This window comes from Hevea brasiliensis, chromosome 3 (assembly GCF_030052815.1).
Source record: "Hevea brasiliensis isolate MT/VB/25A 57/8 chromosome 3, ASM3005281v1, whole genome shotgun sequence".
NCBI lineage: Eukaryota > Viridiplantae > Streptophyta > Magnoliopsida > Malpighiales > Euphorbiaceae > Hevea > Hevea brasiliensis.
Window position 1 is genome coordinate 97,558,290 of NC_079495.1, and position 70,776 is coordinate 97,629,065.

The 70,776-nt window shown below is 36.5% G+C and overlaps 2 protein-coding genes across 2 annotated transcripts; both read left to right on the forward strand.

Annotated features, from left to right (window-relative positions):
- The first annotated feature begins 16,168 nt into the window (after positions 1-16,168).
- On the forward strand, positions 16,169-36,129 carry LOC110667511 (uncharacterized). The gene is made up of 5 exons (XM_058143371.1): positions 16,169-16,339; positions 26,984-27,099; positions 27,455-27,562; positions 27,665-27,791; positions 35,576-36,129. The coding sequence occupies exons 1-5, from the start codon at positions 16,169-16,171 to the stop codon at positions 35,939-35,941; spliced, it is 888 nt and encodes a 295-aa protein (XP_057999354.1). The 3' UTR covers positions 35,942-36,129.
- A 14,720-nt stretch (positions 36,130-50,849) lies between these two features.
- On the forward strand, positions 50,850-52,760 carry LOC110658281 (uncharacterized). The gene is made up of 2 exons (XM_021815829.2): positions 50,850-51,388; positions 52,351-52,760. The coding sequence occupies exons 1-2, from the start codon at positions 51,104-51,106 to the stop codon at positions 52,546-52,548; spliced, it is 483 nt and encodes a 160-aa protein (XP_021671521.2). The 5' UTR covers positions 50,850-51,103; the 3' UTR covers positions 52,549-52,760.
- The last annotated feature ends 18,016 nt before the right edge of the window (positions 52,761-70,776 follow it).

Consider the following 70,776-nt stretch of genomic DNA (forward strand, 5'->3'; position numbering starts at 1 on the left):
CTTCTCAACATCTACAGGCTGCACATAAATATGTAAAAGCATCTCCTGGAGCAGGCCTCTTTTTCCCTTCTCAATTAGACATTCAACTTAAGGGCTTCAGTGATTCAGATTGGGCAATTTGTCCTGATTCTCGAAAGTCAATTACAGGTTATTGCATTTATCTTGGCTCATCTTTAATTTGTTGGAAAACCAAGAAGCAACCCACAGTATCTAAATCTTCTTCAGAGGCAGAATACAGAGCTTTAGCTTCAACTACATGTGAAATTTAGTGGCTTTCCTATTTACTTCAGGATTTACATGTACCTCATCACCAACCTACTCTTCTATTTTGTGATAACAAGTCAGCTCTTCATATTGCGGCCAATCCTACATTCCATGAACGCACCAAACACATTGAAATTGATTGCCATATAGTCAGAGAGAGAGTTCAATAAGGTCTTATCAAATTACTTCCAGTTCATTCTCAAGCTCAACTTGCTGATATTTGTACCAAACTTGTACATATAAAATATTTTCTATAGAAAATTTTTTCTGCACAAAAGTTTTTCATGAAAATATTTTTTATTATTTAGTTGCAATGTTAAAGTAATGATATGTATTTATGTCATACATGTATAAGTATTTTCATATATTAATAAGACTATCAAATTTTAGAAAATGATTATCTTTTGACTAAGAAAATATTTTTTCGATCCTTTCTTGAGTGTTCTAAAAACAAAAAAATGCAAAAAATATTTTTTAAGAAAATATTTTCCACGAAATAAATAGAGCCTTAGCCTTGAAGGTTCCCAAACAACATGGAGTAACTATTGCTCGATGACAACAACTATTTACACGAGGGGCATATCTTGCCACTCTTAAGAAATATTTGCTCACACTACTATTCGATCAATGGACATTCCAAAGGAATCTGAATCAACTCTTGAGTCAACGAAGGATATCCATGATTTTCTATTAGATATAGACAAACAAACCAAAATCAAATCAAATATTGTTAGAGTACAAGTTAAATTGGAATTAGGAAATTATATAAAATAGGAAGTTTAGTAAAATTTAAATTATGAAGTTTAATAATTAGAAGTTCGAAAAGAATTAGATTTTAATAGCCTATATATATGTGTAATTGGTTGACCATTATATAGTAAAGCGCTCACAAAGTGGAGAGGTATGCTGAATTCTGTGAGTTTTATTTGAGTGGTTTTAAGAGTGAGAAAAATAATTATTAGTTATAATTATTTTTCTTTAATAGTAGATTTGATTAGTGAAGTAGGCTTATGCTAAACCACATTAAATTTTGTGTTCTTGTGTAACACCCTGAACATCCAAGCTCTGAATAGTACAATTTTTTTTTCTGTGACTAGTACTATTCAAAGACACATTGAGGACCAAAAATAAAAAGAAAAAAAAATATTAAGATAGACACAATAAAAATTCAAGTGAATCAAAGACCTAAGGATTTAACGGGTATTATGAAAAAGAAGGATTATGACCCGATGAGGGGCATTTTGATCAATTCACTTCAAGAGTTGATTTTTGACCAAAATATCAATTTAAGTAAATGAAAATAATAAATTGAATTATGAATAAATTTTTGAGGAAAAATTCAAGTAAAAATATGTAGAAAAGAAAAGAAGTGAAAATCCAAATTTTAATTACCTTTATGACACAATTAAAATTTTAGGACCAATGGGCTTTGGATAACTCAATTAAAAATTTATTAAATAAATCAAAATAGAGGTAAATATATAAAGGAAAGACCCTCTCTTTCTCTTTCCCATTGTTGCCACCCCACCTCTCCTCTCCCTCTCTCTTTCTTTCTTTCTTCTTCTTCTTTCTTCCTCCATTGACACTCATCTTCCAAACTTAATTCCTTACTTTTCTTTCAAGAGTTTTTCCATCTAACTTGTAGTAAACACCAAATTAAACCTTGATTGAAAGATTGAAACAAGAAGAACAAGAATTGGGAGAAATCGGGAGTTGGAAAGAAATCATTAAGAGGTAAGTTTCTTTTCATGTTAGATTAGTTGTATAAGCTTTGAATGAAGTTAACTTATGATGAAATTTCATGAGGAATTGAAAGGAAACATACATGGAACCTAAACTAGGGTTTTGGGCTAATTTGGAGAAAATTAGGGTTTGATGTATTTTAATGTAATTGATGATGAAATCAAACTTAGTTGAAGCAGTGTGCATGATTGGGGTAAAGAAATTGCATGAGATTTGCATAAATTGAAATATGGGGGATTAGGGTTCATGGGAAAATTGGGGCTTTAGTGCTAGAGAGTGAAATTGGTGTGTGTAGTATTAAATTATGATAATTTGAGGTTCCTTTAGTTTGAATTGACATTGGGTTTATGAATGGGAGTAATGAAATGGTAGGATTGGGGAAAAGTGCAAACTAGGGATTTGGAAAATTGGGGGTTTTTGTGCTATGAGTGCTATGGATGTGTCAATGCTAAATTATAGTCATTTGGAGTGAATTAAATGTGAATTGAGGTTGGTTAGTGGGAGTAATTGAAGAAATGAAAATTTGAACCTAGGGCAGAATTTTGCACACAGAGTTCAGTGTGTTTGACAGCCCATAAATTGACCTACACAACTCCAATTAGTGTTAAATCAATTGGAAATGCAACTTAAGACATAGAGCTATAATTTTCATGAAGAGACCTAACCCAGAAACTGCCCAGAAATTGCCTAAAACTTGCCTTGAATCTGGAGATAAAATTCTGGAACCTGCAGAATTAGGCACGTAAACAGTAAATTTTGCAAGACCATAACTCTCTCTAGAAAACTTTGATTTAGGCGATTCTTGAACCAATGGAAACCTAAAATATAGTAGAACATTTCAAATGAAGAACTTAAGGCCAAATTATGGACTTAACCCAATCAAATTTCTAAGCAAAGTTGAGTTACCAAATCTGCCAAAAATCTGTAAATCTACAAATTGATTATATAAACAGTAAAATTTGCAAGGCTATAACTCTCTCTAAAAAACTCCGATTTAGGTGATTCTTGAACCGATAGAAACTTAAAACATAGTAGGACATTTCTTATGAAGAACTTTAAGCCTAATTACGAACTTAGCCCAACCAAATTACTAAGCAAAGTTGAGTTGATAAATCTGCCAGAGCAATGAATAGTAACACAAATAGTAAACTTTAAATAGCCATAAATCTCTATAGAAAGCTCTGATTTAGGTGATTCTTGAACCGATGAAAACTTAAAACATAGTAGAACATTTTATATGAAGAACTTGGAACCAAATTATGAACTTAACCCAATCAAATTATTAGCCAAATTTAAGTCATCAAAGCTGCCACAATCAGCCCTACATGAACAGTAAAATTCATTTGACTATAAATTTGGCTACACAACTCCAAATGAGGTGATTTAAAAAGGGAAATAAAGATGAGATCTAGAGGGAAAATTTTCATGCAGAACACCTCAGCAAATTATGATTGAAACTAGGAAACAATTGGGTTCAAAATTCAATGTACCAAGCTGCCAAAAAATCAAAACTTTCTGAAATTTGCAAAGCTAACTTGGATGACTTAAACACTCATGTAATGAGTACTTGGCAGCAATTGAGATGAGTATTGAGGCATTCTATTTGTGTGTTTTCAGTAGAAAAAGAAGTTGGAATGGGCAAGGAGAAGTAAGTAACGAGAAAGAAGAAATATTGAAGGTTTGTGCACAACTAACCTTTTTCTTTGTTTTTAAACTTGTAAATGGTTTGGAATGAGTTTATTGGTGTGAGTTTGCTTTGAACGAGTTCACTTTGAATGAAATATGGTTTTTCTCTTGCATTTGAGAAATTTGGGTGTTGCCACCTCTATATGGATATTATGATGATTTGAATGTGTTTATTCGTTTATAAATGTGAATTTTGAGTGAAAAACTTTTGAAAACTGTTTTGAAATTACAGTTAGCATGACAGTCCCTTTCAGAACTCCCCAGTCGTAATGGCTACTTAGGGTTGATAATGGATATTGATTATGTCTCTTATTAATAACGGTTAGTGGGGTAAGACTACATGAGTACTCATTAGCTAGCTAGCCCTTCCCTCATTAATAACGGTTAGTGAGGTTGAGATTGCTTTATTGTGGTGTACTACACGGTACTGATCGTGAAATTTTGTGTCATGGCTTGAACTGTGTGTTGATGTTGGCAACACTAATGCTTTGTGAATTGTGATTTATAAAATGTGATTTCTCATTTGAAATGTTATTCCAATAAATGGCTCTTATGGACTTAGAACTATTGTGTTGTTTTCATGCTTAAGAAAAATGTGATTTTTTATGCTTTAACAATCTTTACTTTATTTTAAGTTTTAAAGTTATTAGTTGTGCACCATTGAGTATTATACTCAGCGATAGCTTATTTATGCTGTCGTATGTAAGGGAAAGGAGAAGGCTACCGAGTGAGAGACTTGGAAGCAGCATTTTGGTTTTGATTGTGGGTATATATCGTAGGTATACCTTGTAATTTTCTTTTGATGTATTTTGTACCTATATATATGGATGTACGGATACTGAGCAGTTTGTATTTAAAAGCATTACATTGCTATCACATTTTAAGTTTGTAACTATTCATATTTTATTTTAAGACTTATGAAATGTAACTTTTGTAATATTTAGTCTATCATTATTTTCAATGAATGTTTACATAGAATTTAAACTATTCCCATGCAGTTTTTCACAAAAGAATTGATAAGATCAAAAGCTATGATTTGTTTAAAATCTCTTGTAGCATAATTAATGGGTCATCAGTAGGTGTAGTTCGGTCATTCATTAGGTATGCTACGGAAACATATCATGCCTGACAAGGGAATAGGTGTGATATGTTTTAGTGGTATCAGAGCCATGGTTTTTATACAAGTTTTAAAATTACATATTTGAAAATTTTTGATAAGTACAACTGCTCAATTGTCATTAATTGATACATATAATACATTACATCATAAATATGGATTAATGGAGGAAAATCACCTTGTGTTAGTTGTCTAGGGAGTAGAATTCTTTGTGATTCAGTATGGAAGAGGAGGATCACACCGTAGAGCAATCTGTAGCAGCTGAGGTACAGGGGGAGGCCTCAGCTCCTCAGAATGCCAGTGGATCAGCTACACCCATCCCGCCCATGCAGTTTCCTGCTCAGTTCGCTTAGCAGATGGCTGCACTATTTCAGCAAATGGTTGGCAATATACCAGTCCAAGCTCCTGTGCAAGCACCTCCAGTGCAACCACCATGCCCAACCAGACAATATGACAAGTTAATGAACTATGGGGCAACAGAGTTCAAGGGTATAGTGGACCCATTGAAAGCTGAGCAATGGTTAGAACAGATGGAGAGGGTATTCAAGAAACTGCACTACACCGATGATTTGAAGTTCGAATACTCGATCTCTCTACTGCATGGAAATGCATATGAATAGTAGAAGCCCATTCCCCACAGCCTAGTAGAGCCTCCAGTTCTGACTTGGGAAGATTTTCTGAGGGAGTTTAGACAGAAGTATGTGCCTGATACCTATGTGGATATGAAGCTACAAGAGTTTTTGAGTCTGAAGCAGGGTGGTAGGACTATGGCAGAGTATGAAAGGGAATTCTTTCGCCTGAGTCACTATGCTGGGAGTTTACTCACCACTAGCCGAGACAGATGCAAGTGCTTTGAAGCCGGATTGAGGCCTAGCTTACGAATGCAAGTGGTTGGGTTCTGAAATGAGAACTTCTTAGAACTGATATCCCGAGCTCTGAAATTAGAAAGGATTGAGTTAGAAGGGGCCGTTAGAAAGGGAATAGAAAAAAAAAAAGACAAGAGTGGAAAGACTTCTGGTCAAGCTTCTGGCAGCAGTTCGAGTAAGAGGAAGAGTTTTAGAGGACCAAGTAACAGAGGATCTAGTAGAGGAAGTTTCTCAGGGCAGAGGCCACCTAGATCTGGACAGCAGACATCTAGGGGTTCCTTTCCTATCCGTACCTGTGAAACCTGTGGCAGGACTCATGGAGGAGCATGTTATAAGGCCATAGGAGCATGTTACAACTGTGGTGAAAGTAAGCATTTTGCTAGAGATTGCACTAGCGCCTGTAGGTCTAGGCCGCCTACCATCACTGAGGGATCTGTTCAAGGTTCTGCTTCCAGAGGACAACAGATAATTAGTAGAGGCCAAGGCCGTGGTAGAGGTAAAACTTCTGGCAGCTAGGGCACAGTAAGCCAACCAGAGAAAAGTGTTGCACCAGCTAGGGTGTACACCATGCGCTAGAGGGATGAAGCTGAGACATCAGATGTTATGGCTGGTACTTTCTCTATCTTTGGTAAAGATGTATATGTGTTGTTTGACCCTGATTCTACACATTCTTATGCTAGTGCCAGTATTGCATACTCTGTTACTATTCCTTGTGTGAAATTGGATTATGATATACTAGTGACTAGTCCTTTAGGACAAGAGGTTAGGGTGAACAAATTGTATGAAGATTGTCCTTTGGTGATCCAAGGACATACATTCCTATCAGACTTAATTGAAATGCCCTTCCGAGATTATAATATCATCTTAGGCATGGATTGGTTTGTCAGGCATCACGCCATGATTGACTGTAGATTGAAAACAGTCACTTTTGGTCTTCCCGAGTATGCAGACGTAGTGATATACGGGGAGAGGCAGTTATTGCTATCCAACATCATTTCAGCTGCACTTGCTAGAAAGATGATTAGGAAGGGATGTGAAGATTATCTAGCTCATGTGATAGACACCCAGGTGGGGAGTCCAGATCTTAAAGATATTCCTATAGTATGGGATTTTTCGGATGTCTTTCCAGAAGAATTGCCTGGATTGCCTCCAGAAAGAGAGATGCAGTTTGAAATTGAGATTATGCCTGGTGTGGAGCCAATCTCCATCACTCCTTATGGGATGGCACCTGTAACACTCCCACTGTAGCAATTCCGTACATTCTACTATTCCAGTGATCGGTGTCGGTCTGGATAGTTAGAACGTCTGGAAAAATATTTAAACTAAAGTGAGGAACCATAATTAACTCAAATATTAATAAGAAAAATTTAGGAAAAATTTTAGAAATAAAATATAACCAAGTTAAATGAGCCGGTGCCCTAGCGATGGGTAACCCAGTGGGAAGTTGCGGTCCTGTGACACCCCTTACTAGTCTATAGTGTAGCCGAGCAAGATATGCCACACAATGTACCGGAATACCCTATTTTAATTCAATCATTTTTATTCTTCCTAATTTATTTTTTTTTCATAGTTATGGAGTACAATTTGTGAAATATAATTCATTTCAGTCCTTTATTGAAATCATAAATTTATTTGAGGTTTCGCAAATTTTATAGAAAATCCGGTAGAGTATCGGCTAAAAATAGAGAAAACAGTTCTTCAGAACCTGTGAAAAATACTTCCAATATTTTCAATCAATCCCAAACTCCATTTCATCAACAAAATCTCAATATTTTTTTCAACAACATTTCCATTTCTCAATCATTCATCTCATATGATAATCAGGTAAAAGTCATAAATAAATATTCACTTTTTTCATTTATAAACACAATTTCCACTATTTACATTAATACCAAAATACATTACATAAGTTTCAATTACATATGAGAAAATAAAAGTTAATTACAAAATACCCAAAATGAAACCTAGTGTCCTACCAATGCACTGACGTCGGTGAGGTGACACGGACACTATGCAAAGCTACAGAAGGTCTCATCCAGTCTGTGGTCTACTGGGCTCTTAGTCGGTCTCTCCAGAACCTACACGTGGCAAAAGCAACGCGCTAAGCAATAATGCTTAGTGGTGCCAATAATAAAATAAAAAGAAATAACAGAACATAAATATGTAATGAGTGTATTGATATCTCATTGCAAATAAATTTTCGATGAGTATTTGTAGTCTTACTTATTTTGTACTTGTTATATTCATTATTTCATTAAATTTATCCACTTTCATTTTTGGTTGCCCAAGTAACCTATACTGGATGACTGGACTGGATAAACGGGTAAACTGGCACTGGGTATCAAGTACCTCAGGCCGTCACACCATCGGTCACATATGTGTCTCCCGGTGTGCAACAGAACAGCTAATAAGCTGTAATAACATTAGGCACAAGGCCAAGTCTCAACACAATGTCAGAATGGCTAAAAGCCATAAAATCACAGAATGGCATAATGCCATGCGCAGTACTGCTAACTGAACCCTATTGGCATGCCAACCTATCCAAACCAATCTTGCTAGGTGTACTAGGGCATGTTACATTTTTAAACTTTACAATTCTTGAAATTTAAGTTTAGGTATTGCTATTCATTTCATTAGTTAACTAAAATGTTGACTTTTGCATAGAAAATAGGTACATTGGTTCTAATACTCTCAACATACCACATTTTGCATTCTAAAGTTGTTGGTATTGGTTGCCAATACCATTTCAAAGCTTAGTGTTAATTATTCACAATTTTCAGATTTCAAGCCTTATGTTCTCTGTTCCATTGGTTATTTGTACAGTAGGAATTTGGCAAAATTGTCTTCATGAAAGTTATTTCTTATTTTGTCTAGTTATATTTACTTTTTTAAATCACTCCATTTGGAGTTCTGTAACTCAAGTTATGGCCTAAAAGCCATAACTGGCCGGATTGGATAGAATCCAAAATTCTGGGCAAAACTGGTTTTGCCAGATTTGGTAACCTAAGTTTGGTTGGCAATATGACTAGGTTATGATCAGAATTTGGATTTGTTTTCTTCATGAAAGTTGTAGCTCTATGTCTAAGCTTTCTGCTGGTAAAATTTCAGGTCAATTGGACCTTTCTACACTGAGTTACGACCAAATGAATAAATACTGTTCATTTAGTTATTTTCCCCAGGCAGAATGCAGTCACCCAGATTAGGGTAATTTTTATGCCAACTTGGTTTGGTTTTCTGGGCAGGGTTTCTTCACCAAAGTTGTGCCATTATGTGTCTAGTTTCATGTCCAATTGGCGTTGCACAATTGAACTTACACAACCCAAGTTATAGCTTCCCAAACAGGCTGGACTCACATCTAGACCTGTAGGTCACACAAGGCAGCTTAGCCAAACTCAAATCCCAATTTACAACTCACTTCAATTCTTCATCATACACAGCCAAATGGTCACTAATTGACCATTTAAACTTTCATTCACCAACACATGAACAAGATCCAAGTTTTTGTATCCAAACCCTAGCTCAAATTCAAGGTTCACACAACACATGTCAATTAGGCATACTAATCCATTTCAAATTTATGTCTACACATCAACACCATTTCTAAGCCATTTTAAATCCATAAAAAACATCAACATTATCCCTTCCTTAAGGCTACCAAATTCCATGGTGTACATACACATAAATTTTATTTCATTTGACTTACAATTTCATACTCATTTTAAGTCCCTAACATGGAATAAAGAGAGAAATATGCATAAATAAGCACTAACCTCTTGTAGCTCAAATCCAAGCCAACCAAGACTTTAATTTTTCTCTACTTTCTTACTCTTTCTTGGCTGCCAAACACTTCTCCTTGGTGTGGGTATAATTTTTAGTGAAGGGAGGATAAGGTTTTGAGGTGAATTGAAGTGGGAAATGAAGCTTAAGGGAGCTTTAATGGTGGAAAGGGTTTGGGGAATGGTTTCCGCTGGTTGGAGATAAGGGAAGACAGAAATTTTGGTTAATTTTTCTGCCCATTTCACTCTTTTAATTAGGTTTATAGATAGGTGTCACAATGTGATTGGTCATTGGGGTTTTAATGACATCACAATGATGTCAAAATTCCCATTTATTCCATTTTTTTCTTTTTCTTTTCTACTCAATTTCAATTCAATTTTTAATAATATTTATTCAAATTTTGTGTCATAATAATTATTTACTTAACTGGACAAGTCGGCCAAAAATCACCTTTGAAGGTGAAATGACCAAAATGCCCTCCGTTTGGCTTAACAGACTAAAATTGTCTGTACTGATTGAAAAATTTTTCTAAGCATTTTCTTGGCATTCTAATTCCATAGGAACCTCAATGACCCTTCTCTGGAGTTCCAAAAATTATTTTATGAATTTTTCCCTGGGTCTAGGGCTTCTAGTTGTGAGAAATGCAACTTCCCACTAAGTTACCCATCGCTAGGGTACCGGCTCATTTAACTTGGTTGTATTTTATTTCTAAAATTTTTTTCTAAATTTTTCTTATTAATATTTGAGTTAATTATGGTTCCTCACTTTAGTTTAAATATTTTTCCGGATATTCTAACTATCCGGACCGACACTGGTTACCAGAACAATAGAATGTACGGAGTTGCTACAGGGAGGGTGTTACAGGTCCTCGCAACTAGAAGCCCTAAACTTGGGAGAAAATTCATAAAATAATTTTTGAAACTCCAGGAAAGAGTCATTGAGGTTTCTATGGCATTAGAATGCCAAGAAAATGCTTAGAAAAATTTTTCAATCGGTACAGACTATTTTAGTCTGTTAAGCCAAACAGAAGGCATTTTGGTCATTTCGTCTTCAGAGATAATTTTTAGCCGACTTGTCCAGTTAAGTAAATAATTATTATGACATAAAATGTGAATAAATATTGCTAAAAATTAAATTAAAAATGAGTAGAAAAGAAAAAGAAAGAAAAATGAAAGAAATAGAGAATTATGACATCATATGATGTCATTAAAAGTGCTCCCACCAATCACAATTGAACAAGCTATTAAAAACCAATTAAAAAGAAATAAAATGAGGTAAAAATAAACAAAAAGCAATTTGTTTCTTCCCCAAAACCAGACCAGCCGTAAACCTTACCCCAACCCAACCTCCATGGAAGCTTGAGTAAGCTCCCAAATCCCACCTCATTTCACCTTAAAACCACAACCTTGCTTCACAAAAAATTGATCTTGCAACTTGAACATCCTCTAGCCAGCAAAAAGAAGAAGAAAGAAGGAAGTTTTGGAGACTTGGAAGAGTGAGCAAAAGAGGTTAGTGTCCAATCTTTTATTTCTTTTACTTAAGCCATGTTTAATACCTTGCAATAAGTGGGAAGTGTAAGAAAGCAAAATAAAAATTTGTGTGTGTGCATCCCTAAAATTTTGGTAGCTTAGGGGTGGTTAGGGTTTGATGAAATTACTTGAAACAAAGAGGTTAGGAGCTGCCCATAGCATGAGATAAGTGCTTGATCATGTAAGAGTAAGTGAAATGCAAGTGTGATGCATGAATGAACAATGTGGACACTTGAACAACATTAGGGTTTGCTCATGTAATGGTATGTTAACATTGTAATGGTCAATTAGTGACCATTTGAATGTGTGTGAGTAGGAATTGAAGTGAGTAAGGATGTTGGAGTTGAGTTTAGGCATGCTACCCTTGGTGACCTGCAGGACTGAGTATGAGTCTAGTAGGTTTGGATAGCTATAAATGGAGTTATATAGGTTCAATTGGTACAAGGCCAATTGGACATAAAACTAGACACATAATGGCATAACTTTGGTGAAGAAACCCTGCCCAGAAAACCAAACCAAGTTGACCTAAAAATTACCCTAATCCGGGTGACTTACATTCTGCCTGGGCAAAATGACTAAATGAATAGTGTTCATTCATTTGGTTATAACTCAGTGTAGAAAGGTCCATAGGAAGAAATGGAATGTGGGAGAAATTTCTGATCGAAGGCATATATATAGGAAGGGTTTGAGCATTTATTACTAGCGAAAATCGAAGCGGGTGCCTCGGTAATCAAAGTAATAAATGCTTTGACCGGATCAGCCCGGATGGAGGAGAAGGAGCTGAAATGGGAGAGATCGGGAAAGAGGCCCGACATGAGAGATCGGAAAAGTCCATAATGGCAAAGATCGGAAGGGATGAGAGATCGAAAAGCAAGAAGAGGATGAGACAACTTTCAATAACTGCCGTCATAATCAGAGCCGAGGTAGTTAAAACATTGCATATGAGATCAAATCTCCACCGCATGCCTCATCTGCAGAATCGGCCGCATTACTGACAGGTGCTAGGACATGTCATGACAGTCCTGTACATCTCGATCTCCACTATTGATCTAACTTGTAAGGACGAGTTCGGAGCCCTTGGATCAAAGAGAAGGCGATAAGACCGACGCCTTTTATTCCCAGCCCTCAGATCTCCCTTGACAAGAAAGTTTTGGAACCGTTGGATTAAAAAGGAGAAAGGACAAATATTCTGAAAAGGATCTCAGTCGTTCATCCTGAGTCTCCTTAATTCCCAAGCATCAGATCATGTCCTTTAAAATCCTAACCTTCCATCTCCCTCAAAAAAAATCCTGACCCTTTATTGGGAGCACCCGTTCCCTATAAATACCTGCATGAAAACTGTTGAAGGGGGGATGAAAAAAAAAGGGTGGTGATTATAGTGGAAAGGCTCTGAAAATTGATTCAGTTTTGCTACTCTGTTATTTTTAAGCTAGAAAAACTTCAGAAACCAGTTTTCTAAAGTATTTTTCTTTGAAGAAGTGTTGGACACTGGAACTCTTGATTTTCAGTTCGTTCATTGCTCTGCGATACCCTTTCTTAGTTTCAGTTCTGTTTTCATCACTTTTATATCCACTTTTATTTTCTGAGCTCAATCTCATTCATTGTCATTCCGGTTCGATTACACTCTAACTTGGTATTCTTCATTCCAAGGCAAGCATTAGTCCCTAGACTATTAGCACACAACTCTGCAACATTCGTGACTCTATAGTTAGTTCAATAGGTTCAACTTCCTACAGGTGAGTGTCTGAACCGTGGCCCTATTCAGTATTTGTCTTTATTTTCTTTTTTTTTTTTATACTCATAATTTTCGTTAAAGTTTGTCTTATGTTAGAAGGTCCCACATAGGTGGTTATTCTCTTGAGTTTATCTTTTGATACATCAGTTCATGTTATTTATTTATACTTGGTCTTTTATTTTCTCTTAATGTAGGTGTTCTGGTTACGGGTAGCGTATAGGTAGTTTGATAAAATATTGGTAACTGTATCTTAACACAAGAGTTTCTTTAAATAAAAGTTCGGATAATAAATCAGAGAAAATTATAAAAACGAGCCACTAGACTAGCTCAAGAAGGTGACTGGGCAAGGTGGAGGAGTCGGAGTAAAATCGAATTTCAGACTAGCAAATGAAATAGAGCAAATATTGCTTGTCGAAAGGTACTGGTAAGGCGATCACATAGGAGATCGGTAAAAATTCAGTCTGGTTTCCCCTATCTAGTCACAAGGTACCGATGAGTTAAAAGAAGCCTAATCCGGGTTCCCAGTGTCTTCGGATGCCAGAACCCTTAGCCTAAGGTCCTTGCCCGATACGATCATAATTAAATTTCAAGAGGTCGGGGGAGAGTTCTTACCTGATCCTCATCCAAACCAAATAGGAGATCGGAGGAGAGTTCTTATTCGAGATCCTTTATCAAAATTTTAATAAATATTAAAAGAGATCGGAGGAGAGTTCTTATCCGATTCTCAACCAAAATTTTAATAAATATTAAAAGAGATCGGAGGAGAATTCTTATCCGATTCTCAACCAAAATTTTAATAAATATTAAAAGAGATCGGAGGAGAGTTCTTATCCGATTCTCAACCAAAATTTTAATAAATATGTAGAGATCGGAGGAGAGTTCTTATCCGAGATCCATCATTCAAACTTTAAATAGAGTATCCCTAGAGATCGGAAAAGCTTTTACCCATATTTTCTCAAATTCAAACTAAGAAAGCACAATACGCAAAGTAACCCCCTAAATAAAACTGATACGCAACACCAACTCACTAAGGGTCGTCCCATTTATTTATGTATCTGGGTAACCTGAATTAGTGAAAAATCAAATATTTCCTTTTATCAAAGGGATTGACATCTTCATTCTAACCCCCCTAACTATCGATTTTAATTTATAAAGAGCATAAGGTTAAATCTGCTCACCCTCACTGAGGGACGAGGTGGGGTGCCTAACACCTTCCCCACCCGTTTACGGACCCCGAACCTAGAATCTCTATTTTTGAAGTGGTTTCATTTTAATTTATTTTCACAAATGGTTTTCTTTAATTTCCCTCAAAATTAAAGTGGCGACTCCTCATTCTTTTCCACTTCGGTGAGTGTTCGTTCAGGCGACCGCAAAATACCTTGCGACAGCTTGGCGACTCCGCTGGGGATTTCATTTCACCTTAATCCCAGATTAGAGGTCCAAAAGCAAGATTTAATTTTATGCTCAAACTGTGGTTAGGTGGGTTTAATTTACAAAATTGGAAAATCTCAATCTATTGATTATTGTTAATTTTTACTAACTATTTTGCTTATCTCAATTGTCTTATTCCCTATAGCACTCTTCGTCTAAAAAAAAAAAAGGAAAATAACTCCCCCATACTGGGAAGAGGTAAAGGTGTCCCTTCACACACTGAACACTCACACAATGTCCTCACACACTCCAGCCCTATACCCGGGCTTTCTTACCCTTTTAGGAAAATAGGAGGCAGTCATGTAGCGGTACCCGTGGGTTTTACCCCATTAGTATCCGTGAAGGCTTCTGCTCAGATTGAAACTCGTTCGATTTACTGTGATACCCATGGAACTCTCCCGTTAGTATCATGGTGATAAAATGGGGCTCTATTGTTTACAGTGGGGGCAATTTGGGAACCTGTGGCTTTTAAAAATTTAGACCTTGAGCTAAACCGTCACAATAGCTGGAAGCCGTAGCAAACTATCTCATAAGATAGAACTATCCGATTAGGTAGCACCTATCCGGTATCAGGACTCTCCCTATTTCAGGACAAAAGGGACATACTTGCTCTCACCCTATTCTGTTTTTTTTTTATGCTCTCATTTTGAGGGTAATCTTGGATCATACTGTTAGGAGGACCTACACGCTTTCCTACTTTGATAAACGTGTAGGTGTTACCCTGCCAACATTATAATTCAAAATTACCTGAATTCGTCTTGCTAACAAGTTCTCCCTACAGGCATCACCGAATTAAGGTTTGTAAAAGAATAAGCATCATTTTTAACATGGCATCTTCGAGTCAGTCGGTAGAAGAAATTCCTAAACCGGAACAGAATGCTAAACTATGGTCCGAACCGCCTCATAGTTCATTGCCCCCGCAAAGTGATGTCACCAGGGTAGATACTAGCCCGTTACCTCCGTTGAACCTAAGCAAAGTTGAAGTAAAAATGATCGGTCTCGAGGATCTATCTAATGGTTGGAGGTCGCTTCCCGATCAGGTCAAGGCGCGATTTGAGGAAAAATATGGAAGGATTGCGCCCTTGATGCAAGTCAAAGTCCAAGTCCTGGTATTGAAGGCCATGCTATCAGTTTGGAATCCCAAGTATGGGGTGTTTTCCTTCAATGATATCAATACTACCCCCACTATGGAAGAATATCAGGCATTGCTAGAAATTCCTTATGCGGTGCAGAATCGGATCTACCTACACTTTGAACATAGGTAGAACTGGAAACGGTTCGCACACATGTTGGGAATTCCCCCGGAAGAAGCAAAGGCAAGGGAAACTGTCAAAGGAAACATGCATGGATGGTATTGGACTTACCTCAGGAAGTGGTTAGATCGATACATCCAGGATGAACAATGGGAGCAAGCTTCATTGGCACTTGCTTTGGGGATCTATGGCTTGATCTTGTTCCCATGGTCTCCGGGAATTATAACCGGCAGCGTTGTGGAGATATTCTGGGCAGTAGAGAAATAGAGAGTTAACCCGATAACGTTAATTCTTGCAGAGACTTTATTGACTCTTACTGTTGACGATAAGGCAAGGGGTCCATCAAGTGTTGTTCTCATTTGTTGCACCTCTGGATCGTCAGTCACATGTGTCCTATAGAGACAAAGGGGTTAACTTGGTATCTTGACCAGCCTCTTATCGAGAAGATGACCAAATTAGTAATCAGCCCAAAGGATGAGCTGCAATGGCAAGAGCAGATTCTGAGCTTCAACAGCCATAACTATTGTTGGAAGAAATTGTGGACGTCGGGTCAACCCATTTTGTTCAGCACAGGGGGTAATCGTTCATTGTCCCTAATTGGAGTGACAGGACACACAAGTTACATGCCAGCATTAGTAATGAGGCAGTTCGGTTCAACTCAGTCCGCAATCAGTATTGAAGAATACCACCAAGGTCATTTCTATCATGAGCTCGATAGTGAAGAAGAGTTGAAAGTAGCTCGCAAATCCTGGGAAAACATCACTATGATGGAAAGGTCGCCTAAAAGTCTGAGTGTCACAGGCGATTATCTTAAATGGAGGGCTGGCAGGGATGAAGGACACCTAACTGCAAATCCAGCCAAATTCGAAGGTAGTGACCCTCGTCGAAACATCCTTTCAGAGGAAGCTAGTGCTCGTTTGGCTGACTCTCTACAAAAGGCAGATACCGAAAATCGATAATTACAAGAACGAATAAGACAGTTGGAGGACCAACAGCAGATCTTCAAAATAAAAGTAAAAAGGTTAAGGGAAGAAGTAAGGGTCGAAAAGACAGAGTTTGAGAAACAAGAAATGCGGTGGGAAGAGGAAAAGAGCTCTCTCCAAGCTACAATGAAAGAAGCAAAAGTACAGAATGGCAAGCTTCAAGGGAAAATGAAATACCAGGAGATACTCATGGAGGAGTATAAATAAGAAAGCAAAAAGAAGAAGCTTGAACTGAAGGAGCAAGCACAGCTTATCAATGATATCCTGAGAGAATGCGCTAAAGAAAGAAAGGAAAAAGAGAGACAAGCCACCCTCTATCAAGAGCTAAAAGAAAATGTTGATTAGCTGGAGAGAATGATAGCACAGGGGAAACAAGAACTCTTACCTGAATCTGAGTATGCCCTGAGGGTATTCAACCCCGCTAGACAAGAAGAAAGGCTATATGTATATCTTAGGAAATGTCATCACATTATAAAGAGTCTCCCTGAGCCTAGGCCAATGTAAAGAATGCCATGTATGAATTGTTCGATTAATGGAACAACTTTGGGCCATTGTCTAGCAAAATTGCGAATGAATAGTATGACTCCCGTATGAACCCCCTCGCTAGGGTTATGCAAAAAATTGGATGGGCCATATGGACAGGTATTAGATGCTCATTCAATCCAGTCATTCACCGTCGGACTATCGAATGATGCCATGATAAAATTGATGCAATTATTCTTCTGCAGATTTCATTTTTGGCTCTCAGATGCCACTGTATCCTTTGTTCAAACCAGGACCTTTAATTTTTTACAAAATTCGAAATTCATTAAAAACTTTTTACTTCCTACAGAAAATCAACATTGCTTCAAACAAAGCAAGCTTGACCAGACACACAGTTCAACCCAGACGAGTGTACTTAACAAGGTCACGAACAAGAAGGCTAATGGAAGACCAGGAACAAGTCCAGAACCTACAAGGACAAGTGTCCGAGTTAAAAGACCAGGTCTCAGAGCTCATGAGACTAATGAGAGAGATGTCCCATAATAAGCCTACGTCAGAGCCTAACTTACCACTACCTCCCCCACCTTCTACAACGGTTGATTCTCATCATGCTTCAACCTCTTTCACATTTTAGCCACCTATCCCGGATCCGACAATCACCGTCAATCCGGATCTCCTGAATAATGACCCACCTTTCTCCCATTACCCGACTGTCCCAAATGCAGAGCCATACCCTTTAATCCTGATCCCTCCGGTTCATTCCGGCCCTCATTTCCCGACTGGGGGAGTATTTCATGCAGTAGGAGGGGAAAATAAGACGAGAGAAAATGAGAAGTTGTCCGCTCTAGAAGAGAGATTAAGAGCGATAGAGGGACTGAACATGTATGGTTCAGTTGATGTGGCGTCACTAAGATTGGTGCCTGATGTGGTGGTGCCACCTAAGTTCAAGGTCCCGGACTTCGACAAATACACCGGGAATTCAGACCCTCGCATTCACTTGGCCACTTATATCGCTAAAATGTCTTCCCTGACGGAAGACGATAGACTCCTGGTTCACTTCTTTCACGAGAGTCTCTCCGGGGTAGCCTTGAGGTGGTGTATTCAGTTAGACAAGAGCAAATTACGCTCCTGGAAAGATTTGGCTGACGCATTCCTGAAACAATACAAGTTCAACTGCGACGTTGCCCCCACAAGGAGAGATCTCCAAAACCTGGTGCAGAGAGACAGGGAAAGTTTCAAAGAATATGCCCAGAGATGGAGAGAGAAAGCCGCAGAAGTATATCCTCCGGTGACTGACAATGAACTATGCTCTCTGTTCATTGAGACGTTGAAGGCACCTTATTTCAATCTGATGATTAGGAACACCTCCAATAGTTTCTCGGATATCATCCAAGCTGGCGAGAGGATAGAAGCTAACTTAAGGATGGGACGACTGCAGGAGTTAACTGAGAATCCTGCAAAGAAAACTGCTAGTTTTGGCAAGAAAAAAGAGGGTGATGTGCATTCCATCACCCGACAGAACACCCAATTTTCATTACCTCCAAATAACTACCGGCTATATCCTCCCCCTCATGGCCCAACCATTGCAAATGTTCCACCCCCTCTCCCAAATTATCCTCACCCATGCCCACAATATCCGCCACCGTCAACTTACCAGCCCAGACCACCTCCTCAACCCACTCAACCCAGACCACCCCAAAATAACCCAAGACTACCAAGAAACCCTGATCCACCTCTTCCCCTCCCACTCAGCGAAATATACCGATACCTTGTCAGTATAAATCAAATAGTGCCGATTCCCCTTGACCCAATTCAGCCACCATATCCCAGGTGGTATGATGCCGGTGCCCGATGCGAGTATCATGGAGGGGCACAGGGGCACTCTACTGATAATTGTGGAGCACTCAGGGGAAGGGTGCACGCTCTAATTAGAAACGGGTGGTTGAAAATCGAAGGGAATGGCTCCCTCCCCAATGTCACCTCAAACCCCATTGCCCAATCATGGTACGGGCAATAGTGCGAATATGATAGATTTGGAAGAAGAAGGGTCAACCTTGGAGGTAGATCAACTGATTCCTCACTTTGAGGAAATTTTTACAACAGCAATAAGGGAAGGATACCTCTACCCTCAAACGCCGAACACAAGACAATACGGATGCCCTACACGTAAGAGCGACTAACCATGAGCTGCAAAATTGTGAGGAATTCAAACAAGAGGTTCAGAACTTGCTGTCCCTCAAAGTCTTAAGATGCCAAGCAAGATCAAAAATGGAGGGCGGCGTAAATACAGCCCGGTTCGGTCAGAATGCCTCTACCTCTAACCACAAAATGACCTTCTCTGCCCCAGCATCATCACCACTAGTAACAATTATCCGAATCTGGCCCCAGCTCCTAGTCACGAACACCCATGCTGTACCGTGGCACTATAACTTCCAAGTTTTCACTCAAGGAGCATTGAGCAATACACCGGCTCCTAGCTTTGCTTCACCCTCAGCACCTCCTAAACCGTGCTTTACTCCTCATGAACACTTCAAGATGACTTATGTTGGACCCTCTAGCAATGCTACTCCCCAATCAAACCCGCAGCCCGTCACTACCACAAAATCCTCCCCACTTGAGCAAGAAGTTGAGTTTATAACCCGAAGTGGGAGATGTTACGGGAGTGAAGAAAAGGAAAAGAAGAAAGGGAAAGTAAAAATGGGAGAGCCACCAGAGAATACGGAAGAGGAGGTTAAGAAAGAAGAGAGAGGAGAACTTACCAGATCAAACAAAGAGGAGGAGATGTTGCTTCAGATAATGAAGCAAAGTGAGTACGATCATGTTGAACAGTTAAGAAAGACACCTGCTCGAATTTCACTGCTGTCACTGATTTTGAGTTCAGAGGTGCATCGCCAAGCCTTGCAGAGGATCCTAGGTAAGGCCTTCGTAAACCCCGACATCACACCGGGGCAATTCGAGAAGATAGTGGGGCAAATTCAGGCATCCAGTTTTGTCACTTTCTCAGAAGAAGAAATAGACCCTGCAGGCTTAAAGCACATTAAAGCTCTACATGTAACGGTGAAGTGTAAAGGTTGCATAGTTGCCAAGTTCCTCATTGACAATGGATCCGCGCTCAACGTCTTGCCTAATGCCACCTTGGCTAGGCTGCCAGTCGACCCGTCGAACATGCGTCAAAGTGCTATGGTGGTAAGAGCTTTTGACGGCACGAGAAGAGAGGCATTGGGAGACACTGACCTGCCACTCCAAATCGGTGTATGCGCTTTCAATGTCACGTTCCAAGTGATGAACATTGAACCTGCATACACTATGTTGCTAGGAAGACCTTGGATCCATTCAGCAAATGCCGTACCTTTAACCCTGCATCAGAAAATTAAGTACATCATGGATGGCAGGATCATCACTGTGAAGGGGGAGGAGGCCATGCTGGTCACCAAGCCGCAATCACTTCCTTATGTGGAAGCAGCTGAGGAATCATTGGAAAGCTCTTTCCATGCTCTTGAATTACAAGAAACCACCTCCAGGAATGAAGGGGCTACAGCTATGGTAGCGAAGGTGATGCTGAAGAATGGGTATGAGATGGGCAAAGGGTTAGGCGCTACATTATAGGGGATTGTCGAACCTATACCAGCTATCCAAAAGTTTGGTCATTGTGGTTTGGGTTATGAGAAAGACGCCCTCATGGATGGACGATTCTGGATGAGAAGTATGCTTCGGGATCAGAGATTTGATCAGAAGATCGGGAAAATGAAGGTAGTCCTGAAAATTACAGAGGTTTTCACCAAGCCGGTTATTGAAAATCCAACGAAAACTAAAGAATCACCCGATGAACCATCCATTGATGTCATCCATCTCGATTCCTTGTATGAAGCTCTAGTCTCGCCAATAGCTGAAGGGCAAGAACTGGACAACTGGACGGCAGAGGACATTCCTGTACTCAATTTCGAGTAAAGTACTTTTGGTTATCAACGCTTGATCATTTTGTCCATAGTGACAAGTGTAATACTGTAAATGGACCCTTTTCTTATGATGCAAATATTAATGGATTAATAGCGCATTTTTACATCCAATTCTCTTTTCCTTGTTTTGCCATTTTCGTAATATATTCCGCTTTCATTTCTTCAGGACCATTCATCAATTAACACCTAATAATCCAATAGACTCAGAAATTCCTCTGGTTAATTTTAAAATCCCCATAACTGCCATTGCTTCAAGTGATTCTGAGGAGGAACTCGTAGAAGAAAGGGATGAAAGAGATGAACCTTCCCTGGTACCTTACAGGGATGAAACGCACACCGTGAATTTTGGCACAGAAGAAATAAAAAGAGAACTTAAAGTTGTGGAGAGTGCAGAATTAGAAGATATGGTCAGTCTGCTCAAAGAATTCCCGGACGTATTTTCATGGAGCTATGATGATATGACCGGCTTAGACCCCCAGATTGTGACACACAAGATTCCCCTAATTCCCGGAACGATCCCGGTAAAGCAGAAGCTGAGAAGAATGAACCCTGACACGCTGCTCAAAGTCAGGGATGAAGTCAAAAAGCAGTATGATGCTGGGTTTCTAGAAGTAGTCAAATATCCTCAATGGATAGCTAACATTGTCCCGGTAATGAAGAAAGACGGAAGAGTTAGGGTTTGCGTTGATTACAGGGATCTTAACAAAGCAAGCTTGAAAGATGACTTCCCTCTCCCGCACATAGACGTGCTAGTAGACAATACCGCAGGATTGGGCAGATGTTCATGTATCGATGGAGCATCCGGGTATAATCAAATCCCCATGGATGAACAGGATAAGGAGAAAACCGCTTTTGTCACTCAGTGGGGGGTATTCTGTTATCGGGTCATGCCATTTGGCTTAAAGAATGCAGGCGCTACCTACCAACGTGCTATGGTCACATTATTCCACGATATGATGCACAAAGAAGTGGAGGTGTACGTGTATGATATGATCATCAAATCCAGGGAAGGAGAAAGCCATGTGCAGGTGCTAAGAAAAGTATTCGAGAGACTCAGGAAGTATCAGCTAAAATTGAACCCTGCCAAATGTGTGTTCGGAGCTAAATTTGGGAAATTGTTGGGATTCATAGTGAGTGAGAAGGGAATAGAAGTAGATCCAGACAAAGTTCGAGCTATCCAAGAGATGCCATCCCCAAAGACAGAAAGGGAGGTACGCAGTTTCCTGAGGAAGCTGAACTAAATCTCGAGATTTATTTCCAACCTCACCGCTAAAGCTGAGCCTATCTTTAGACTACTCCGAAAGAACAACACCACTCAATGGGATTCGGTTTGTCAAGAGGCTTTCGAGAAAATTAAGCAGTATCTGTCAAACCCGCAGATATTGGTTCCTCCGGTGGCAGGAAGATCATTGATTCTATACATGGCTGTCCAATAGAATTCAATGGGATGTGTTTTGGGACAACATAACGATACCGGTCGAAGAGAGAGGGCTATCTATTACCTGAGCAAGAAGTTCAATGATTGCAAGTCAAGGTATTCATTCCTAGAGAAAACTTGTTGCGCATTAGCCTGGGCGGCAAATCGACTTAAACACTACATGTTGAATCATAAGACATGGCTCTCAAGTTCCTCCGAAATAATATTATCTGCCGACACGCCTCCCCAGTGAGATCGTCACTGATAACACCAAGAATTTGAATGGTCCGAAGATCCAAAGATTATGTGAGCAATACAAGATCCGACATCTCAATTCCTCACCTTATCGCCCCCAGATGAATGGAGTAGTAGAAGCTGCAAATAAAAATCTCAAGAGAATAATTCGGAAAATGACAGTCATCTATAGAGATTGGCATGATATGCTTCCCTACGCCCTTCACGCATACCGGACTTCCGTAAGAACGTCAACTGGGGCAACCCCATACTCACTAGTTTACGGGATGGAAGCTGTATTACCTATTGAAGTGGAAATTCCTTCCTTAAGAATTCTGAAGGAATCAGGGATTGATGAGTCAGAGTGGATCCAGTCAAGGTTCGACCAATTAAATTTGCTAGACGAGAAAAGGCTAGCGGCAGCATGTCATGGGCAGTTATACCAGAGAAGAATGGCTTGGGCATTTAACAAAGGCGTTCGCCCATGTGAATTTCAACCCGAGGATCTAGTCTTGAAAAAGGTGCTTCCGAATCAAAATGATGCCCGGGGTAAATGGACACCAACATATGAAGGACCCTATGTGATCAAAAGGGAATTTTCTGGTGGGGTCCTAATCTTGTCCCGTATGGATGGTGAAGAATTCCCAAGACCCATGAATGCCGACACTGTCCGGAGATATTATGCCTAAAAAAAAAAAGAAGAAAAAAAAAGGGTAGGGGTGAAAACCCGAAAGGGCGCCCCTAGCAAAATGCGTGAAGAGGCGAAAACCCGGAATGGCACTTTTTGTAAAATGAGTGAAGGGTAAAAACCCGAAAGGGCACCCTGAAAGAGCGAGCAAAAAAAAAAAAACAAAATAAAATCTAAGGGTGAAAACCCGAAAGGGCGCCCTTAGAACCAGAAAGTGGAAGAATAAGGAGGAAGACATGGGACCAAGGAACGAAAAATAAACCATCACGGCATGAATCTTCGTTAACAGAGTACTTGAAATAATGGCAGTTAAGAGACTTCAAAGCTAACTACAAGAAATCTGTGAGATCTATCCTTGTACCCTTTTTCTTTGAAATTGTACCTTTGTTTCTCAAAGCCATAATAAAGCCATCCTTTCACTTTGATCTATCTTCTTCGCATTTTAATTTATCTTTTTGCTTTGTCTTTCTCATATATTCACACTCTAATGCTGTTTTCTATGCGCTATTAATTTGTTAAAATTTTGTTATAAAATTAGGATTTAGATGTTGATAACCTCGTGTATTTTGCTAAGAAACTTGCAGGTGATGATCGATAGCCAAAAAAAAAAAAACTAGAGGTGAAAACTCGAAAGGGCGCTTCTAGTTGGATGAACGGAAGGGAAAGTGAAAACCTGCAAGAACGCTTTCCACAAAACCGGAGGAAAGTCGAGAGCAGAAAAGGGGCATCCGCAGAAGTGAGTAAGGAAAAGGAAGTTGTAGCTCAAGTCTTGTAACTCGTCCTCCATTAATCGTTGACCTTCGGGATCCTGTTAAGTACACTCTGTCGCGGAAGAACTTCTTGTGTCAGGTTAGGCTTATTTTGTGAGCATTTTTAATTTTTAGCATTTAAATTTCTGTTATCAACCTCTGGTTCCTTGATCTAAGTTGATTTTAATTTTCTAGCATTTAAATTTCCGTCATCAACCTCTGGTTCCTTGATCTAAGTTGATTTTAATTTTTAGCATTTAAATCTCCGTCATCAACCTCTGGTTCCTTGATCTAAGTTGATTATAATTTTTCAGTATTTAAATCTCCGTCATCAACCTCTGGTTCCTTGATCTAAGTTGATTATAAATTTTCAGCATTTAAATTTTCATCATCAACCTTTGGTTCCTTGATCTAAGTTGATTTTAATTTTCCAGCATTTAAATTTCCGTCATCAACCTCTGGTTCCTTGATCTAAGTTGATTTTAATTTTCAGCATTTAAATTTCCGTCATCAACCTCTGGTTCCTTGATCTAAGTTGATTTTAATTTTCTAGCATTTAAATTTCCGTCATCAACCTCTGGTTCCTTGATCTAAGTTGATTTTAATTTTTAGCATTTAAATTTCCGTCATCAACCTCTGATTCCTTAATCTAAGTTGATTTTAATTTTCCAGCATTTAAACTTCTGTTATCAACCTCTGGTTCCTTGATCTAAGTTGATTTTAATTTTTCAGCATTTAAATTCCTGTTATTAACCTCTGGGTCGCCGACCTCAGTGGGTTTTAGTTTCCTAACTTTAAATTTGAGTTTCAAAATTTTAAGTCGTCCAAAATATGGGTCTGAATCTTTACATAATTCGTACACGGAATTTTTTTTTTTTCCTTCGATAGAAATTATGTAAAGAGGGGCAGCTGTCGACACCATATTTTGGTCGATCCCCGAAATTAATAAACTGTGAAATCGATCCCTATCACCAAGTCTCCATTCATTTCCGGTCTCTCTTCATGGGGATCTAAACCGACCCTAAGTCTCTTTGCAAGACGATCACATTTCCGATCTCTCTCCAACGAAACCGAACCAATATCAAGTTTCTGTATCGCTCAAATCCTTACCGATCAATTGAATCAATTATTAAGCCTCTTGGCCAATTAGTCACATTTTCGATCTCTCGTCAAGCGAAATCAAACCAACATTAGGTCTTTGTGCCATCCAATTTTATTTCAAATCTCCCTTTTAAAATTTTATGGATAATCAAGTTAAGGCTTTAATCCGGTTTAATGATGCTTCCGATCCTAACACTACAAGAAAATATCAGAATAGAAACCGAATTTAGAAACGGATTTATATCGGTTTATAATTTGAAACGGATTTTGAAACGGAAATCTGGTAAAACAACTTAAATACATTAAAAACCAAATAGCAACTGATTAGAAACCGAAATTAGAAACGGAAACTCGTCGGTTTCTAAATTATGAAGAACATTTTGATGGCAAATTTAGCAACTGTTTATAAACCGATTACAAATCGATTTTTGAAACCGAATAATTTTCCGTTTCTAATATTTGTCATATTAGAAACCGAATATATCGGTTCCTAATTTCTTTCACTTTAATTTAGAAACCGATTTAATTCGGTTTCAAAATAAAAGTATTATCTGTTTATATTTAGAAACCGATTCGTATCGGTTTCAACATTCATATAATTTCCATTTTATTTACTAAAAATTAAAGTCTGTATAGAAATCGAATCCTATCGGTTTCAATTTTCCTTTGTTATATTTAGAAACCGATTTATTTCGGTTTCAAAATAAATCTAATCATTAATTTTATTTATTAAATTTTAAGGATAAATTAGGAACCGATTAATATCGGTTTCTAATTACCTGAAAATTTAGAAACCGATTTATATCGGTTTCAAAAGTAATGTAATTTCTATTTTATTTACTAAATTTTAAAATAAAATAGAAACCGATTCCTTTCGGTTTCTAATTACTCAATAAATTTAGAAATCGATTGTTTTCGGTTTCAAATTTTACTTAAAACGTTAGAAACCGATTCCTATCGGTTTCTATTTTCTTTTATTATATTTAGAAACCGATTTATGTCGGTTTCTACTTGAAAGTAATTTAGAAACCGATTGCTTTCGGTTTCAAATATTAAATTGTTCTCTAATTATATTTATAATTTCTATATTATTTACTAAATTTTCAAAATAGAAACCGATTATTATCGGTTTCTAAATACTTCAATGATGCTTAGAAACTGATAACTTTTGGTTTCAAAATTTATCGATTATATATTTGATTTAATAAATTTTAAAGTAAAGTTAGAAACCGAATTCTGTCGGTTTCAAAATCAATGAAATTTTAAAATAAATTAGGAACCGATTTATATCGGTTTCTAATTCTTTTAGTTATATTTAGAAACCGATAGCTTTCGGTTTCAAAAATTAAAGTGTTATCTAATTATTTTTATTTAATTTTAATTTTAATTATATAGAATTATATTAATTTTATTTTCATAAAACTATAGGGGATAATTTAATTTCAAATATATATATTATATTAATTTTTTTTCAACTATATTAATTTTTTATACTATTCTAGAGAAATGTCTTTCATAAACTTACGCTATTAAAATAATTTAAATCAATAATTAATTATATTTATAAAAATAAAAAAATATTTACAAGTAAATACTAATTTAATACTAGCTCCATTCTATGTCAATAATTTTTAAAATTTTTTATAAGAATTAAAAAATTATTGGATAAATATTTTTATAAAAATAATATTAAAAATTAATTAAAATTTCTTTATAATATCATTGAAATGTAAAAATATGTGAAAAAAATAAATATATTGAGAATAATAATAATTAAAGTAAAGTTAAAAAATAATTAATATTTTCATAATTTTATAAAATAACAAATAAAATAGAAATTTTTTTTTTAAATGAGAGTGCTAAATTACATAAAACTACGTAGTTTTAAGGATAGGTGACCTTAACAAACCTAAAACGCTCCTCTGTTCTTCATTGCCGCCCCTTGCTTCTTAAAGTTTTGATCACTCCTAGACGCGACGCCCTCAGTTGAACGAGTGTCTTGCTGTCAAGCTTGCTGTTGCATTCCTTCACGAAGCTCATCGTTCAAATTTTGTGCATTTTTACCTCTATTTTCAAGTGAAGCTCCTGTAATTTTCTATTTCCCTCTCTCTCACTCTCTTTTTTTGTTTATTTGTTTTTTTTTTATTCCTTCTTTCTGCGTTTACTCTTTTGTTTTCTCCTATACTCTATGTGGACCACTGTTATCATATTGTAGTTAGGGCTTATAGTGTTGAGAAGAGCTTGAGAAGAGCTCTTATCAACGCTTATAGTGTTGTCAATTCCTCCACCACAGCCTGCCGGACCTCGATTACTCCTTTCTCCGCCATTATCAGAGAATCCTCTTTTAGGTTTCCACCTAATTTTCCTTTACAATTCGATATATTGATTTGATCGAAATAGAACATTTGTTTGATTGAATTTTTGTGTGTAATTTTCTCCCAGGTCTCAGTATGGTTTGTTTTCACGTTATTCAACTCTTAATGATAATGAGACGCGATTGTTAGATGTTGATCTCTCCAACGAAGAAAGCAAAAGGCGTTTGTTTAACAGGTTTCTATCCTTTCATTTCCCTTATATTTGGTCCCTTCAAGATTTTTGGCTGTGTATTCCCTATACGGACTAATATTCTTGTTTTGTGGTCTCTGGTTTTAGGCTGTTGTATAGGAGCAGGCAAAGAGGGTTCCTGGAGCTGGATTTGGTTCTCGGTAAATGGGTAGAAGAGCATATTTTTTCCATGGACGAAAGTGGAATTAAAGCACTTATTAATGTCCTTGACTTGGTAAAGTTTCTCATCTATAAGCTAATGGATTTGTTAATTTTCTGATCAATGATCGCGACCTCCTTCAGTAGAGGTAACAACTTCTTTCAGCTTGTCCTCTCCAATTGGCGTTAACACTGATTTTGACTCTAATTCAGTCAGCATCTCAACAGCTCGCTCAAAAGATTTAGCATAGGAATCGTCCATCTGTTTGTGTCCACATGAATCACTTACAGCCTGAAGCAGAGATTTTGCTTCAGGAATTCTGTTCATATGCAGCAAGCAGATTGCCAAGTTGCACCGCTTGTTCTTATCTGGCTCCAAGGATGAGCTTTCTGCAAAATATATTTTTTAATGAAAATTAGCCTATTACATTTAGATTAAACTTAATAGTTTCACAAGTTATATTTGAGTGAAGAACAAAACTTACTGTAATGTCGTTCACCAAACCATAATCATGATGTTGCAAGTAAGCCCATGACAAGTTCCCTAATATCCTGTATCAGTTAAGTTACAAAGTGGAATAACGTCCAGAGATGTATGGTTAAAAGAAGACATAAAAAGAACAATCTAATAGAGATTGTATTCCACCTTGATCTTTCTTGTTCAATGGTTATTTGAATCTTCTTCCCTTGAGATCTTGCAATCTTTGTCCTCTTTCCACCAAAAGCTATACCTTCTTCTATGTTCTTCAGTTTGCGATGCAGCATTTCAATCTCCTCATCAATTCTTCGGACCTCAAATATTCAGACCAATGTGAAGATGAAATACATTACAACTCCATATAGCAACATTAATAGACATCATAAAACCCTCGATTTGCACACAAAAGACGGAACAAGTTTCCTCTTAAGCAGAAATCATCCACAGACAAAAAGAATACATGTTTCTTTGACATTTGCTTATGATTATAATTATATGCCTACAATGTCAAACAAATTGCTCAGTTTCTAGTGTGCATTAGTTGAATGCATTTATATGGTTCCTTACTTAAACTGCTTGTTTCTTATGTGACTTCTAACCAAGTTTGAGTTCCATTCTCTTTAGAAGTCCCATCACAAAACTTGAGCTCACCAGTAGCATAGTAAGACATTAAAACTCTGCAAACACTTGAAGAAGTAAAATTCATAATCTTTGATTCCTTGTAAATTCTATGCCTGACTTTTTAATACAAGCTAGTCTCATGAAATGTCACTCTCCCAAAACGTCACTCTCATAAATTCTATGCACAGCTTTTTGAGAATCAATTCATTATTTACATTAATCTAATAAACTAGAAGGGAATTAATTAATGATAAACGACTTGGATAGATTCCTATTATATATATGAAATAAAATATATAATAAATATTTTATCAATGAAATTTAATTTTATAATAATAGAGCTGTCTCTAAATTTATATCTTAATTTAAATTTTAATTAAATTTATATCTTACCATGTCATGCATATGATGTGGTGTAAAAACCAATAAAATGAATACACATCAATTATTAACTAATTAATTTTTTTATTCAAAATTCTAATGGATAATTGTAAACACAGTTTGTTTTTCCTTTTTCAAAGCAGTTTTTTCAAAGCAGTTTTTACCCCTGTGTCTTAATCTTACAGGTTAGGGCACTACGTCATTGTACACTGACTTCATGCAATAATTTCCCCCTTGATTTGGAGCAACCAAAGAGGATGCGTACAGTCATTTCCCATTGACTAAAAATAAGGTCCTGGCCGTTTATTTTCTTTCTTGCCAATAAAGTTAACTTATTTGGTTAAATTAAATTTATTATAAATTAGTAATCTTAATAGTTATAAATTTTTTTTTCTTTTTTAATGATTGAGAGAGAAAATTTTTAAGTATCAATTTTTCTTTCAAAATAAATACGAGTATTAATTTTACTGCATTGGTGTGGTGCCCAGCTAAGTAAACAACAGAGGGTGAAAATTATTAGGTCCGGCCTCTCTCAGGGATCTTAGCTTACACGTGAGTCGTCCATGTGATTGTAAATTACACTATATTTATAATTACACTATATTTATTTATTTATTTACTTTGAGGTGTTAAATTTTATACAAGAATTTACTGACAGAATTTCTTTTTTTTTTTTTTTGGAACTACAGTCTGTCTCATTCTCTTTTGGTCACTATCTCTCGTTATTTTGTCCGTTGCTTTCAGTATCACACAGGTAAGTAATATTTTAATATGGCGTTTTAATTTGTAGATGCATGCATATCAATTTTTGAGGTGATAATTTTTTCTATTTGTAGAAATTTTGTAACATCTCTCATTGTTCTCTGGGTGCAAATTTTATGTTGTGCACTTTGAGAACTAATGGGAGATCCTGCTGGAATTTTTACAAACATATGACATGTCATTATCTGTCTGTTATTGGTAGAGATGATACAATTCTAATTGGGTTAGGGCCTTACCTTTCAAAGCATGATTGGGGATATGATGTAATTCTGATATATGACATATCATTACTAATATTCACTTAATTATTACACAGCTATTAGCAAAATGGGATCAGATCGGAGATGGATGTATGCTAGGTTAAAAGATGGTCTATTGACCTCGAATTCATAGAAGGTATTGAACAATTCATAACATTTGCTAAGCAACATCCGAGTGGATGGATGGGGATAAGCGAAGTGTCCATGTAATCATCGAAAGTGTCAGAATCGTAATTATGCCGATGAGAATACAATTCGGTTACATTTGATGAAGCATGGATTTGTGCCATATTATTATAAATGGATTTTACATGGGGAACCCCGCACAAGTGATATTGATAGTCAAAACATAAATGTTATGATAGCGGAGTCATTCAAGAGGTTGATAATAGCACAAGCAATACCTATGAGCAAATGGTAATGGATGCGGAGTCTGATTTCTTTCAGATGTAATGGAGGAGCCTCCAAATCCATCACTCAAAAATTGTATGACATGTTACAAGTCGCTAATCAAGAGGTGTGGCGGGTTGTGAAAGCAATTCGCAGATATCAGTTGTTGCAAGGATGTTGAACATCAAGGCAGAACATCATATGTAAGAAAGGTGTTTTGATGACATTTGTCAACTTATGAAATAGGAGTTAACGGAAGAAAATTTAATGACGAAAACTTTTACTGATCTGAAGAAGTTGGTTCAAGCATTGGGCCTACATTGAGAAGATTCATTGTTGTACTAATGGATGTATGTTATATTGGTGAAGATAGTGAGTTAACGAATCGCAAATTTGTGACCATCCACGGTTCAAACGACATAGTCGAGGCTCTTCTAATTTTCAAACCAATGTGCCACATAAGAAAATGTACTACTTTCCTCTCACACAGAGATTGCAAAGATTATATGCTTCGAATGCAACAGCAAAAGAAATGAGATGGCATGCTGAGCATGACCATGAAGATGGGGTAATGTGTCATTGTTCAGATGCAACTGCATGGAAGCATTTTAATAAAACACATCCTTCATTTGCTACTGAGGTTAGGAATGTAAGGCTAGGACTGTGCACCGATGGGTTTCAACCATTCGGTCAGTCTGGACAACAATATTCATCTTGGCCAGTCATTGTCACTCCTTACAATTTGCCTCCTTGGTTATGTATGAAGGAAGAGTATATGTTCCTAACGGTAATAGTTCCTGGTCCGAGAAACCCAAAAGACAAATTGGATGTGTACTTACAGCCCCTTATTGCAGAGTTGAAACAGTTGTGGGAAGTTGGAGTTGAGACATATGATGCATCAAAGAAGAATAATTTTAATATGAGGGTTGCGTTATTATGGACAATAAGTGATTTCCCTGCATATTCAATGTTGTCCGGTTGGAGCACAATGAGCAAGCGCTTGTCCATATTGTAGGGACGATTCGATGCATTCACATTGACAAAGGGTGGTAAACAATCATGGTTTGACAATCAGTAAATTCTTACCAGCTAACCATCCTTTGACGGAATAAAATTGCTTTTAGAAAGAACAAGACAGTTACAAAAAGTGCTCCCCATTCTATCTCGTGAGAAATTTTAGAACAAATAGAACATCTAGGATTAATGTGTGTCACAGATATGGGTGCAGATGAGAATAACGATTGCAAAGCAAAACACGGGTTGGAAGAGACGGAGCATTTTTGGGATTTGCCATATTGGAGTACTAACATGCTTCGCCACAACGGATGTCATGCATATAGAGAAAAATGTATTTGAAAATATTTTTAATCGTGATGAATGTTGAAGGGAAGACGAAGGACAATGCAAAATCAAGGGAAGATTTGAAAGAGTTTTGTCACGGACACTGAGTTAGAGAGGATATGGCAACAGAAAGTATCCTAAAGCATGTTACACATTAGACAAACAATCAAAAGCAGTGTTGTGTGAATGGCTTAAAAATCTTAGATTCCCAGATGGTTATGTGACAAACATGGGTAGGTGTATAGACATGCGAAAACTAAAGTTGTTTGGGATGAAAAGCCATGATTGTCATGTCTTTATGCAAAGATTACTCCCAATAGCATTTAGGGAATTGCTTCCAAAAAATGTGTGGCAAGCATTGACCGAATTGAGCAATTTCTTTAGAGAGTTAACTTCAACAACACTTAGAGAAGAAGCCATGTTACAGCTCAATGAAGAGATTCCTATTATATTATGTAAACTAGAGCGTATATTCCCTCCAAGTTTCTTTGACTCCATGGAACACCTCCCAGTGCATTTGGCTTATGAAGCATGGATTGCTGGTCCTGTGCAATATCGGTGGATGTATCCATTTGAGAGGTAACTAGTTTAATGTATTGTTGTATACTATCATTACATGGAAAAATGAAAATTTGTTGTGACTAAATAGTAAATGGTACAGGTACCTTAGGAAGTTAAAAAATAATGTGAAAAATAAAGCCAAAGTGGAAGGTTCCATATGCAATGCATATTTAGTTGAAGAAGCATCGTCATTCTGCGCTCATTATTTTGAACCCCATGTCAACACAAGGCATCGAAGGTTCCACGCAATGATGATACTGATCGAGCATATGGATGAACATCTAGGAATCTATCAATTTTCACTCATTAGGTGAGGCCACTGAAAAGGAAAGGTTAGATATCTCACAGAACAAGAATTTCAAGCAGCACAAATGTACATCTTGTTGAATTGTATAGAAGTAAAACCGTACATTGAGTAAGTTTTTCTAATATTCAATTATTATAATTGTTGCAATGCCATTATTGATTCCAAACATGTAATTAACTATTTTCATTGTGTGCAGCATTTTTGTTAATGAGTTACACATGGCCAATCCAAATATCAATGATGAATAAGTTGATGAGAAACTAGAGCGTGAATTTGATAAGTGGTTCAATAAATATGTTCACAATCCCTCCAACAATATATCAAGCCAGTTTTTAAAGGATCTATCAAAGGGTCCATTAAGAAGTGTTATGTGCTACAATAGTTATGTAGTTAATGGTTATAAATTTCACACTAAAGGTTATGGTTCGCATAGGCAACGATGAGCGATGGGGTATGTATCAAGGGGACTAATTACAGTACTAATGAAAGTGACTACTATGGACAATTAATTGAAGTGCTACGATTGGAGTACCCTGGATTACCAATCAAAAGAACTGTATTGTTTAAATGTGATTGGTTTGATCCAACACCAAATGTGGGAACAAAGATTCATCCAAAATATAAGCTTGTGGATATTAATCATAAAAGATCCTTCAATAAGTATGAACCATTTGTTCTTGCTATCCAAGCTGCTCAGGTGAATTATTCCATATATCCAAGCTTAAAACGTGACAAGGATGATTGGTGGGCTGTGTTCAAAATCAAAGCGAGATCTGTTATTGATCTTCCTGAGCAAGTGAATGTCACAACCCCCCCTGCACGGGAAGAACCATTTCAAGAAGATGAAATGGAAGTCCCTTTGATTCAAATTGACGATGATGATGATCAACAACAATACTTGAATGATCAAAACGGTGTACTAGTTGAAATTAATGAAGAGGATGTTGAAGATGAAGAAGAGCTTGAATTGGACTCAGAAAGTGATGAGGAATGCGATGATGTATATGATAGTGATACTAATTAGAATTAGGTATTTCTCTTAATGAATTTATATTTCTAAACTTGAAGTATAAACTCTAACTAATTTCATCTATTATGTATCATAAGTTGAATGAAGCTAACTAATTAATACAATTATTTATGCAGATGCGAGGCAACGATCGCAGGGAGGTTTGTTGGGTCATTCACGGTCAAAGGCGATTACATGCAGGATGAGCCCAATGATCAACTAGACCAATCTACAGTGGTCACCTCGAGTTCCTTCACGATCCACCGGGAGGTCGGCACGGATCCGAGAGGGTCTACTGCTTCAACACAGCATCGAGCTACACCTCCACCTCCACCGCCACCACCTATTACCCCATCTTCTGAGCCTGCAATTGGATCAACCTCTGGTCATGAAGGTTATTCAGTTGGGGCAGCACCAATATCATCGATGGATGGCCTATCACTCACTACATTTGGAAGAAAGAAAAGAATAAAGCTCATTAATGGCACGTAAGTATTTAAAATTAATTAACTTTATCTATGATTTGGTATTACATATCATTGGGAATTGAAATCTTGTGTTTCTACATTTACATAAAATCAATATATTTGCTGTCTTTCTTTTATGCAGTTACATCCATCGAGGAATGTGCTAAGAAGATGAAGAATATCTTCAAGGAGAGGATGGACCCAGAGGGGCCTTGTTGGAAAACTATCACGCTGAAACAAAAGAGTTTCTTGGGATGAATTTCAAGTAATAAAATAAATATTTAAATATTAGCTATCAGATAACTAATTTGCATAGTTTATGAAACCTCAAAAAAGAATGTTATGAATAAATATCATTTAAGTGATGAGAATTTGTGAATTAATGTAAAAGAACACAATTGAAGTATATTAATGCTTAAATGATCTATATGTACAGCTTGTGTGATATTGAAAATATATATTGTTGTGAGTTGTTATAGTTGGGGTGGATGTTATTTATTGTTGAGAATATATGAAGTGTTTTTAACAGGTGCAATTAATACCTAATAACTAGGTTGGATTGTCCAAAATTAAGGGGAAATGCTGTCAATTTTTTTCTAAAATATTATCATACTAATACAACTGTCTTAATTTTTATTTATTTTATACTAGAAATACTATGATTGGCAAGATGTGACTCAACAAGTAAATGAAGCTTGGGCGTAAGGTCAGAGCGCTATAAGGCCCTAATGTGCAATGTCAGGAAAGGAAAATCCAAGGTCATCGTGCCTAATAGTACAATGCAAAAATGGAAGGAGGCATGGAGTAGCCCAGAGTTTAAAGCCAAGAGCCATCAATTCACTGCTAACCGTTGTAGTGAGATAGGGTGAGTTAGGCGGGCATCTCTAGACACACAGGGGTTGGTTTCACATGCTACTCACGCAGATAGAATGGTAATGATTTCATATTTACTATAGGATGGTAATGATTTCATATTTACTAGTTTTGTTATTGTCTGTCTACATATTAGTAGCAAATAATCGAACATTATTATAAACATCACTAAAATCATTATATCTTTTCAGGAAGCCCAGCTTGGCCGAAGACCTTTTCCTTATGAACTTTTCCATAAGACCCACACTAGGAAAGGCACCTCCGATATGGTTGATTCACGAGCGCAATCAATTAAGGTAAGTGAACAAGTATTTTATGTCTTTCAATTATATGAAAAAAATGAATAAGTGAGTTTGTTTATTCAATTGCCAAGAAAAATAAATTTAAAATATGTGTATTGACTTATGCAGGATGCATTTTTGGCGCTTAAGGAGCAGTCGTCTCAACCACAAGAGGGGTGCAGTGACCCTCCTATTGTAGATGAGGTCGCACTATATTATCAAGTTGTGGGGGGGGAGAAGAAGAACAGGGTTTATGGCATTGGATCTCAAGCATCAATTTTTTACCCTAGCTCATCACATGGATCATCTTCTACTGCATCCTATTGTGCTCAGTCAGAGGCAATGGAGGAAGAGATTCAACAATTGCATCAGACTATTGCAACGCTCAAGGATAGTTTGGTTGCAATGGAGGAGAGAGATCGACAACGCGAGTTGATGCTAGAGGAGAGATATAGACAACGTGGCGGACATCGGATGAGCTCATGCAACAAATGATGCAAAACATGATGGCACAAATGATGCAGGGTACGCAGTTTACAGCCCCAACTCCACATGCGACTCATCAAGATGATGGTAGAGAGGCTGATAGTGTTGATGAGTGATTATCTTGTTGATGACAAGTAGCTTGTTTTTTTGTTATTATGATATTTTATTTTTCCATACAGTATATTATTGTCATAACCCTTCACATCATATTTATATATAATATTGACTGATATTTGATATTTGATAGCCGATATTATAAATATTATGATATTGAGCATTTAAAATTAATATTATATTATATGCTTCAATACAGAAATAATATATTAAATAAAAAATAAAAATTTTCTACTAGTAATTTGAAAGCGGATTAAAAGCGAATTTTTCCGTTTCTAATCCAATAACACAAGGATCGGTTTGAATTTAGAAACCGATTTGAAACAATTTCTGTTTCAAAAAATTGAAACGAAATATCGCTTTTTAAATTAAAGCGGAATTTGAAACCGAATATATGTGGTTTCTAAATTTGAAACGGAATAGTGGTTTGAAAATAGATTCAGAATTTGAAAGCGGACGCCATTTTCCGTTTCAAATTTATTTAGAAACTATGATTTAAAACTGAATATTTCGGTTTCAAATCGGTTTCTAAATGTATTTAGAAACCGATTTTCACTGATTTGAAACCGAATATTCGGTTTCAAATATCCTTTTTTCTTGTAGTGTAAGTGTTTAAATCAGGTTTCCAATTTTAATAATCTTAAGTCTCGTTCGGTGTTTGTTCTCAGCCGATCTCATGCTCACAATGTTTTTCCGACCTCTTATACTTGGATTAATAATCACTTTTAAGTTTGATGTTCTAATTGGTTCAGACAGTTAGGCACTTGTACAACTTAGATTCTTTCCGATCTCCTCAAGTCATTAAACAAAAGAAAGAACTTCATTTCATTTCAAAATAAAAAATACAAGTCATTCGGCTGGAGGATCACCCCCAGCCTGTTCTACATTGCGTTCACCCTCTCTATCACCCTCAGTCTTCTCCTCGCTATCCTCTTCGTCTTGGGGAGCCAGATCCACCATCCAGGAGAAGTCCTCCTCGGGATAACGCTTCTTGAGCTCGGCCAAAAGATCCCCATGGGCATTCACATGAGCCCCGGCCTCCCTCATCACTGCCTCTTCTTCTTTTGCTCTGAGCTCTTCAGTGAGGCGTGCGACATCAACGGCTCAGAGCGCCCGAGCTTCCTCAAGAACATGAGCCTGTTTGGCCAATTTATCCTCTTAGAACTTCATCAGCCCCTCAATTTCAGCTATGTAGTTTTGGGCGAATGAAAGTTGAGCTCGGGCGGAAGCCGCTTCCTGACTCACCTTTTGGATCTCTTGCTTTAAATGATGAGCCTTTTCCCGGACGATATGTTGGTTCACCAAACTCTCCACTCTCAGGCTCATGGTCTGGGTCAGGATATCGTCGAGACTGTTCGGGGTCAGCCTATTCCGATCCTCCTGAAGGCAGATGGAGGCCCCCAAAACCTTAGCCAAACCAGGATTCTCTCGAACAATTCGGTTCCTCTCCAGGGAGTGGATTAGGACTTGAGCGCCGTGGGAAAGGGTCCTCGAAGTGGGTTGAGAAGGACCCCCTTCCACACTCAAAGCAACTGGTGGAGGTGGTGGCGGCTCTTCATGTCGAGGAGGAGACCGAACCACTTCTATCTCAGGAACCGAGGTCCTGAGGGTTGAGACGAACCTCCCTGCATTTCCCTTGGATCGTGCCTTGGCGTCTGAGAGGCCTCGGCGCTCTTTATCTCCTGCACTTTTCTGGAGACCTCTCTCTTCCGCTTTCGGCTCTCCTTAAAAGCCTCGCCGCTCGCCATGCCTGCACAAAGAAAAAGTCAGTGAGTTCGCTAAGGCCCAAAGATCAGAGATATAGAAAGTACCGAGGCCGAGGTCGAGTGGCTTCGCATTCTTCGCGTGTCACCGCATTGTCCAATGATGCGATTCGCGATCACCGCATCTAAATAGGAGAACTTCTGAGTGGCCGCCTGATCCTTCAGCTCCATCACCATTATGCCCTCTTCCCTATTCAGGGTGATACGCTTCGGAAGTGAGGGGCCCAGATGCAGCCAGCTACGTGGGAAACCCTCAAAACCATTCGGAATCTTGCTCCTCAGAATAAAGAAGCGGTTCTTCCAATTCTTCAGTGAGGAAGGCAGGTCGTAAAAAGCCCGCAATGCGGCTTTGCCTGAAAGAACCAATACTCGTCGTCCTTTCGACGAGTTAGCCTATGTAGCTCGGCGAACACCTTCGCTGTTGGACTGAGTCCCTTAGCTTGGCAGAGGCCTCTGAAGGCTACTAGGATCCGCCATGAGTTCGGATGTACTTGAGCTACACATACTTGGTGGAATTTTAGAACTTCCTTGAAGAAGTCATCGAGAGGAAATCACAGCCGGGCTTTTAATTGTTCTTCGTATATCATGATCATATCATTTTCTTCGAAGAAATGATTGGCTCGGAGATCGCCATGGCATCTGATAAGTTCGTATGAATCAGGCCGAAGGTTATATTCTTGGCTAAACGTTTGCAGATCAGTTTCTTGAAGGATTGATGGTAGCTCATCCACGGAAAAGTTTTCTCTCCCTGAAGGATGCGTTCGTCTTGAGGGTCCCGCTTGATCACAGGCTGGAACGGAGGATGTAGGAGGATCAGATCGCCCGCTTGGTCCGACCACCTTAACTTCATCAGATGACCATGAAACATGAACGGAAGGGGGGCTCATCGCTCTCTGACCCTCGGCACCGCTCATTTTCAAAGAAAAGAGAGAAATTTAACTAAAGAAAAGATCAAAACCCTTATCGGAGTGTGATCGATGTCGGAACAATTTGAAGAAACGAGAGAATTTTGGAATCGCTCGCGCGGTGCTGAAAATGACATAAGGGAGCAACTGGCTGTCCCTTCTCCTATTTATACCCGTCTGAGCATTCAATGCTCACGATATCCCAAGCGACACATCGGTCAGCGAAATTCGCCAGCTTTTTTGACACGTCGTAAGAACATTCCAGAAACTCATTAAATAAATAAGGGGAGATCGGCTAGTTAAAGATCGGCGAATTAAAGTAGATGTTCAGAATTATAGATCGGTTAAGGGATATTCAGTTAGGAATCGGATCGGATATGAACATTAGAGATTGAAAAGTAATTAATGCAATAATAATAAAATGATAATTGTTGAAATAAGATCTCATTTCCAAAAGGTCGGATTACATCATTTGGGCGATCTCAAGATATCAGATTACTTCAAAGGTCAGATCACATCATTTGGGTGATCTCAAGAGATCGGATTACATTAAAGGTCAGATCACATCATTTGGGCGATCTCTAGAGATTGAATTACATTAAAGGTCAGATTACATCATTTGGGCGATCTCTAGAGATCAGCGGTACATCCTACCTAGTAAAGACCTATGTCAAAGCCTAATCTCATGGCTGAATCAAAAGATGTGTTCAATCAGGAAACCAGCCATCGACATCAGATAGATGTACAGCTCAGATGGGGTGACTATGACTCTCATGAAGATAAGAGAGGTCATCGTCAATGTTATCGCTCGGGACACCCGATGTGGTGAGGAGCCAAATGAACTTTGAAGGGCAGTCACCAATGATAAGAGGGAAATTAGCAGTCTTCTCGCCCGAAATCGGTTCGCCGATTAGATCGGTCGCCTGACTCGAGATCAACGCGATCGACATTCTCGATCTGGATCGGTAAATTAGTCCAGTTCTCCTATTATCATCAAAGGCAGTTATTGTGGCTTTCTGATCATCGGGATCGTAAATCTTCGATCAGCGAGAAAATAGCGAAAAAGATCAAAGCGATCATTGTGGTCATAATGTTACCGGAAAATTAGAACAGCAGGAGAGAGGGATGGAAATAGGAAGAAATGGAATGTGGGAGAAATTTCTGATCGAAGGCATATATATAGGAAGGGTTTGAGCATTTATTACTAGCGAAAATAGAAGCGGGTGCCTCGGTAATCGAAGTAATAAATGCTTTGACTGGATCAGCCCGGATGGAGGAGAAGGAGCTGAAATGGGAGAGATCGGGAGAGGGGCCCGACATGAGAGATCGGAAAAAGGCCATAATGGCAAAGATCGGAAGGGATGGGAGATCGAAAAGCAAGAAGAGGATGAGATAACTTTCAATAACTGCCATCATAATCAGAGCCGAGGTAGTTAAAGCATTGCAGACGAGATCAAATCTCCACTGCACGCCTCATCTGCAGAATCGCCCGCATTACTGACAGGTGCTAGGACATGTCATGACAGTCCTGTACATCTCGATCTCCACTGTTGATCTAACTTGTAAGGACGAGTCCGGAGCCCTTGGATCAAAGAGAAGGCAACAAGACTGGCGCCTTTTATTCCCAGCCCTCAGATCTCCCTTGACAAAAAAGTTTTGGAACCGTTGGATTAGAAAGGAGAAAGAACAAATATTCTGAAAAAGGATCTCAGTCGTTCATCCTGAGTCTCCTTAATTCCCAAGCATCAGATCATGTCCTTTAAAATCCTAACCTTCCATCTCCCTCAAAAAAAATCCTGACCCTTCATTGGGAGCACCCGTTCCCTATAAATACCTGCATGAAAACTGTTGAAGGGGGGATGAAAAAAAAAGGGTGGTGATTATAGTGAAAAGGCTCTGAAAATTGATTCAGTTTTGATACTCTGCTATTTTTAAGCTAGAAAAACTTCAGAAACCAATTTTCTAAAGTATTTTTCTTTAAAGGAGTGTTGGACACTGGAACTCTTGATTTTTAGTTTGTTCATTACTCTGCGATACCCTTTCTTAGTTTCAGTTCTGTTTTCATCACTTTTATATCCACTTTTATTTTTCGAGCTCAATTTCATTCATTGTCATTCCGGTTCGATTACACTCTAACTTGGTATTCTTCATTTCAAGGCAAGCATTAGTCCCCAGACTATTAGCGCGCAACTCTGCAACATTCGTGACTCCATAGTTAGTTCAATAGGTTCAACTTCCTACAGGTGAGTGTCTGAACCGTGGCCCTATTTAGTGTTTGTCTTTATTTTCTTTTTTTTATACTCGTAATTTTCATTAAAGTTTGTCTTATGTTAGAAGGTCCCACGTAGGTGGTTATTCTCTTGAGTTTATCTTTTGATACATCAGTTCATGTTATTTATTTATTCTTGGTCTTTTATTTTCTCTTAATGTAGGTGTTCTGGTTATGGGTAGCATATAGGTAGTTTGATAAAATGTTGGTAACTGTATCTTAACACAAGAGTTTCTTTAAATAAAAGTTCGGATAATAAATCAGAGAAAATTATAAAAACGAGCCACTAGACTAGCTCAAGAAGGTGACTGGGTAAGGTGGGGGAGTCGGAGTAAAATCGAATTTCAGACTAGCAAATGAAATAGAGCAAATATTGCTTATCGAAAGGTACTGGTAAGGTGATCACATGGGAGATTGGTAAAAATTCAGTCTGGTTTCCCCTATCTAGTCACAAGGTACCGATGAGTTAAAAGAAGCCTAATCCGGGTTCCCAATGTCTTCGGATGCCAGAACCCTTAGACTAAGGTCCTTGCGCGATACGATCGTAATTAAATTTCAAGAGGTCCAGGGAGAGTTCTTACCTGATCCTCATCCATTCCAAAAAGGAGATCGGAGGAGAGTTCTTATCCGAGATCCTTTATCAAAATTTTAATAAATATTAAAAGAGATCGGAGGAGAGTTCTTATCTGATTCTCAACCAAAATTTTAATAAATATTAAAAGAGATCGGAGGAGAGTTCTTATCCAATTCTCAACCAAAATTTTAATAAATATTAAAAGAGATCGGAGGAGAGTTCTTATCCGAATCTCAACCAAAATTTTAATAAATATTAAAGAGATCTGAGGAGAGTTCTTATCCGATTCTCAACCAAAATTTTAATAAATATTAAAGAGATCGGAGGAGAGTTTAATAAATATTAAAAGAGATCGGAGGAGAGTTCTTATCCGATTCTCAACCAAAATTTTAATAAATATGTGGAGATCGGAGGAGAGTTCTTATCCGAGATCCATCATTCAAACTTTAAATAGAGTATCCCCAAAGATCGAAAAAGCTTTTACTCGGATTTTCTCAAATTCAAACTAAGACAACACAATACGCAAAGTAACCCCCTAAATAAAACTGATACGCAACACCAACTCACTAAGGGTCGTCCCATTTATTTGTGTATCTGGGTAACCCGAATTAGTGAAAAATCAAATATTCCCTTTTATCAAAGGGATTGACATCTTCATTCTAACCCCCCTAACTATCGATTTTAATTTATAAAGAGCGTAAGGTTAAATTTGCTTGCCCTCACTGAGGGACGAGGTGGGGTGCCTAACACCTTCCCCACCCGTTTACGTACCCTGAACCTAGAATCTCTGTTTTTGAAGTGGTTTCATTTTAATTTATTTTCACAAATGGTTTTCTTTAATTTCCCTCAAAATTAAAGTGGCGACTCCTCACTCTTTTCCACTTCGGTGAGTGTTCGTCCAGGCGACCGCAAAATACCTTACGACATGATGAAGAGCCCACAAAGATCTTGGTACATGAGGTGAAGCAGCTGAGAAACAAGCAGATAACTCTGGTCAAAGTGCTGTGGAACCATCATTTAGGCCAAGAGGCTACATGGAAGCGTGAGGAGGACATGAGGAGGCAGCACCCACAGCTATTCAGAGAATGAGACCAGGTAAATTTTGAGGATGAAATTTTATTTTTAAAGAAGGGAAAATTGTAACACCCCGAACCTCCGAGCTCTGAATAGTATCATTTTTTTTTTGTCTCTGATTGGTCCTATTCAAAGACACCTTAAGGACCAAAAATAAAAAGAAAAAAAAATAATTGAGATAGACACAATAAAAATTCAAGTGAACTAAAGTCCTAAGGATTTAAAGGGTATTATGAAAAAGAAGGATTCTGACCTGATGAGGGGCATTTTGGTCAATTCACTTCAAGAGTTGATTTTTTTATTAAAATGTCAATTTAAGTAAATGAAAATAATAAATTCAATTATGAATAAATTTTTGAAGAAAAATTCAAGTAAAAATATGTAGAAAAGAAAAGAAGTAAAAATCTTAAATTTAATTACTTTTATGACACAATTAAAATTTTAGGACCAATGGGCTTTGGACAACTCAATTAAAAATTTATTAAATCAATCAAAATAGGGGTGAATATATAAAGGAAAGACCCTCTCCTTCTCTTTCCCATTGTTGCCGCCCCAACTCTCCTCTCCCTCTCTCTTTCTTTTTTTCTCCCTCTTCCTCCATTGACACCCATCTTCCAAACTTAATTCCATACTTTTCTTTCAAGAGTTTTTCCATCTAACTTGTAGTAAACACAAAATTAAACCTTGATTGAAAGATTGAAACAAGAAGAACAAGAATTGGGAGAAATTGGGAGTTGGAAAGAAATCATCAAGAGGTAAGTTTCTTTTCATGTTAGATTAGTTGTATAAGCTTTAAATGAAGTTAACTTATGATGAAATTTCATAAGAAATTGAAAGGAAACATGCATGGAACCTAAACTATGGTTTTGGGCTAATTTGGGGAAAATTAAGGTTTGATGTATTTTAATGTAACTGATGATAAAATCAAGCTTAGTTGAAGTAATGAGCATGATTAGGGTAAAGAAATTGCATGAGATTTGCATAAATTAAAATATGGGAGATTAAGGTTCGTGGGGTAATTGGGGCTTTGGTGCTAAAGAGTGAAATTGGTGTGTGTAGCGTTAAATTATGATTATTTGAGGTTCATTTAGTTTGAATTGACATTGGGTTTATGAATGAAAGTAATGAAATGGTAGGATTGGGGAAAAGTGCAAGCTAGGGATTTGGAAAATTGGGGGTTTTTGTGCTATGAGTGCTATGGATGTGTCAATGCTAAATTATAGTCATTTGGGGTGAATTAAATATGAATTGAGGTTGGTTAGTGGGAGTAATTTAAGAAATGAAAATTTGAACCTAGGACAGAATTTTGCACATAGAGTTCAGTGTGTTTGACAACTCCTAAATTGAGTTACACAACTCTAATTGGTGTGAAACCAATTGGAAATGAAACTTAAGACATAGGGCTAGAATTTTCATGAAGAGACCTAACCCAGAAACTACCCAGAAATTGCTAAAACTTGCCTTGAATCTAGAGATAAAATTCTGGAACTTGCAGAATTAGGCACATAAACAGTAAACTTTAGAAAACTTCGATTTAGGCGATTCTTGAACCAATAGAAACCTAAAACATAGTAGAACATTTCATATGAAGAACTTAAGACCAAATTATGGACTTAACCCAATCAAATTTCTAAGTAAAGTTGAGTCACCAAATCTACCAAAAATCTAGAAATCTGCAAATTGATCATATGAACAGTAAACTTTACAAAGCTACAACTCACTATAGAAAACTCTAATTTAGGTAATTCTTAAACTGATAGAAACTTAAAACATAATAGGACATTTCGTATGAAGAACTTGAAGCCTAATTACAAACTTAACCCAACCAAATTGCTAAGCACAGTTGAGTTAATAAATCTGCTAGAGTAATGAACAGTAATGTAAACAGTAAATTTTAAACAGCCATAACTCTCTATAGAAAGCTCTGATTTAGGTGATTCTTGAACCAATTGAAACTTAAAATATATTAGAACATTTCATATGAAGAACTTGGAGCCAAATTATGAAGTTAACTCAATCAAATTATTAGCTAAAGTTAAGTCACCAAAGCTGCCACAATCAGCCTTACGTGAACAGTAAAATTCATTTGACTATAACTTTGGCTACACAACTTCAAATGAGGTAATTCAAAAAGGGAAATAAAGATGAGACCTAGAGGGACAATTTTCATGAATAATACCTCACCAAATTATGATTGAAACTAGGTAAAAATTGGGTTCAAATTTCATTGTATCAAGCTGTTAGAAAATCAAAACTTTCTAAAATTTGCAAAGCTAACTTGGGATGCATTAGATACTCATGTAATGAGTACTTGGCAGTAATTGAGAAGAGTATTGAGGCATTCTATTTATGTGTTTTCAGTAGAAAAAGAAGTTGGAACAGGCAAGGAGAAGTAAGTAACGAGAAAGAAGAAATATTGAAGGTTTGTGCATAACTAAACCTTTTCTTTGTTTGTAAACTTGTAAATGGTTTGGAATGAGTTTATTTACATGAGTTTGTTTTGAACGAGTTCACTTTGAATGAAATATGATTTTTCTCTTGCATTTGAGAAATTTGGATGTTGCCATCTCTATATTGATATTATGATGATTTGAATGTGTTTATTGGTTTATAAATGTGATTGTTGAGTGGAAGACTTTTGAAAACTATTTTGAAACTACAGTTAGCATGATAGTCCCTTTTGGAACTCTCTAGTAGTAACGGTTACTTGGGGTTGATAATGGATATTGACTATGTCTTCCATTAATAACGGTTAGTGGGGTAAGACTACATGAGTACTCATTAGCTAGCTAGCCCTTCCCTCATTAATAATGGTTAGTGAGGTTGATATTGCTTTGTCATGGTATACAACACGGCATTGATCGTGAAATTTAATATCATGGCCTGAACTGTGTGTTGATGTTGGCAACACTAATGCTTTGTGAATTGTGTTTATGAAATGTGATTTCTCATTTGAAATGTTATTCCAATAAATGGCTCTAATGGACTTAGAACCATTTTGATGTTTTCATGCTTAAGAAAAATGTGATTTATTGTGCTTTGACAAGTTTTACTTTATTTTAAGTTTTAAAGTTATTAGTTGTGCACCACTGAGTAATATACTCAACGATAGCTTATTTATGCTGTTGCAGGTAAGGGAAAGGATAAGGCTGTCGACTGAGAGACTTGAAAGTAGCATTTTGGTTTTGATTGTGGGTATATATCGTAGGTATATCCTGTAATTTTCTTTTGATATATTTTGTACCTATATGTATAGATGTACGGACATTGAGCAGTTTGTATTTAAAAGCATTACATTGCTATCACATTTTGAGTTTGCAACTATTCGTATTTTATTTTAAGACTTATGGAAATATAACTTTTGCAATATTTAGTCTATCATTATTTTCAATGAATGTTTATGTGGAATTTTAACTATTCCCATACAGTTTTTCGCAAAAAGAATTGATAAGATCAAAAGCTATGATTTGTTTAAAATCTCTTGTAGCATAATTAATGGGTTATCGGTAGGTGTAGTTCGGTAATTCATTAGGTATGCTACGAGAACATGTCATGCCTTACAAGGGAATAGGTATGACATCTTGAATTTGTGTGGATGTGATTTTCACAACAAGTGATATCAGAGTTGCGGTTTGAGATATTAAAGATGGCAAGCACAAAATTTGAGGTGAAGCCATTTGATGGGAAAAATAATTTTAGTATGTGACAAAGTTCCATGAAGGATGTCCTTGTGTAATAAGGATTAATAAAAGCATTGAGCGAGAAACAATCGGCGACTATAAAAGATGATAATTGAGAGGAGCTTCAACAAAGGGTAGTGAGTACAATTTGATTGACATTAGCCCCCTGATGTGAAGTATAATGTTTTGGAGAAGACTTTGCCAATTATTTTGTAGAAGACATTAGAGAGTTTGTATACGTCAAAGTCTCTCACAAATAGCTTACACTTGAAAAAGGAGTTGTACTAACTCAAAATGGAGGAAGGTGGTAATGTGAGGAATCACCTTAATATTTTCAATAAATTAATTACCCAATTGACTAGTGTTAGTGTGAAGATTAATAAAGAACATAAAACCCTCTTGCTTTTAACCTCCTTCTCACAATATTATAAAAGTTTGGTGATAGCTCTAATAGTTGGAAAGGATACTTTGAGGGTGAAGGAAGTTACCATAGTTAAATTGGGTGATGAGAAATTCAAGAAGACAGATAGTAGCAATGAAAGTGGACCCGACTTGGGAAAACGATCCAATGAGGGCGGAGAGTGGCCTAAGAGAGTAAACTCTCGATAGACTTTTAGGATGGCGAGGCTACCTAGGGTAGTGAAATGCGAGGCACAGGAATGAATTGAATCATATATTGAAATGGGAGAAAGCTAATATAGTGGCAGATGGTATCAGAGCCAGACTCCCTCTAGTAGATGTGTGGTTCAAGGATCAACCAGGCGAAAACTGGTGGGCCTGTGATGAACCAACCTAAGAAAGCGATCCAATGAGGGCAGGGAGTGGCATAAGAGAGTAAACCCCTTGCAAGCTTTTAGGATGGTAAGGCTACCTAGGGTAGTCAAATGCGGGGCATAGGAATGAATCGAATTATACATTAAAATAGGAAAAACTAATCATTAGAGGCGCCTTTTGGTGGAATAGCTTAGAGAGTTGGAAGAAATCTGAGGTTAAGCATGCTCGCTTGAGAAAAATCCTAGGATGGGTGACCTCTTGGGAAGTTCTCCATTCCACCTATGGGACAAAATCATGAGGCTCATGATGGGGTGGGCCAAAGCAGGCAATTCCTCTAGTGGTTGGAGCAGGGGCGTTACAGGTTCTAGTCATTATAGAAACAATCCACATGAAAATAATTGGAGAGAAATAGTAGATTAAGTTCGAGACTACGAGTAGACCTTGAAGATAGAGAATGCTACTACTATTATGAGAAGAGTCACATTCAATATCATTATATAAAGATGAAAGAAGATTTTATAGAGTTTAAATAATTCAAGAAGAGTCGCGAAAAAGAAAAAGAAAGAATTACTGAATTATAATTGATGATGGTGTTGATAGTGAATGTTTAAATGTGGATGATGATAAAGAAAAGGCAAAAGATTTATTACAAGATGAGTGGTTAATGGATTTTGTTTACCCATTCCATATATACTCAAAGAATGCGGGGCATAGGAATGAATCGAATCATACATTAAAATGGGAAAACCTAATCATTAGAGGCACCTTTTGGTGGAATGGCTTGGAGAGTTGAAAGAACTCCAGGGTTAAGCGTACTCGCTTGAGAAAAATCCTAGGATGGGTGACCTCTTGAAAAATTCTCCATTCCACCTATGGGACAAAATCGTGAGGCTCAAGATAGGGTGGGCTAAAGTAGACAATTCCTCTAGTGGTTGGAGTAGGGGCGTTACAGGTTGTAGTCATTATAGAAGTAATCCACATGAAAATAATTGGAGAAGAAATAGTAGATTGAGTTCGAGACTACGAGTAGACCTTGAAGATAAATAGTAGATTGAGTTCAAGACCACGAGTAGACCTTGAAGATAGAGAATGCTACTACTGTTATGAGAAGGGCCACATTCAATACCATTATATAAAGATGAAAGAAGATTTTATAGAGTTTCAACAATTTAAGAAGAGTCGCGAAAAAAAAAAAGAAAGAATTACTAAATTACAATTGATGATGATGTTGATAGTGAATGTTTAAATGTGGATGATGATAAAGAAAAGACAAAAGATTTATTACAAGATGAGTGGTTAATGAATTTTGTTTGCCCATTCCATATATACTCAAAGAATGAGTGGTTCAATGTAATTGAAGAAAAGAAAGGAGAGAGTGAAGCTAGCCAATGAAAACAAAATGGAAGTCAAAGGTGTTGGTAGAGTGAAAATCAAGCTACATGGTGATCGTGTGAAAACTGTCTATTGAAGTGAGGTATGTTTTTAAATTTGAAAGGAACTTAATTTCCTTGGATAAGCTGGATTCTTTGGCTTATGAGTGCTCAATTCATGGTGGAGTCATTAAGTTAGTCGAGGTGCTCTTATGATCATAAAAAATGAAAAAATTAGTGCAATTAATATCTATAAATTAGAAGAAAGCATATTGATTAGAAGAATACAGATTGAGGTAAGAGGCAATATCAATAGTCAAGAGTGCAAGAAAGTACCCAAGAGAAAATTGACTCTCGTTGAGGTGTTGAAGGCTAGTTTAATTTAACTTAAAGGTGGAAATTGTTAGAATCCAAGTTAATTTGGAATTAGGGAAATAAATAAAATAGAAAATTTAGTAGAATTTAAAATATGAAATTTAATAATTAAAAGTCCTAAAAGGATTAGATTTTAGTTGCTTATATATATGAATAGTTGGTTGATTATTATATTGTTAATAGCTCAAGAAGTGAAGAGGTGCACTGAATTCTGTTAGTTTTGTTTGAGTGATTTTGAGAGTAAGAAAAATAATTAATAGCTATAATTATTTTTTTTAATAGTAGATTTGATTGATAGAGTAAACTTAAGCTAAACCATGCTAAATTTTATATTTTTTTTAAGCCTAAGAGCGTGAATCATGAAATTGAGTGTGAATCATGAAATTGGTCGCACTATAAACCAAATTGGGTTTAAAATTGGACTCTTCATCACCGAAGTGGCCATTTTGCTTTAGTTTGTCACACTTATATATCTTTTAATTCTCTGGTACACTGTCAATGTCAAAAATAATGATTTTTCTATCCCTAAAATTGTATTATAACTTTTTTATAATTAAAATTAAATAATTATTTAAACAATATTTATTTATAATAATAAAAAATTAATCATATTATTATAAAATATTAAATAACACATATTAAAAATTGTTAAAATATAATAAGTTTTTATATATATTTTTTATAATAATTTATTTTTTTATTTATAAAAATGTGAACATCTTTTTAATTTTTATTATGGACAATATTTTATTTTTTCTTTCATATTTTTCATGAAAAATAAAAATAAAAATTTTCGTAAAAATGAAAAATAGAAAACTAATTTCTACAAAACAAACAGCTTCAAGAGTTATTATGCTTGGGGAATTCTTTATAAAGAATTTGGAGTATTAGGTGATCTACTCAAATCTAGTGGGAAATGGTGAAAATTTTGTTTTTAGTTGGAATTTTAGGGTTAATTCTGAAATTTTGCTTTTCAAATCGGAAAAAAAAAAATATTTCAAGGCTGGAATTGAATGCATGAAAGTTCATTAAATACCTGTATCTGCTGTAAAATCTGAATGAATTGGAGATGCTTATTTTGACCCAAAGTTGATTCTCTTTCTGTGTTATGATCCATTACTTCTTTAGCTGTTCCAAGATTCCTCTACTATATTTTAATCATAGGCCCGGATGCATCTGATTCGAGCATGATAGCTTTCATTTTCTGGTTGAAATTGAACCAGCACTGCATGGTACTGAACCTTGTTATTGAACAAAAAGGAAAAATAAAATTGTAAAATTAGAAGGAAAATGGAATATGTTCCTCGTCATGGTCCTCTTGAGTTGGAAGTGTACTCATGTTTGGAAAACTGTTGGGCTTGAAAATAAAGGTGCTTTAATGCTTGCCGCATGTAGACCCTTTCCTTGCCTGCTAAAAGAATGGTGAGAGCTTGAGAACCTTCACAGCCCACAGGAAATCTGATTCAAAGTTCAATGGCCTTTAAATGTTTTAGAGTTTTTGCAGACTGAGCCTTTGGCACTTTCAATTTTTTGTATTCATGGACCACTTCAAATCAATCACCAACTCTTTTGTAGTATTAATTTGTCCTTTTCTTATTCGCAAAGGTCTTTCTAATAATTGCAACTTTAGAATTGTAAAAGTTCATTAAATATGTATGTTTATTTATTATTAATTTTGCATTATGAATTATTTCAATTTAAAATGTAAAATTATTAATAAATAATTATATTTAATTAATTTTAACAAGTGTTTAGAAAAATTGTTTGTTTAAAAATTGTTTATTTTTTATAAAATAAATAAAAATTTATTATTCAAATGATTAGGCTGATGGATAAAGATGAAAGCTCCCGTTCCTTATCGATTGAGTTTCGACTTTATTGGGAAGCACTGCAAGATTAACACGGGGAGGCGACCTTAAAATCGGTTGAGAAGGAAGCTTAGTCTTGGTGCGCGAAAATTGAATAAAAAAATGAGAAGTGATAAATATAAAAATAATGAGAGGTTGCTCATGGTAAAGGAAAATTATAGTGTTCGAGAAAAGTGATGAAATGTCAACTACTAGTCAAGTATAAGGCACGTTTTGGAATATCAAGGCTAAGTGGTCACTAATCACAAGCTGTTCTACATCAAGCAAGTTGAATAGTGATTTGTATCTACGAATGAGTCCTGCCCCGAACAAAGATATTTCTGTAACAACTGTTCTGATTTCAACAGCAGCTGATGCAAACAGAAAGCGAAAATTGTTTAGGACCTACAGAGAAAGAAAAATATCATGAATTGCTGGTATCTGGACCACCAGATTATTCTGATATTTAAATTTAATTTATTTTACTTGAGTGGTATATATTTAAGGCAATTAAAAGCCTTTACTAAGCATGAGACTCTGCCACAAAGTAAAATTTTCTTTGGGTTGCTGAAAATGTTGGAGGGAAAAGCGGTAGTGCGAGAGACTGACATGCCAGAGTTGATGCAGAGCCATGTGATGGAACTAGCTTACCAAGCTCTTGATTTACATGAGGTCTCTGATTGCCAATCTATTGCTCGTTACATCAAACAGGTCTCTTTTTATCCCCTGAAATCATTTACACAATCCAAGGCTTTGTTCTATCTTGTTAATTGCCAAGAATTTTAATCCCACGCCCTATTCATCATACAGTCCTGTACAAGTCTACACCTTGTCTGTTAAGAGCAATACTCCAATAAAAGATTAATGAATACTGCATAAATATCTATCTAGTGAAACTTATAGTGACTTGGGCCACCAATCTAACACTAGATTGGCCAAATTGAAAGAATGTATCTTTTCCTTTCAACAGCAACGTTCAACATTTGATTGTAAAGGCTCTACTTGCTTGCTGCTATAAGAATCATTACTCCTTATGGGAAGTAAATGTAGAAATGAATCAGATCATTGTTATATTTGCACGTAGAAATGAATCAGATCATTATTATATTTACACATACTATGCAATTTTAAGTACAGAATAGATGATGGAGAGGGAAGAAGTGATTTTCCAAGTAATGGTTTGAAAAGGAAAAAACAAAACTATATACAATGTTCACATATTCTATACAATTCATGGTTGTAGGTTTTAGTAGATATCATTGTTTTGAGGACCCCAAAATGGATGTAAACCCAACAATATTTCTTAAAGTAGCATGTCTTGTCATATATATATATATAACTTCTTTTTTTTCCCATCCAGAATAAACCTTTGGAATAGGCTGCTAAATGAATTATGCTTATTTTGATCTTATGAATTTTGGATATGCCAATCTGCAAGTGGGCATGAATCATGAAGAGCTTCTCTCTCTCTCTCTTTTTTTTTTCTTTTTTTTATATTCCAATAATTTATGGCCTACCCCAATCAGTTTGGGATTAATAAGGCTTTGCTGTTGTTGTATACAATTAATTAATGGAGTTAACTGCTTCAGAGACAAGATTTTGAACTCTGAGAACTCCAATTAGAGTTCTTGCAATGTACAATTAGTAATACTGTCATAGTACTTGCTAAACAGAAGTTTGATGAAGCTCATGGACCTGCATGGCATTGTGTGGTTGGCAAAGACTTTGGTTCTTGCATCACCCATTTATGTGGAAGTTTCATTTTCTTCCGGGTGGAGATGTTAGAGTTTCTGATCTTTAAAGATGGCAAGGACTTCACTGAAAGCAAGGAAGCTATTGGGATGGTGCAGAAGCCCAAGAAATGTGACTAATATATATAAATTCACATTGAAAATAAGCCTCTCTTACTATGCCTAAAAGGAAAACCTCTTCAGTACTGCTTCTGCTTCAACAAGTTCAAAAAATTGTCAGTGGCTAGCATATATAGGATTAACATATATGTTCAGCATGTTCAATCTTGGAAGAATAATAATTGTTCTAGATTAGATTAATTACTTAAAAATCTCTCTCTCATTTTCTTGTCTGTCTGAAATTGTTGGATTTGAAGGAAGAAAGAAAACTAAGAACAGTTTATGCTAGAACAAGCTGAAGAGAAGAAAACAAAAATTCATTAGTAAAACAGGGGACTTACACATACAAATTCAAATATTTTTCTTCCTCAATTTTTCAACTTTCTCAAACTCTCTTTCATGCTCTTTCAAGTTCTCTCTGCGCTCCATTCATTTCCAGCAGCAACTCTTCCTTTTTATAGGAAAAGATTGCTTTCTTTTGTCAACTAATGCCATACTTGCACATGGCTATTTTCTTTTTCTTGTACACATAGATATTTACCTACTAAAATCTCATAAAATCCAACAGAAATTACAATTTTTCAGTACTTAATTTGTTGAGTGTGGCCATACCTCCACTAAAGTTAGGTCACCAACAACAACGTCAGACGCTGTGAGAGTGAGAAGTGAAAAACTATATACCAGTATACTTAGTTGTGCAGGCATGTATGCTTTTAATAGCCAGATCATTAAATGAGCTTTTAGAGCATGAGTAGGAAATCACCTCAATATATGGCCAAAGCTAGCACACAACAGGTGCTGTTCATACATAGTACAGCCACCTCAAGTTGCTTTCCTGCATTGCCAGTGAGGAAGAGATAATCTGCATCCCAAGGACTAGATTATCCAATATCATACATGTCAATCTAAACCTCAGGATGCAGATTACCCAATCCTGACCCAATATTGATTATCAACTCCTTAAAGGATAAAATATATCATTTCATGCTCGAGAGATCGAGAGAGAAAGAGAGAGAGATTAAACAAGTATGGAGGTTTGCAGTAAGGAGATGAAGAGAGGGTTGATGCTTATATCCATGATTATGAGAATTTATAATGGTTCTTAAAGAAAAAAAGAAAAAAAAAAAAGATTATTCCCTAACGAGGGATTCACGAGAAGTATAGTGGTTCACATAGCATAAAGCCGATGATAAGGTGCTAATATTGATATTTGTTCCAAATTCTAATAATGAAACCAATGATAGGCTTATTCGGAAGCTTGCTTTTTTTTTTTTTTGGTTGATATAGGAAGCTTGCTTTTTTAAGACAATGATTTTTGAACGATCTTGAATGTTAGATCCTCTATCGGGGTTTGATCATAAATGCTTCTCCTCAATCAATCATTGTTATATATGCTGCTTGAGAAATGAGAAAAAAATAGAGGTAGAATATTTATTAGTGTGCTTGAAGCTTAGTACTGTAATTTAATTCCAGGAATCTTTGTGGATAATTAACGTGGTAATTCAGAGATATTGTGAATTGATAAGAAAAGTGTTGCATCTTGTAGCGGATTTGATTGGGAACACAAGTAATTTATTCTATTCCCCTTTTTTCTTTTTCTTTTTTTATAAGATATTGTTTATATTAAATTAGAAGGGAAAAACCATCAAATTGAAATCTCTTAGCAAACGAGATAACAATAAGGTGATGAAAAAATCGATCGAAGAGGAATACAACCTAAGTAAAAAGTTCTAAAAACAAACAAACAGAAATTAGTAAAACAAACTAGAAAGAGCAAAATAAAAAACTAAAAAGTTTAAATTTCAAAATAAACAGAATTCTACAAACTTGAAACTATCAAGAACGGCAGGAAAAAAAGAGTGGAGTGAGAAGCAGTAGAAAGTAGAAGTTGGTAACGCGATGCGCAGTGTATTTGAAGCTAGCATTATGAAGGTTGGCTAGAGATAAACGTAAAAACCAGCTGGCTGAAACCCAAAATACAGATTAAATCAAAATTAGAGCTAAGCATTGAAATCCTTATTCCTCTCTACACCCTTTTTTGCTAAAAAATCTACAATCAAATTCCTTTCATAAAAAATGTGTGAAAAAGACATTGTTGATATGAGATCTTAAATTATCAATGGAATTGAACTCATTTGAGAGATGCCATGGCCCTTTTTCTATTTTTTATATATATTAAAAAGTCACGTAAACATTCACACTTAAAAAAGTGTTTATCTTGGCTTATAACTTCATTTATAAGCTAGTTAAACTAGCTAATAAATTATAAACTCTAAAAATAAATTTATCCATTTATTTATTAATTTTTTAGGCTTATAACTAAAACATTCAAAAATATCAACTTTTCAAGCCAAATATTTTATTATGTTATCCTTATTTAATTTTATAATTTTATTATATATCTTATTTAATATATTTTTTCAGTAATTTTAACAATAAAATGTGCTAAATGTATTTATAAACTTTTTTTTTACCACACATGTTAGTTATTGATCAATCACTAATAAATATTTTAATTAAAACACATAATTATTTAAAATTTTAAATATTTATAAGCTTAAATTATCATTTAAGTAGTAGGCGTTTATAAGTTAATTTTCATAAGTTGAACCAAATACTTTCTAATATGCTAGCTTGCTCCAATGTAGGAATATTAAGACAATATTATTTATTTATTTTATTTTATTTTGTTTTATTCATTTTTAATTTAGCGTTCATTAGAGTTTATATCCGAGACTTCACAATCCTAATGCTATTAAATTTTTTTTTTTTAATAATTTGAATGATTAATTATTCAAAAGTTATCTGTGTAAAAAAAGTTCAAACAATAATAAGGCTGAAATTATTTGGATGCTCCATATGATATCTCTAATTACTTAAACTTTGACATATAACATTTAAATAATTTTTCCTTTGCTAATTATATATTTGCATAAAAAAAGGTGTAAACATCGCCCACATGTAGGAGATGGATGATTTGGAATGTATGGGTACATAGTGTCACGGGCCCAGGTTTTAGCACTCACTTGGGACCATGCGGCACTTGGCTTGAACTCTTTCAAGACAAGTCAGCCAGGAGATTCTCACAATAGTCTGCACATCAAAAAGGTATTTCATTAGAATAGGGCTTTAGCAAGCCAATTAAGGGAAATTCTCCCACAAGTCTCATATAAGCAAGCATCACAGGCACAACAGACACATCAAGCGATGGGGCAATAATATATATACACAAGCATCAAGAACAACGGGGCACCGATATATCAAGAACAGGATACTTATTTCATTCGAATATCATAATCAATACAATGAAATAAGGATTCCTCACTTTCACTTGTAGGCAGGGGGGAAACCTATAAGCAGTGAAGGAATAGGATGTAACACCCCTATTTGCATAGCCTGGTATATTTCACTGTTCCGGTGACCGGAGTCGGTCCGGACAATTAAGGGGATTAGAACCACACTTAAGACAACTAGATAAGCCATAAACACAAATAATTAGTAATTGTTAATTAGTTAAGTATAAATAAGAAAAATAGAACATAAGAAGTTAAACAAGCCGAGAGTGTCAGCGATGGGTGACCTTCTCGGGAACGACTGCGAAGTCGATTTAAACTCAAATTTCGAACCATAAAATGTGACGTTGCGGTCTTTAGGACCATTACGAACACAGTGAAAAAGAGAAAATCACAAAAAAGAACTGCAAAGCCAGTAAAATAATTAGGTCAGAGAGCCAGAAGAAATATTGAATTATTTGCAAACCGGGTTGAACCGGCAAGGGACAATTTGGTCAATTGATCCCGAGAGTTGACTCCTGACCTAACTGTCAAATAAAATCGGAGAAAAGAAAATTTTGGAATCGAGAATTAAATTAAAGAACTAATAGAAAAAAAAAAAAAAGAGAAAATGAAAAAGGTGTAGGTAGATGACATCATGCATGACATCATGCATGATGCCATAAAGATTATAATTAATAAATTAAATTAAATTGAATTTTGGTCTTCCTAAAGACATAAAAAAGAAAAGAAAAAAAAAAACTAAAAGTCCTTCTTCTTCCCTAAGTGCCGCCTCACTCCCTCTCTCATCCTCTCCCTCACAAAACCACCATGAAAGCTCATCTTTGAGCTTGAAAAATCAAAAATCTCACCATAGAAAATTACTCTACCATGGTTAAAGCTTGTTTTGGCAACTAGAAGAGGTGATTGAAGAATAAAGAAAGAAGAAAGGAAGAGGTTTGAAGAGAAAGAAAATTCTGCACTAAGGTTAGTAAACTAAATTTGATTTTCTAGTTGAATTAATTGTGTTTATAGCTTAATTAACTTAAAAATAAACTTAAAATGAAATGAAATTAATTGTTGGACGACTAAACATGGATTTTGATCAGCTAGGGTTTGCTATGGTAGTGCATGAATTTGATTGGATTATAAGTGTAGGCAAGCTTATATGAATGTAGAGGTGATATTGAGATACTTGGATGTGGTTAAATGTAATTACTAGTGTAGTTAGGGTTTTGGACCTAGGGTTTAGAGGCAAAAATGTGAGAAATGATAAAATGATGTGTTTGACCTGGTTTGAAGTGAGAAATGGTCATTTGAGACCAAATAAAATGTGTTGGAAGTGTTGGAGTTGAGACTAAATTCGGACTCAATGTGGTCATGCTGCTGGTAGCATGACCAAGGTCCATTTGAGAGACCAAAACTGAAAATTTACAATTCCAATTGGTATGAAACCAATTGGGAATGAAAATAGACACTAAATGACACAATTTTCATTTAGGAAGCATGCCCAAAAAGTGACCAAAACCTAGTGAACAAATTGACCAAACTTGGAAAATCTCAGTCTGCCCTGTACAAACTGACCAAATGAACAGTGTTTGTTCATTTGGCCATAACTGGAGCTAAGCAGGTCTAAATGACCTGAAATTTTACCAGTGGACAGATGAGATATAAACCTAAAACTTTCATGAAGAATACAAACCAAAATTATGCTATTAACCAAGTCATTTGGCCACCCCAAATTGGTGATCAAAAACTGTCAAAACTAAAATTTGCCTAGAAGACTGGGTTGAGTCCAATCCGGCAGCCATGGTTCAAATGGCTATAACTTGAGCTATAAAACTCCAATTGGAGTGATTCAAAAAGGAGAATAAACTTAAGACAATAGGGAACATTTTTTATGAAGAAAGTTTTACAAAATTCTAACAGTAAAATGACCAATGGAACAGTGCAACCTTAGACACCAAAACTGAAAATTATCAAATTTGCCTAAAAGACTTAGAATTTGAATAAACAACCAAAACCAAAAAATTTAGTGACCAAAATGTGGTATGTGGGTGAAGTTGGAATTCTCATACCTATTAAACCTTAGAAAGTCAACAAATTGACTTGAATAGTATCATGAATAGTAACTCCAAAATGAAAATTTTCAAGAATGTTAGTTTAAGCATATTTGGGCTAGAATTAAGTATTTATGAATTAATTATTGGATTTATTGTGAAATAAGATACTGAAACACTATAAATTTTGTGTTTCAGTTGAAAAAGACCCGGAAGGTATAAGAGACTGAGTTAAGGCCTAGAGGCGACTCACGTCAGGTTTGTGCACAAAAATTTTTAAATTATAGTTTTCGTAATGAAAATTTATTTGTTATACATTGTGAATATATTTTTTTGTTCATTATGAATTTCGAGAATGTTGTGTTGCCTATTTTACAATGGAAATTTGGAATGAAAATTATTTATTGATTTGTATGAAACATTTGAACAATATGGTTTTGAATTTAGTTATGGCTTTGAAAATCTTATTTGAAAAATAGTGTGTTTCCTACTTTGTAAATGAAAAGTTTAGAGTGAAATATGATTTGTGAATTGTATAAAATATTTGAATAAGTTGATTTAAATTGTTTTTAATTCACACTTGGCATGGCAATACTAATATGTTCCTCCTCCACTTGTAGGGTGAGTTTGATATTTGATCACTTTCCTCTCTCTCTAGCTTTCCAGTCTGAGGGGCGAGTTTGGATGAGTACTCATTAGCTAGCTAGCCACCTCCCTCATTGATTTCGATTAGTGGGGTGAGTATGCCATGTCGTGATGTAACACGATATGTTCAGAAATTTTGTGTCATGGCCTAAGTTGTGTTATTGTTTGGCAACACTATGTTTATTAAATTGTTTGATCAAGTTGTGCTGTATTAAGCTTTGAAAATTATGATTTGTTATAAATGTAATTTAAAAAAAATTATGAAATGCGATTATGAGATTTTTAAATAACGATTTGTTTATAAATGTTTTATATTTTGCATTTTATGCTTTATTGTGCACCACCGAGTATTTATATACTCAGCGATAGCTTTAACTTGCTGTCACAGATAAAGAAAAGGACATATAGCAAACAGAGCGAAATTCTGATTAGAGAGGAGCACAATTGAAGAATTTTTGTACGGGTATTTGTCTATACCCTGGTAGTTTAGTTTGATGTAAATATGATAGTATGCATATGTATATCTGTAATTTGAGCAGTTATATAGATAAAATTGTAATAATTTTATTTTTGAGATTTTGCATCTGTAAATTAACTTATGATTGTAAATTAATGATTTAAAATGCAATATGCATGAGTTATGAAGTTTGATGGTTGCAAATAGAGTTGTGAATTGAGAAATTTATTGGGAGTGTTTTTATTTTCAGGTTTTGAAGAACTGTTTTCTCAAAATACAAATGGTACTCTGCCGAAATTTTTGTAAAAATTGCGGAGATTTTAAATATCCAAAAATTTGATTTATGTTTGGACTTTAAATAAAGGTTTTTAAAATTTGGAAAAAAAATTTTACCCACCAATTCCAAAATGAACGAAAATTATTTTAAAATCCCTTGTAGTATATTTAATGGGTTACCAGTAGGAGAAGTACGGTAATTCATTAGGTGTACTACGGGAACATGTTACATCTTATGAGGAGTAGGGTGTGACATGTTCAGTGGTATCAGAGCCTGGTTTTAAAATAAATTTTGAACTGTGAATTTGAAATATTTTATCGGTAAATACAACTGCTCAAATGTTTGATATATATGACATATTTACATCATGAATATATACTAACGGAGGTCAACCTCCTTGTGTTTGTTATCAGAGAGTAGAAAATTTCTGGAAAACGGAATGGAAGAGGGAGATCATTCCGTAGAGCAATCTATTGAGGCTGAGGCCCGAGGAGAAGCCCCAGCACTCCAGAATGTGAGTGGGTCAGCCACTCCAGCTCCTCCTCAAGCACTGCAATTTCTTGCTTAGTTTGCACAGCAGATGGCTGCGTTCTTTCAACAAATGGCGGGAAATGTGCCACCTGAAGCACAGACACAAGCACCTGTAGCACAACCACAGCCTCAGGCTTGACAATATGAGAAATTAATGAAATTTGGGGCTACAGAATTCAAAAGAACAGTGGATCCACTGGAAGCAGAATAGTGGTTAGAGAGGATGGAACGGATTTTCAGAAAACTACAGTGTGCTGAAGAGTTGAAGTTCGAATATTCAGTATCACTTCTACAAAGGGATGCATATGAGTGGTGGAAAACCATCCCCCTACAGTTTGGTAGAGCCACCAATCCTCACATGGGCAGACTTTTTAAGGGAATTTCGGCAAAAATGAGTCCCTGATACTTATGTAGACATGAAGCTGCAAGAGTTTTTAAGGTTGAAGCAAGGGGATAGAACTGTAGCAGAGTATGAGCGGGACTTTTCAAGGCTAAGCCATTATGCTGGAAGCTTAGTCTCCAACCCCAGAGACCGGTGTAAAAGGTTTGAGGCTGGGTTGAGGCCTAGCTTGAGAATGCAAGTGGTAGGGTTCCGATACCATAATTTTTCTGAATTGATTTCACAAGCCCTGGAACTGGAAAGGATAGAATCAGAATGGTCAGTGAAAAAGAGTATACAAGAGAAAAAGAAAACTGAAAAGGTTACTGGTCAAGCTACTGAGAGTGGCTCTAGGAAAAGAAAACATTTTGGAGGATATAACTCGCGCGAATCAGGTAGTGGTAGATCTTCTGGACAGAAATCATCCCAATCCGATCAGCAAACTCAACAGAGACGCAGAAATATGCTGTCGGATCGACTTTGTGAGACTTGTGGTAAACCACATAGTGGAGTATGTTATAGAGCTATAGGAGCATGTTTCAATTGTGGAGGGACTGGTTATTTTGCTAAGGATTGCATAAGTCCATGCCGTTATGGATCATTTACTACGGCAGAAGGATCAGCCCAAGTTTCTACCCCGAAGAGTTTACCAACAATTGGTAGAGGCAGAGGCAGAGGTAGGAGTAGTACAACTGAAAGTCAGAATACTGTGAATCAACCAGGACAAGGTGATGCTCCAGTGAGAGTATACACTATGCGACAGAGGGTCGAGATGAGACTTCTGGTATGGTTGCTGGTATTTTCTCGATTCTTAACTAAGATATGTAAATGTGAGAAAAAAAGAAAAAAAAAACAATTTTGATATGTTAGTGACTAGTCTTTTTAAAATTAATTTTGGAAGAGTTTGTTAGTGAAAAGTATTTGCTAGCACACAAGAATTTGTAAAGTTAATTAGTAAGCCTAATTATATGTAAGGAAAGAGAACCTAAAAGTAAGTTATAGTAATATAGCTACCTTAGATGCGGGTAAGGGTATTACTGCTGATAGATGTCAGTGGATACCATAATCAAAATAAGTTCAAGATATTAGTGAATTTAAAAGAAATAAGATATAGGGAAGTTTGTTCTATTGGGATGTATCGTAGTAACTATGAAATATTCTTGATGTTTGTGCTGTAAGCTACAAATTACAGTACTGACTTGGGATTTATTGTGTAGAGCTACGTACTACCCAATAGTACACAAGAATAGGAATAGTTACAAACGGCATCTGTTTTGGTACAGTTATGATAAGATAAAGTTTTCTTATTGGAAAGGAGTTTGAAAATCCTAACCTGGGATTTAAAACTCTAAAGTTAGAATATTGAAATGTTATAGTTCAGTACAAAAGAAAATAATGACTACACATCAATGCAAAATAAGCTATAGAATATCGATAGATAAAAATAAATAGAACAGTAAGAAATGAGAGAAATACTAGATGAGGAATTGCCACCAAGGCAAGCAATTTACTTAAGATGCGTAACGATATTTCGAATTATTTTATCAAGAAAGAAATAAGTTAAACCAAAGTAAACAAGATAGTGCAAAATGGCACATAGGCCTTGGTCATAAATGAAGATGGTAATATAATGGTTATGGACCTATGGCCAAGAAAGAAAAGACTACAAAAGAAAATAATTGCTAAAACAATGGCAAGAAAAGACTAAAATATTCTAAACTAAACTAAAGGTTACATCTAATGATCAAGAGATTTGATAAGAAAAGAGTAAAACTAAGTTCTCACCCATAGGATAACAAGAGGTCCTAGAAAAGTGGATCCACTAGCACACAGATTTGCTTACCTCTAAAATTGAAATGAATTTGAATATAACTTATGACAGAAGCTCATAAGAAACTTGGCACATGAGGTAAGCAATCGATGAGTAAATAATATTGGTTAAAGTACTAAGGAACCATCATTCAGGCCAGGAAGCTACTTAGGAGCGTGAATAGGATATGAAGAGACAGCATCCATAACTGTTCAGAGACTAATACCAAGTAAAATTTTGAGCACGAAATTATTTTAAGGGGGGAGAATTGTAACACCCTTATTTGCATAGCCTCGTACATTTCACTGTTTCGGTGACCGGAGTCAGTCCGGACAATTAAGGGGATTAGAACCACACTTAAGACAACTAGATAAGCCATAAACACAAATAATTAGTAATTGTCAATTAGTTAAGTATAAATAAGAAAAATAGAACATAAGAAGTTAAACAAGCCGAGAGTCACAACGATGGGTGACCTTCTCAGGAATGACTGCGAAGTCGATTTAAACTCAAATTTCAAATCGTAAAATGTGACGCTGCGGTCCTTAGGGCCATTACGAGCACAGTGAAAAAGAGAAAATCACGAAAAAGAACTGCTAAGCCAGTCAAATAATTAGGTCAGGGAGCCAGAAGAAATATTGAATTATTTGCAAACCGGGTTGAACCGGCGAGGGGCAATTTGGTCAATTGACCCCGAGAGCTGACTCCTGACCTAACTGTCAAATAAAATCAGAGAAAAGAAAATTTTGGAATCGAGAATTAAATTAAAGAACTAATAGAAAAATAAATAAAAAAAAAGAGAAAATGAAAAAGGTGTAGGGAGATGACATTATGCATGACATCATGCATGATGCCATAAAGATTATAATTAATAAATTAAATTGAATTGAATTTTGGTCTTCCTAAAGACATAAAAAAAGAAAAGAAAAGAAAGGAAAAAAAAAACTAAAATTCCTTCTTCTTCCCTAAGTGCCGCCTCACTCCCTCTCTCATCCTCTCCCTCACAAAACCACCATGAAAGCTCATCTTTGAGCTTGAAAAATAAAAAATCTCACCATAGAAAATTACTCTACCATGGTTAAAGCTTGTTTTGGCAACTAGAAGAGGTGATTGAAGAATAAAGAAAGAAGAAAGGAAGAGGTTTGAAGAGAAAGAAAATTCTGCACTAAGGTTAGTAAATTAAATTTGATTTTCTAGTTGAATTAATTGTGTTTATAGCTTAATTAACTTAGAAATAAACTTAAAATGAAATGAAATTAATTGTTGGAGGACTAAACATGGATTTTGATCAGCTAGGGTTTGCTATGGTAGTGCATGAATTTGATTGGATTATAAGTGTAGGCAAGCTTATATGAATGTAGAGGTGATATTGAGATACTTGGATGTGATTAAATGTAATTACTAGTGTAGTTAGGGTTTTGGACATAGGGTTTAGAGGTAAAAATGTGAGAAATGATAAAATGATGTGTTTGACCTGGTTTGAAGTGAGAAATGATCATTTGAGACCAAATGAAATGTGTTGAAAGTGTTGAAGTTGAGACTAAATTCGGACTCAATGTGGTCATGCTGCTGGCAGCATGACCAAGGTCCATTTGAGGGACCAAAACTGAAAATTTACAAGTCCAATTGGTATGAAACCAATTGAGAATGAAAATAGACACTAAATGACACAATTTTCATTTTGGAAGCATGCCCAAAAAGTGACCAAAACCTAGTGAACAAATTGACCAAACTTGAAAAATCTCAGTCTGCCCTGTATAAACTGACCAAATGAACAGTGTTTGTTCATTTGGCCATAACTGGAGCTAGACAGGTCTAAATGACCTGAAATTTTACCAGTGGACAGATGAGATAGAGACCTAAAACTTTCATGAAGAACACAAACCAAAATTATGCCATTAACCAAGTCATTTGGCCACCCCAAGTTGGTGACCTAAAACTGCCAGAACTAAAATTTGCCTAGAAAATTGGGTTGAGTCCAATCAGGCAGCCATGGTTCAAATGGCTATAACTTAAGCTACAAAACTCTAATTGGAGTGATTCAAAAAGAATAATAAACTTAAAACAATAGAGAACATTTTCTATGAAGAAAGTTTTGCCAAATTCCAACAGTAAAATGACCAATGGAATAGTGTAACCTTAGACACCAAAACTGAAAATTATCAAATTTGCCTAAAAGACTTAGAATTTGAATAAACAACCAAAACCAAAAAATTTAGTGATCAAAATGTGATATGTGGATGAAATTGGAATTCCCATACCTATTAAACCTTAGAAAGTCAACAAATTGACTTGAATAGTACCATGAACAGTAACTCCAAAATGAAAATTTCTAAGTATGTTAGTTTAAGTATATTTGGGCTAGAATTAAGTATTTATGAATTAATTATTGGATTTATTGTGAAATAAGATACTGAAACACTATAAATTTTGTGTTTCAGTTGAAAAAGACCTGAAAGGTATAAGGGACTGAGTCAAGGCCTAGATGCGACTCACGTCAGGTTTGTGCACAAAAATTTTTAAATTATAGTTTTCATAATGGAAATTGATTTGTTATATATTGTGAATGTTTTTTTTTTTTTGTTCATTATGAATTTCGAGAATGTTGTGTTGCCTATTTTACAATGAAAATTTGTAATGAAAATTATTTATTGATTTGTATGAAATATTTGAACAATATGATTTTGAATTTAGTTATGACTTTGAAAATCTTATTTGAAAATAGTGTGTTGCCTACTTTGTAAATGAAAAGTTTAGAGTGAAATATGATTTGTGAATTGTATAAAATATTTGAATAACTTGATTTAAATTATTTTTAATTCACACTTGGCATGGCAATACTAATATGTTCCTCCTCCACTTGTGGGGTGAGTTTGATATTTGATCACTTTTCTCCCTCTCTGGCTTTCCAGTCTGAGGCGAGTTTGGATGAGTACCCATTAGCTAGCTAGCCACCTCCCTCATTGATTTCGATTAGTGGGGTGAGTATGTCATGTCGTGATGTACACACGACATGTTCTAAAATTTTGTGTCATGGCCTATGTTGTGTTATTTTTTGGCAACACTATGTTTATTAAATTGTTTGATCAAGTTGTGTTGTATTAAGCTTTGAAAATTATGATTTGTTATAAATGTAATTTAAAAAAAAATTGTGAAATACGATTATGAGATTTTTGAATGACGATTTGTCTATAAATGTTTTATATTTTGCATTTTATGCTTTATTGTGCACCACTGAATATTTATATGCTCAGCGATAGCTTTAACTTGCTGTCGCAGATAGAGAAAAGGACATAGCAGCAGAGCGAGCTGCTATAGTTAGAGAGGAGCACAATTGAAAAATTTTTGTACGGGTATTTTTCTATACCCTGGTAGTTTAGTTTGATGTAAATATGATGGTATGCGTATGTATCTCTGTAATTTGAGCAGTTGTATAGATAAAATTGTAATAACATTATTTTTGAGATTTTGCATCTGTAAATTAACTTATGATTGTAAATTAATGATTTAAAATATAATATGTATGAGTTATAAAATGTTTTGAGATATTAATTCTTGATTTGAAATTTGGATTTTGAGTTGAAGTGTTGCCATTGTTGTTGATTTGAAGTTTGGTGGTTGCAAATAGAGTTGTGAATTGAGAAATTTATTGGGAGTGTTTTTATTTTCAGGTTTTGAAGAACTGTTTTCTCAAAATACAAACGGCACTCTGCCAAAATTTTTGTAAAAATTACGGAGATTTTAAATATCCAAAAATTTGATTTATGTTTAGACTTTAAATAAAGGTTTTTAAAATTTGAAAAAAAAATTTTACCCACCAATTCCAAAATGAACGAAAATTGTTTTAAAATCCCTTGTAGTATATTTAATGGGTTACCAGTAGGTGAAGTACGGTAATTCATTAGGTGTACTACGGGAACATGTTACATCTTACGAGTAGTAGGGTGTGACATAGGGACTCACCAACCGGTGACTGTCGGGCCCAACACTTGCTGACTAGTCACTTCCCCCTAAAGAGCATTAGGAATACAATGAGGTGTGACAGGAGAAGACATCAATATGCTTGAGCCATCACACCCCAAAATTACATAAATAGAAAATAATTACAAAATATCCCCTTTAGTCCCTGAAATTTACATATTACTACTTAAACTTTCTAACACACTGACATTCTCCCCCACTTGAACGGTCGACGTCCTCGTCGACTAAGCTTATGGCAACTCTTCAATCTTCTGTGCATGTGGTTGTAAGATACACGATGGGATACTACCTCATTAAAAAACCTTGACCAAGTAAAACCCAGTGGGAAAAAACCCTGGTGAAGGAAAAAGAGTGCGTATTTACAACCAGAATTGCACTTGCAAGAACTCTCCACTGTGCTGCCTTTGTGGTTGGATGTCTATTTCTAATTTGATGAGGTACTCCTTGTATGCCTGACACTGGGTGGTTTTGATAGCTTGCTCTGGTTGGATTTCTTCTACAGCTCTGGTGGATTTATCATGGCTAGGATCTATCTCTTCTGCATGGTGTTGCTTTTTACTAGTAGCATGGCAAAGTGATTGAATCTTCATCCATTTTGATAACTCTGCTCTGCAAGTTAGCTGGTCGACCCCAATAATCAGTGACATTGGCTTCTTATCCTTGTGAATTAGTCTCTTATTTTGATAGCGAAGGAGGTGTAGTTGGTCTGGTAGTCGTATCATCATCATTTAATCTTCAGCTTGCGATTATTGTGGTTGTTGATTTTCATTTTGTAACAGCCCGGCCCACTAGTGATATTGTCCGCTCTAGGCCGAAGCCCTCACGGTTTTAAAACGCGTCAATAGGGGTTAGGAACCTCCATCTTATGAACCCAGCATCTCTCCCGTGTTTTGTCGATGTGGGATTTGCCTAGGGTGTTACAATGCACCCCCCTTATGGGACTCAGCGTCCTCGCTGAGGTTTGCCCCACCATCGTTCAAGGTTGCACGCGGAGTGGCTCTGATACCACAAATGTAACGGCCCGGCCCACTAGTGATATTGTCCGCTCTAGGCCGAAGCCCTCACGGTTTTAAAACGCGTCAATAGGGGTTAGGAACCTCCATCTTATGAACCCAGCATCTCTCCCCTGTTTTGTCGATGTGGGATTTGCCTAGGGTGTTACACATTTGCCCAATCCTTCATCTGATTTGATGCTTATTCTAATTGGACCCTTGCCTTCTCTCCATTTTGATCCCACTCCTTTAGAAAGTAGGATGTAGTGTGATCTCTACTCTATTGGGATTCATAGCTTAGGAAGTTGACTTGCGTCTTCTGGAACACCTAGTTTGCTATAGTGCAACAAGTAGCCAAAGTATTTATTAGTTTAAAAGGCATAACAAGAAGTTTATAGTTATCATACCAGGTCACAACAATGATTTCATGTTTGTCTCTTGTAAGTGTTGGTTCCGTATTTTTGACACTCCTTGTGAGCTAAAGAGAGGCTATCAATTTCTTTTCACAAATGGGATTAAAGCTTGTGGGGACGATGTAAGGTTTATCCCCCATCAATCGGAGACAGTTTGCTATTGGAATGGGGATGGCCCATGCTTTCTTCAGAAATTCCATCCCAATCACCACATCAAAATCATCGAGAGGGATTACTGTAAAATCAATCTCACCATTCTAAGACCCCATTTGATAAGATACTCTGCGAGCCACTCCCACAATGTTTGTTGCCTTAGAGTTAACTGCTTTGATCTTCCCTGTATCTTCTTGCAAGTTTAGCTGAAACTGTAATGCTGCCATATCAACTATGAAATTATGAGTGGCTCCTGTGTCCACCAAAGCTCTTGCTGCTTTTCCATTGATCCATAAATCAACATAGATCAATCCCTTCTCAGTGGATGGTTTATGTTTTCGCTTCTTTAGAGCTCCAAGAAAGCGTATGGCACCTACCATTGATGGAGTACTATCATCCTCCCTTTGTTCCTTTCCTTTGAGGCCTTTCTCTTCTTCTCGAATTGCTCGCAAGACATTTAATGCACCCTTATGTGGGCAATCAGTGAAACGATGTGGTCTATCACAAAGATAGCATTTCGATTGTTTGGGCTCAGTCATTATCATGCTGTTTATTCTCGGGGATTGATCGTTCCATGATCCTCCATCATTTGGCTCTTTCCCTAAATTGGTTGGCCTATCTGGTCTAGTCTTAAAGCCCCAACTCTTACTTTTTGTCCCTTCAAATGGGGAGTAATCCTTGTTCACTCCCCCACTTGAAGTCTTGCCCCATTTAGGGCGATTGTACAGGCTTGGTGAGGAATCAAACTTCCTTTTGGAAGTATTAGTAGAATAATCATCTAGACTTTCTACTATGGCCAAGGCTTTCTTCAGCTCTTTCAAATTCTGTCTCATTAACTCGTTCCTTGCCCAAGGTTTCAAACCTTTTAAAAAGTTGAATAGCCTATCTGTTCCTGTCATATCCTTAATATTTAGCATTAATGTCGAGAATTCTCTTACATATTCCCGAATGGAACCTGTTTGCTGTAAATCATTTAGTTTGCACCATGCATTATAGGCAACATTCTCCGGGTAAAATTGTGCTTTTAATTCCCTTTTAAAGTCATCCTAACTAGCAATTGAGCACTACCCTGATATAGTTTCTTCCACTTTCGTATGCCACCACAATTTGGCATCCTCAGTTAAGTACATGGGCACCATTTTCAACCTGCCTCTTTCGCATCGCGAGCACCCCCAAAAGCCTTCAGCTCAGGGATTTTGATATTGCCTACCTCGTAAGACCCTATGATAGGGTTACTGGTAGCTCTTATTAGTAAGTTTATCTTCCCTTCTAGTTCATGTAATTCACCTTGGATTATCTTCACGGTCTCCCTGACATCCTCTTTTATATCATCCACAGCTCCTACAAGAGAATTGTGAGAAATGGTAATAGATTTTAAGCTTTCAGCAAGCTCTTCCATATTGGAGGCCACTGCCTCAAGATTTATCATTATGCTCTCAAGGTTTCCCAATCGGGTATTTCTTTTATGCATAGGATTTTGGGTGGCCTCAAGCTCTATTGGCTCACCCTCACCCTCAGATAGTTTGACTACCATAGCCAAAAGATACTCAGTTTTCTCTTCTAGCGCCTCAATGCGCTTATCTCTTGTTCAACAATGAGGTAGACTGACTCAAGCTCTCTTGTCAGCTCCTCACAAGTGGGCTTTTCATTAACCTAGGCAAGAATTTCTTCGACCCTTTTCTCCAGGGCCTCAATGCGTACGGTTGATTTTGTCATGCTTTCAAAGCCTTTCAAGGATCAATTGCTCTGATACCAACTGTCACAGGCCCAGGTTTTAGCAGTCACTTGGGACCATGTGGCACTTGGCTTGAACTCTTTCAAGACAAGTCAGCCAGGAGATTCTCACAATAGTCTGCACATCAAAAGGGTATTTCATTAGAATAGGGCTTTAGCAAGCCAATTAAGGGAAATTCTCCCACAAGTCTCATATAAGCAAGCATCACAGGCACAACAGACACATCAAGCGACGGGGCAATAATATATATACACAAGCATCTCAAGCATCAAGAACAACGGGGCACCGATATATCAAGAACGGGCTACTTATTTCATTCGAATATCATAATCAATACAATGAAATAGGGATTCCTCACATTCACTTGTAGGCAGGGGGGAAACCTATAAGCAGTGAAGGAATAGGGACTCACCAATCGGTGACTGTCGGGCCCAGCACTTGCGGACTAGTCACTCCCCCCTAAAGAGCATTAGGAACACAATGAGGTGTGACAGGAGGAGACATCAATATGCTTGAGCCATCACACCCCAAAATTACATAAATAGAAAATAATTACAAAATATCCCCTTTAGTCCCTGAAATTTACATATTACTACTTAAACTTTCTAACCCCCTGACACATAGGGCCTCTCCCACATTACCCTAGGGTTCAAAAAGGCAATTATTCTTACATTCTCGAGAATGTTCAGAAAATATTATCGAGTTAGAGTACTAATCAGCCCTAATGGCAAGTTGGGTTATTTTGGCTTAATCTTTCATCTTAATGCCTCAATTTGCCATGCAGACTCCTAAGTTGTTGGCTCGAACTTATTGTGAAGTGGAAAAGGCTTGTAGGCATTTTGTTTGGGGATCCACATAGAAGCAAAATTGAGGATGGCCTGTTTCGTGGCATACTACCTCGATACCTAGCTAAGATTAAAAGGGAGGCGTGGATTCCTAGACCTAGTTTCTCTAAACCAAGCTTTTATCATGAAGATTGGCTGGGGTTTAACTTCAAATTCTCCAGCTTTATTGGCTAAGGTTCTTCAATCTAAGTACAAACTGGAGAGCAAGCTTATTCCTCTTGAGCTAACTAGAAATAGCAACTCTCCTTTTTGGCCAGGAATTCATGATGTTTGGAAATAGATTAGGAGTGGAATGAGTTAGTCTATTGGTGATGGCACTAATGTTAAATTCTGGTTAGATCCTTGAGTGATAGAGGAATTGGTTCTTCGTGAGGTAGCTACCCAGATGATCTTGCTTATCTCTTGAAGGATTTGATGGCGGCTATTTTTTTTTTTTTTTTAGCATGGCAGCTCATGTTGATGGTGTTGATTATTGGAAATGGGAAAAATTGCTTCATCTCTTCCTCGGTGCTTCTCGCCATTGTCGTAGTTTTGCTGCCCTTATAATGTCCCAAAGAGTTGGGACTTTAGATTGCATAAGACTCCTAAAACCCAGTAGTAAGCCTAGTCATCATACATCCTTGACATCACATAGGGCCACATAGGCCATAAAGTACCATGAAAAACATAAACTATGGAAACATTTTAACATCATAGTAC

Coding starts and splice junctions, on each gene's coding strand:
- LOC110667511 (XM_058143371.1), top strand. CDS start 16,169: ATGGAAAGGTCGCCTAAAAGTCTGAGTGTCACAGGCGATTATCTTAAA. Junction 16,340..26,983: donor TGGCTGACTCTCTACAAAAG/GCAGATACCGAA, acceptor GATCACTCCTAG/ACGCGACGCCCTCAGTTGAA. Junction 27,100..27,454: donor TATTTTCAAGTGAAGCTCCT/GTAATTTTCTAT, acceptor ATTTTCTCCCAG/GTCTCAGTATGGTTTGTTTT.
- LOC110658281 (XM_021815829.2), top strand. CDS start 51,104: ATGAATTGCTGGTATCTGGACCACCAGATTATTCTGATATTTAAATTT. Junction 51,389..52,350: donor TTGCTCGTTACATCAAACAG/GTCTCTTTTTAT, acceptor CTTGCTAAACAG/AAGTTTGATGAAGCTCATGG.